Genomic DNA, 72089 nt, shown 5'->3' with positions numbered 1-72089 from the left:
CTCGATTTTAACGACGGAGCTCGTCGGGCTTTTAAGCCTAATTTGGACAACGTTTACCTGGCCGAACGGCACAGGGTCTTCGGAATTGAGCCTTTGGCTCGTACAATATACCTCCCGCCGAGCAGCTCGGGGTCTTCAGATTTGAGCCTTTGGCTCGTACAATATACCTCCGGCTGAGCAGCTCGGGGCCTTCGTCGTCGAGCGCTTTGCTCCGATAATTTACCTCCGGCCGAACGGCACGGGGTCTTCGGAATTGAGCCTTTGGCTCGCACAATATACCTCCGGCTGAGCAGCTCGGGGCCTTCGTCGTTAAGCGCTTGGCTCCGATAATTTACCTCCGGCCGAGCGGCACGGGGCCTTCGGAATTGAGCCTTTGGCTCGTATATAAACCTCCCGGCCGATCGGCTCGGGGGCCTTCGCTCTCGAGCTCCCAGCTCGGATATAAACCTCCCGGCCGATCGGCTCGGGGGGCCTTCGTCCTCGAGCTCCCAGCTCGGATATAAACCTCCCGGCCGATCGGCTCGGGGGCCTTCGCTCTCGAGCTCCCAGCTCGGATATAAACTGTTGGTGCAACCTTAGGTCAAGGTTGACCTGGTTGACCCGACTCGAGGTGACTTGACTCGAGTTGTATTTTGATGTTTGACTTGGGAAGATTGTTGGTGCAACCTTAGGTCAAGGTTGACCTAGTTGAGTTGCATGTTGATGCTTGACACTCGTGAGAGAGTTCTATTCTTGATATGGGACAAGAATAGATGTTTGGGAGATTATTGGTGCAACCGTAAGTCAAGGTTGACTTGGTTGACCTGATTCGGGAAAAGTCCAAGCAGGGAGCTTGGCACGCGAAAAGTCCAAGTATGGAGACTTTGCACGGAGAAGTCCAAGCAGGGAGCTTGGCACGAGGGAAAGTCCTAACTGGGATGTTAGGCAGTTGGAAAGTCCTGGTGAGTGAAGCCAGGCAGTAGGAAAGTCCTAACTGGGATGTTAGGCAGTGTGGAAAGTCCTGGTGAGTGAAGCCAGGCAGTGGGAAAGTCCTAACTGGGATGTTAGGCAGTTGGAAAGTCCTGGTGAGTGAAGCCAGGCAGTGAGAAAGTCCTAACTGGGATGTTAGGCAGTGTGGAAAGTCCTGGTGAGTGAAGCCGGGCAAGGGAAAGTCCAGATGGATGAGGGATGATTGGAAAGTCTGGTGAGTGAAGGCAGTGAGAAAGTCCTAACTGGGATGTTAGGCAGTGTGGAAGTCCTGGTGAGTGAAGCCGGGCAAGGGAAAATCCAGATGGATCAGGGATGATCGGACTTCTGGTGTTGGAAAGTCCAAGTAGGTCAAGGGAGTGATCGGATACTTGGCACGAAGAGGAAAATCCAGATGGATCAGGGATGATCGGACATCTGGTGTGGAAAAGTCTAAGTGGGTCAAAGGGATTGACCGGACACTTAGCGGGGAGTGCTAGCAGGTCAAGGGAGTGACCAGATGCTAGGCATGATGTACCAACAGGTCAAGGTTGACCGGATGTTGGTGTGGAAGCCTTAGGTTTAGGGCTGAGAAGTTTGGATCGGGCTGCAGACCGATCCAATGATACATGGCTCATCTGATCGGTCTGGTGACCGATCAGTATGCTACTGATGGTTATCTGATCGGTCTGGAGACCGATCAGAAGGAGATCAGTGGCAAACTAGCAGAGAAGAGAAGCCTGATCGGTCTACGGACCGATCAGAAGGTTCCCTGATCGGTCTGTGGACCGATCAGGAGGTTTCCTGATCGGTCCATGGACCGATCAGGGACGGAACAGAAGCGAAGGCTTCTTCCCTGATCGGTCTGCAGACCGATCAGGATGTTGCCTGATCGGTCCACAGACCGATCAGGGTTCTAGCCGTTGCAACGCAACGGCTAGTTTCTTCGCTGTTTCTTCTTCGCAGGTATAAAGGAGACGAGGGCATCTTCTGTGATACTTCTTCTTCTTCTTCTTCCTTCTTACTGTGCTTGGTGCTGCTAAGCTTGCTGCTGAGCTTTGTTGAGCTGCTTTGAAGCTTCGCGTGAGCTTCTTCCTTCGGCTGGGACTCCGACTGAGCTGCTGCTGTGGTTGGCGTCTGAGAAGCTGTTGCTTCTTCAACAGTCGACAAGAAGGCAAGGGTTGTTTACATTTGCTGTGTATTTATCTCTTGTTTCTCTTGTATTTGTATTCCTTGTATTCTATCTTGCTGTTGCGAGTTATTGTGGCGAGGTTTCTCCACCCACAAGGAGTATCTATTAGCCGGGTTTCCGGGGACTCATCCACCGACGGATTGATTGGGTTCGTCCACCTTACGGACACGCCGAGGAGTAGGAGCATCATCTCCGAACCTCGTACATCGCTGTGTTAAGGTTTGATATTCTTTCTTTCGTTTCTTTGTTGTATTTTCTGCTGCGCTAACGAATTGTAGGAAGAAACGAGCGTTTTGGGGTGGCTATTCACACCCCCCCTCTCTAGCCGCGTACAAAGGATCCTAACATAAACCTCCCGGCCGATCGGCTCGTGGGCCTTCGCTCTCGAGCTCCCAGCTCGGATATAAACCTCTCGGCCGATCGGCTCGGGGGCCTTCGCTATTCGAGCGCTTGGCTCGGCTAATTTATATGCCCCTGCCGAATCGGCGTGGGGTCTTCACGCGGTAAGCCGTTCGGCGGAGAATGCTCAATGTGTTTTCATCTTTTTGCTTCCTGCATTACAAGTATATTGGCGACCGAAATGTATATAAATTTACATTTAGCGCACCTTTCACCCAACTCGGATAACGTACTCCCGGCCGAACGGCTCGGGGTCTGCTTCGTCGAGCGTTTGGCTCGGATATTATACCTCCGGCTGAACGGCTCGGGGCCTACTTTATTGAGTCGGTGGCTTGGATCTTCATCCGCTCGACGGCCCGTCCACCCATCTTTCTCCTATGTAGTCAATTCATCGCTTGACATCAAACTCCCGCTCTTGAGGTTCCAGAAGAGGGGCTTGCTATAAGTTGAATTCGGGAGACGAAGCATCTGCTTTTGAGGGAAATGACTGGGGCAGTCGATGCTTCCGCTCGGCCGCTACCTCTTGGACCACCGGGGACTTCGCATGATGTGCCCGGGATGCCTCAACTCTTGGTCCTCTTGGTGGCTGATGGGCATCCCTTCCGTCGGGCAGCCTCCGCCTCTTCCACATTTATATACTCATTCGCCCGGTGTAGCATGTGGTCGTAGTCTCTGGGCGGTTTGCGAATGAGCGCGCGGAAGAAGTCCCCTTCCGCGAGGCCTTGCGTGAATGCGTTCACCATTGTCTCCGAGGTGGCTGTGGGGATATCCACCGCTACCTGATTAAATCTCTGTATATACGCCGGGAGAGATTCTCTTGGTTCTTATTTGATGGTGAACAGGCTGACGCTTGTCCTTTGATAACGTCGGCTGCTCGCAAAGTGATGAAGAAATGTCGTTCGGAACTCCTGGAAACTAGTGATAGAGCCGTCCGGCAACCTCCGAAACCACCTATGTGCAGATTCCGATAGAGTGGTGAGAAATACCCGGCACTTTACGCCATCGGAGTACTGATGCAAGGTGGCAATGCTGTCGAAGTTCCCCAAATGATCGTCGGGGTCGGTCGTCCCATTGTAAGATCCGATCGGCGGTGGCGTATAGTATTTTGGTAACGGATCCCGATGTATGGCTTTAGAGAACTGTCGGTGAACCTGCTCGGGCGGTGCGTTCGCTCGGGGAGCTTTGCCCTTCATATGATCCCGAACGGGAGGCTCATCAGATGAAGATCCTTGCTCCCCGTGAGCGGGCCCGATTTCTGGGGGAGGCTGAAGCCGAGGTTTGCTGTTGCGCTCGCTCAGCCTGTGCTTTCTCCTTTCGCCGCGCCACTATCTTGGCTGCCCTCGCCTCGACTTTGGCGTCCCACTCTTCTTGTGAGAGTACCACGGTATGTAGTCTTCCAGCCTCGTCCATTGCCTCTGCTCGGATGCAGGTGCGTTCCCACAGACGGCGCCAAATTGATCCTGTCCGAACCAGGAGTCAACAGACGCTGGGGATGTGGCGCTCCCTGCTGGATCCTCGAGTGCTCCGGCGAACCTGCAACAAAACCGAGCCTTTGAATTCGCTTGTGGAATTACTAATAAGACTTTGAATTATTTTTAGTGTGAATAGAAAAAAGGATAGTAACGTAAATTCATTTTAGGCTTCACCAAAGTTAGTTAGTAAAGGGGGAAGATTTTTAATAAAATAGTAAGATAGTAAGATATATATATATATATATATATATATATATATATATATATATATATATATATATATATATATATATATATATATATATATATATATATATATACCTCTTTTATTTATTTAAAAAAAACTAAAATAAAAATATTATTTTAATTAAAAAAAATCGGGGAGCCACTCTTTGTAAAAAATATAAGGAGTTCTCTCCCAGAAAAGGGAGTTCTTTATCTTCCATCTCTAGAAAAGAACGAAACAAAAATCGAACATGAAAAATAATCCTAATTTTGAAGATGATGAAATTTTAACTAAGGCGTGTGATCTTGTTGTTGTTTGAAAAAAGAATTTCTTGGTTTATTAGTTTAGTTATTATTATTGTTAATTTAGGATATAAGAATATTAATATGGTGATAAAGATTGGCTTCCAAAAAGTAGGTCAAAGTAGTGAAGACCAATTGATGTGGAGGTCAAAGTCACAGAGTCGGATGGACCATGAGACTGCGAATCAAGCAAGATTGGCCAAGCGGACCTTAAGCGGCGGTCGGATGTGAAAGGCTGACCGGATCATTCAAACAACCATCTCCACAACTTGCAGCTGAGATTAAGTGTCCAATACTAAGTTATCCGATCCACCGTCCTTACTATTAAGACTTTAGGTACGATCGGACATAGTGCGCCTCTTCAACAACATGAAAGTCGAGTGAAGAAAGTAGCTTCACTTTGTGCGGCCGAGCTGGCGACATGCTGGCCAAGTGGCGGTCGGTTAGTCTATAGCGGGATCCACCTACATGTCATATTGTACTCTTTTAGAAGTTTGTACAAGAAAGGACAAAGAATATCCCCCCGGCAAATCATCCTTTAGAAGCTTCCATCCTGTCAACTCATAGCGATCCGCGGGCTCATTTGAGGAAAGGTGTTAGAGACACTTTATGGCTTGTCCTTTCTTAAGAAAGCTTTGGGAAACGTGTTAATGCTTTGAAATGTGTGCACAACGCAACATTCACACTATAAAAGGGGTTTCCATCTACAAGCGAAGGTATGCGATGCTTTTTATTTGCACATGTCATTTACTACAATTCATTACTTTCTTCTCTAAGACCAAGTACTGACTTGAGCGTTGAAGGGCCAATACTGGGACCCCTTCCCTAACTCGGCACTAACACTCCTTGTGTTGCAGGACAGCGCGAAGTATTCACCGAGTCAACAGCAGAGCCAAATCCTAGCTCATTATTTTCACCGCTTTCGGATAGGATTATATTTGACACCATCTGTGAGAACTTCACCTTCATCCGAGATGTAAAGATGGAGGACACTGGATGACTCACCACAGTGACGTTAACCCCAGAAGAGTTAGAGATACTGATAAACGCCCAAGCTACAAAGATGGCGTAAAAATAATAGGAAATAGAAGTCGAGTGTCAAACGCTAAATGACCCGGTTGTGTCCGCTACTGGCCAGCATGTTGAACGTGCGACCCAAGTGAAGGGTCACATCGGGTGGCAATCAAACCACTAGTCGACGAGCGCTTTCCACCAAGCACCCATTATGTCGACCAACTTACTATCAGCGCCCAATGTGCCAATCTCATACCACAGAGCGTTATTTAGAACACCTTTAAAACACCTAACCTAGCGCACAAGATCATCCTCAGAATCCGCGTAAGATGTTAGTGCAAAGCACCAAAAGCACCCAGCAGATAACCCCTAGGCGAGTAAATCTACAGTTTCCCCAAGAAATCCTGGACGACCAACTACCCCCACTTCTGACCTTTGTCGATTGTGGAGTGTTGGAGCAATCCCAATGGTCCATGTGACCATGTGTTTTGGTGTTTGGGCAAAGGGTTTAAGTTAGGTTCACCCTTGTATTTGATATGTGTACTTGAGTTATGCAGGACTGCAGGATACACATGTGACTCAGGTTGATAGCTTCGGGTCCGGTGAAGGATGGAGCATCCGAGGGACCGTGGACAAGGCAGTAAGGACAAGGGTCGAGGGAGGCGACTTCGAAGCATACACGAAGGATGACATTGGGGACGAGCCGCGGGCTTGAATGCATCTGAGGGACGAGAGCCAAAGGAAGTATGCTTGAAGGCAAGAGGTCAAGGCTGCAAATAAGTGTCAAGTAAGTCGTGAGGGTCCGAGTGCGAGAGAAATGTACTCGGGATGGGAAACCCTTAGGTTAGGGTTGTACTAGTCGACTGGTACTAGGACCAGTCGACTGGTGGTGAGCATAGAGAGCTTCTGTGCCCGAACGACCAGGCACCAGTCGACTAGTGCAAGGACCAGTCGATTGGTAAAGAGTTGTTGGAGTGTCGTTGGGCTGGCACCAGTCGACTGGTGCAAGGACCAGTCGACTGGTAACGGTAAAACAGCAGGGTTGTTTTCTTCCAAGCTCTATAAGAAGGAGCTTGGGATGACCGACCAAGATGATGAAATTAGACTTGGTTAAAGCCTAATTAGTAGTCACTAAGTGCTCAAGGTTTCCCTTGTGTCCAAGTTTTCTTGGTAAGTGTTGTGGTGAGGTTTCTCCATCCACAAGGAGGTTTGAGCTAGCCGGAGCTTCTGGGGACTAATCCACCAACGGATTGAGGGATCGCCCACCTTACGAGCAGTCATGGAGTAAGAGCAAGTTATCTCCGAACCACGTAAACGAACGTGTTAGCGGTTTACATTTCTTTCTTATTTATATTTGTATTTGTATTAGTATTTGTTATTGTATTTCCACTTGCGCACTAACGAATACGTAGGAAGCAAATGATTTGGGGGCGTCGTCTATCCAACCCCCCTTCTAGCCGGCCACCATCCCCCTACAGGGAGTACGGAGGATCAACTGATTCAGAGGATCACTTACTTAAGTTTGACAACATGACTACACTCTACCAGTACACCGATAGAGTTAAATGCCAAGTGTTTCTCACTACGCTGTCTGGCTCAGCACAAAGATAGTTCAAACGTTTGCTAATAAGATCTATCCATAGTTTCAAGGACTTCTGAGCAGAATTCCTCCAACATTTTGCCAGCAACCATCGATATCAAAAGACGATAACAAATCTATTCTCACTCAAGCAAGGACCCAAGGAGACATTGTAGGTCTTCATCAAAAGATTCAACCAAGTGACTATGGACGTCCCATCAACCACTTAGAAAATTATGGTAAGTGTATTTTCACAAGGACTTGCGGATAATGATTTCTTTCGATCCCTCATAAGGAAGCCTCCGAGGGACTTTGATTAGCTTCTTGGACGGGCTACGAAATATATCAATATGAAAGAAGCCCAGTCAATTCGGAAGAAAAAAAGTCATCCTTGAGTTGGTTGCTATCCACGAGCGTCGATCGCCTAACAGTAATGTGCCCCCAAAAGGGCCCCGAGCGAGCCCTGAATAGCAACATCAAGAGTCTCGACCATATGCAGTCCAACATGTGGAAGTTGAACGGACAAGATCCATCGAGCCCCGATGGTGGACCCTAATGTTTTGCTCCTACCATCCCTCGGAGACTCACAACACCAAGGACTGCTACCACTTTAGGCCTAGGCCTCGCTGACCGGCCCCTCAAGGATATCATCGACGATCTTCTTCTCCGACTCATCAACATCACTGCTAACCGGGAGCCCTAGATCCAAACAACTCCCCAGCTAAGAGGAACCAGCGAAAACCCCAACAGAGGGGCAACCAAAGGCCCACACGGGCATCAGTTGAGATGCCAGCGAGCCGATCAGATTGCAAAGCAAAAAAATCAGGGTAACATAGCTCAGGGTGACTCGACATGATAGCAGGCGACCCAACCGAAGGGGACTCCAACCTCGCTAGGAAATCACATGCATGAAGGTTAGAGATTCATGAGGTTAGGTGCAACACGAAAAAGGTACAAGGACCAAAAATCAATTTTGGTCCTCAAGATTTAGAGGGAGTTGAAATCTCTCATGATGATACTTTAATCATTAAAGTGGTAATTGCAAACTATAATATCCATCGTACTTTTATTCACACAGGTAGTTTAATCAACATTATATTCAAGAAGACATTTGACCAGTTGTAAATAGAGAGAAGTGAGCTCCAACCCATGATGACTCCATTGTATAGTTTCACCAGCAACGAGGTTTTGCCAATCGGCCAAGTTCAGTTAGCTATATCTCTGGGAGAGGAGCCACTCATGAGAACTCGCTATACAAATTTCATCGTAGTCGACACGCCTTCAGCCTACAACGTGATACTCAGTCGACCGATGTTGAATGAGTTCTGAGCTGTCGTCTCAATATTCTGCTAGAAGATCAAGTTTCCGATAGGCGACTCGATCGACGAGGTTAAAGGTGACCAATTTATGGCGTGCAAATGCTACGTGGAGGTGGTCAGAGCCGAGTCTGGAGCCGCTCAGAAGGCTCAATGACTCAAGGTCAATGCAATTTAGGAGGTGCCTCCCACTTTGATTTATGAAGAAAAGGAGGAAGTCCAAGTTTACCCTAGCCAGCCGGAGGCCACCACATTCATCGCGGCTGATCTAAGCCCCAAGAAGTAAGCCGAGAAAGTTGTCTGCCTATGGTAGAATCGTGATATGTTTACATGGGCAACCCACGAACTCTCGAGCGTCTTTCCAGCAATAATGCAACACGAGTTACACGTCCGACCAAACCCGCAACTAGTAAAATAAAAGAAAAGGAACTTCAGCTCGGAGTAGAATCAGATCATCCGAGACAAGGTAGAGAAGCTATTCGAGGCTGGATATACTCGAGAAGTATAGTTCCCGACCTGGCTTGCCAACGTGATGTTAGTATCCAAACTAGAGAACAAGTGGTGGGTCTACATCGATTTTAGAGACCTGAACAAAGCCTGCCCAAAAGACTATTACCCTCTACTGTGCATTGACCAAATAGTGGATTCTAAAGCCGGATACGAGTTGATATTGTTGGAACCAAAAGAAATTTAGATATCCCCACAATGACATGACATTGTTCACTTTGGGCCTATGCCTTAATGATTTTATTTTTTTGACTCTATCCAAAATACCTCATATCAATGGAGATATCTTTCCTTTATAAATCCATGATCATTTCCATGTGTTTTCAATGTGAGACTTTGTTTGCAACCTTGCAACCCAACAAATATGTATATTAGATGCATACCAAGGATATCACCAAGTCAGACTCGCTTGGGAGGACCAAGAAAAAGTTAGCTTCATTATAGTCGATGGGACTTACTGTTACAATGTCATGTCATTCAGACTAAAGAACACTTGAGCACCAAATCAGCGACTTATGAACATGGTGTTCCTATAGTAAATCGGCAATAATATGGAGGTATATGTCAATGATATATTAATAAAATTTCTCCGAGCTATCAACTTATGGGTAGATATCGAGGAAACCTACTAAACCTTAAGAAGATACGGAGTCAAGCTTAACCCCAACACTGCTTGTTTAGGGCTAAGAGTGGATGCTTTCTCGGCTACATCAAGATCGAGAGGGGAATAGAGGCTAATCTTAGCAAGGTGAAGGCATTTTATGACATGCCCCCATCGCGCAACTTGAAGGAAGCTCAACGACTGACCGGGTGAATTACAACTCTGTCAAGATTCATCTCAAGATCGTCTGATGGGAGCCTGCCATTCTTCAAAATTCTACATCGAGCCACCAAGTTCCAGTGGGACGTCGAATGCGACAAGGCACTAGAAGAACTCAAAAGTTACTTATCTTCTTTACCTGTACTTGCAAAGCCCATCGCCAACAAGCCGCTCTAGATCTACTTGTCTTTTACCGAGCAGGCTGTCGGATCAATGTTGGTATGATAGGGTGGCAACGAATAGTAGTCGATGTACTTTCTAAGTCATTTATTAAAAGATGTCGAATGTTGCTACATCTTTCTCGAGAAGCTGGCGTACAGGTTAGTTTTAGCCGTCCAGAGGTTACGTCTTTATTTTCTCTCTCATCCTATCATTGTGTTAACTACATACAACACACTCGGCCGAGTTCTCCTCAACCTTGAGGCATCCAAATGGCTAATTAAATGAACAATGGAGTTGAGCGAGTTTAACATACAGTACCATCCTAGATCGGCCATCAAAGCGTAAGCCTTAGCCAATTTTATGACAGAGATAGAGAATCCCAAGCAGAGGAAACTTGGAGGGTCTACGTGGATGGATTATCCACTCGATAAGGTAGTGGAATGGGGATACTCTTAATATCACTGCATGAAGACAGGATGCAGTTATCCATCCGGCTAAACTATCGGACCACTAATAATGAAGCAGAGTATGAAGCCCTAATCGCGAGTTTGTAGGCAACTAAGCATGTGGGAGTTACTCGGGTTATTATTTATTTTGATCGCAGCTAGTGACCCAACAGCTCTCGGGCAACTTTGAAATAAATAATACGAGGTTGAAATTATATGCTGAGGCATTCGACGGATTAAAGGTAGGATTTCAAGAGGTGACATTGTATAAGATCCCCTAGGTGGGCAATCAATACACGGATGACCTGGCCAACCTAGAAAGCTCTTTAAGCCCAATAGCGTGGGACAAGTCGGTGGAGCATGTGTTGCTAGTCGCTCATATTGAAAGATCGACTGAGGTAGAAGTGCAAAGTGATTGGAGGGCACCCTTGATAGAATTCCTACGATTGGAAAATACTCTAGTTGATCAAGAACAAGTCCGATTGATAAAAAAAAGAGGGTCAGTTGGTTCACGCTTATAAGATATCATTTGTACAAGAGAGCCTTCTCTAGGCCATTACTCAAATGCATCGAGATGGAAGACGTCCAATATATTTTGCAAGAAGTACATCAAGGGTCCTATGACAATCATCTGGGCAGACGTTCACTAGCTCAGAAGATCCTATTGGCCGGATATTTTTGGCCAGCCCTGCAAGCAGATGTAGCTTGGACAATGGCCACTTGCCTATCATATTAAATACACCAAAACATACCTCACTGACCTACGGAAGAACTGAAGACTTCGATCGTCTCCTACTTGTTCAACCAGTGGGGTATGGATATTGTTGAACCTTTTACCATGACAACTGGTCAAAGAAAATTTTTGCTCATAGCCGTGGACTACTTTTCTAAGTGGGTGGAAGTTGAGTCGCTCACCAAAATAATCGAGCAGATGATTATCAAGTTTTTATGGCAGAATATCGTGTGTTGGTTCAGCGTTCCTCACAAACTCGTTTCCGACAATGGAAGACAATGTCAAGGAAAAAGACTTAAAGAATGGTGTGCCGACTATGATTTTTTTGTAGGCCTCCACATCGGTAGTTTATCCTCAGAGAAATGGTCAGACAGAGGTCACCAATAGTGAAATCATCATTGGACTCAGAACCCGGCTCAACCACCTTAGAGGAAATTGGGTCGACGAACTGTCGAGTGTGCTGTGGATGTATCGCACCACACCCTGAGAAGTCATTGGCATCACTCCGTTCCACTTGGTGTATGGAGGAAAAGTAGTAGTGTCGGTGGAAATAGGCATCAAGTCTGACCAGAGACTGATGTATGACGAGGAAAACTCCGAGCGACGCCTTATGGAACTGGACTTAATAGAAGAAATTAAAGATAAAGTAACCACTCGACTGATGGCATACCGGCAGAGGATGAAGCAAAATTACAATAGAAGGGTTATTCCAAGATCTTTCCAGGTCGACGACTTAGTGTGGAAGAGAATCAAATCTATCGACGACGTTATCAAGTTAGAGGCTCTATGGTGTAGACCATATAAAGTGATACAGAAGCTCAACTTGGGATCTTATTATTTGCAAGATGAAAATGAAAGAAACCTGTACCAACCGTGGAGCGCAAACCATTTACATCCCTATCGGGCCGGGTAGTAAGTTTGCGTTGAACTTATGTAAGTTGTAAAAATATTTGTTCCATGAATGCAAGAATGTTTAAGTGAAAAATGATCAAGCGTCTCATACTCTCGTGTTGTTCGGTCGAGTTATAAGTGAGCTAAGCTCTCACGCCAAGTGTCCCAAACTCTCGCACCGTTTGGCCGAGTTATAAGCGAGCAAAGCTCTCACGCCATGTCTCAGACTCTCGCGCTATTTGACCATGTTATAAGTGAGCTAAGTTTTCGCGTCAACTGTCCTAAACTCTCACACCGTTCGGTCTAGTTAGGAGCAAGCTAGGCTCTCACGCTAAGTGTTCCAAACTCTCCCGCTGTTCAGCCGCGATTTATAAGCGAGCAAAGCTCTCGCACCAAGTGTCCCAGACTCTCACGCTGTTCGACCAAGTTATAAGTGAGCTAAGCTCTCATGCCAAGTGTCTCGGACTCTCATGACATTCGACCGAGTTATAAGCGAGTAAAGCTCTAACTCCAAGTGTTTCAAAATCTCACTCTATTCGCGCGAGTTATAAGTGAGTTAAGCTCTTGCGCTTAGTGTCCCAGACTCTCACGCCGTTCGACCGAGTTATAAGCGAGCTAAGCTCTCGCATCAAGTGTCCCAGGCTCTCACACCGTTCGGCCAAGTTATAAGCAAGCAAAACTCTTGTGCCAAGTGTCCAGACTCTCGCGCTGTTCAGCCAAGTTTTTAGTGGGCTAAGCTCTCGCACCAAGTGTCCTAGACTCTCGTGTCGTTCAACAGAGTTATAAACGAGCTAAGCTCTTGCACCAAGTGTCCTAGACTCTCACGCCATTTGACCAAGTTATAAGCAAGCAAAGCTCTCATGTCAAGTGTCCCAGACTCTCGCGTTGTTCAACCAAGTTATAAGCAAGCTAAGCTCTTGAGCCAAGTGTCCCAAACTCTTACACCGTTTGACCTAGTTATAAGCGAGCAAAGCTCTCGCACAAAGTGTTCCAGACTCTCATGTTGTTCGACTGAGTTATAAGCGAGTTAAGCTCTCACGCCAAGTGTCTCAGACTCTCGCGTCGTTCGACTGAGTTATAAGTGAACTAAGCTCTCGCGCTGTGTCCCAAACTCTCATGTCATTCGATCGAGTTATAAGTGAGCAAAGCTCTCGTACCAAATGTCTTAGACTCTTGCACTGTTCGGCCGAGTTATAAGCAAGCTAAGCCCTTGTGCCAAGTGTCCCAGACTCTCATGTTGTTCAGCTGAGTTGTAAGCCAGCTAAGCTTTTGCGCCAAGTGTTCCAGACTCTAGTGACATTCGACCAAGTTATAAGTGAAGTCTCAAAGATGAAAAGAAGTAAGTTATAAGTTAGCACATCCATAGAACGGGAACTTTAAGATGCAGAACGGGCATGTATTAAACCAAACTTAGAAGATTTTTACAAAATTACTTGGCTATTACAAGAATTGTGAATAGATTTAATAGAAAACTATGCAAGATCTGCAATCACATCGTTAGGGAACCCCTCCAAGATCTTCTACCTTTTAATAAAGGATGGAGGAACCTCAGCAGAGAGATAACCACCCTCCTTTAGCTACTTGATAGTACCATCAATGCTATAGCCAAATAGCTTAATGGTCTGATCCGTGAGCAGTTGATTGAAATCCCTAGAGCGGAGATATTCCACCCGGTGAGCCTCTAACCGGTCGGGCTCCTCCTCCTTAAATTTAGCAAGTTCGGCCTTCAGTGTTCGCAACTCGACATCTTTCTTGTCAATTATTCTTTTGTGCTCACCGAGATGGAGTTCATGGCTCACCTACTCTGTCGTGCGACCGACTTGCTTTGTGGCCAGGGTCGCCTCTGCCTCTTCCAGCTTCTTCGTTAAGGCCCGAGCCTCCTTGTTCTTAATGTCGAGGTCTTTCGATGGCCTTGAGCTTCTGAGCATTTGCCGAGCTGATCTTCGTCTTAAAATTATGGGTTTGTTTCCTAAGCTTCTCCAGCTCGACGACTTGATCATGGTTTTTATCCTTCTCCATAGTTAGATCCCGCTCGGATCTCAGGAGTTGCTCAGATTCCTTCTCCAAGTCTTTCTTTGATTGCATCACCTCTGTCGTTAGGAATTATATTAAGACTTGGGAAGCGCCTGCGTCCCCACTCGCAGTTTGTGCCTGCTTGAACTCATGGTCAAACTGGCTAGCCTTTGGCAAAGAGCCAGACCGTCTACCCAAAATTGTTACACAAAGAATGTGGTTAGGACAAGCAGAGCAGAAAATATAAACATTCAAAGTACTACACAAACTTACCATTGCAGAATTTTAGCTGAACCAATTAGCCAACTTAGCTGGAGGGATGGTCGTCGCCCTTCCTTAGGCTTCTGCCCAGGTCCGAGCCAAAGGACTTTGAGTCCTTATCTTGTGCTCAAGCGCGCATGGCTGCTCAAGTTTGGGGTATCGCCACTCATCAGTTTGCAATTTAAGGATGGTCATTACATGCCCGTGCGAACTGTAGCCTATCGGCTTAGAGCTAGCCTAACCCTTAGATTTGAATGTGGGAGCAGAGCGAATGGTGGAGAAAGGGGTTGCCAGGCTAGTTGGCATTGGCAGTAGATAAGATAGATGTTGTACGACTATCGTCTTGTGACCTTGACGTCGCTAGAGGGGAGGGGGGTTGAATAGCGTCTCACCCAAATCATTCGCTTCCTATAATGTTAGTGCACAGAGACATAAAAAAACAAACTAATAAATAGAAAGCTAAACTAAAACAAGAAGAATGAAGACAAGCAAACTACAAAGACACACTCATTTACGTGATTTAGATATAAAGCTCATAATTTACGGCTGTCCGTAAGGTGGACAATCCCGATCCGTCGGTTGATGACTCCTCAGAAAACTCCCCTAACTCAAACCTCCTTCTCGGTGGAAAAATCTCACCACAACCTTGATCCAAATACCCTTAGATCACAAGAGAAGCTTGGAGCACTTAAGAGACTTCTAATAGACTTTAACCAAGTCTATTTTGTCAACCATGGCCAAATACCCCGAGTTCTCTTAAATAGAACTCAGGAGAAAACACAAGTTGTATTTTCCGCCACCAGTTGACTGATGTATAGTGGAATTCGACCGTTATAGTGGAATTGCTATAGTGCACCAGTCGACTGCTATAGTACTCAATTGACTGCTACAGTACTACTAGACTATTTTAGCAGCCGTCGAGCACAGAAACATTCTATGCCCTGCCCTAGTCAACTGGTCAACCCCTAACCCTAGGATTTAACCCTCGAGTACATTCACTCAACACTCGTCCTCGTCTGATTAACCTAGACCTAGCCTTCTAGCCTCCTCCATCAGCCTCGCGTCCCTCGAATGTCTCCCCATCCTTCATGCCTTGCCTTCTAGAGCTTCCTTCGGCCTTGTCATTATTGTCACGTCTTCACCGCCAAGAGGTCGTGCATCCGGGACTTCATCAATTGCAAGTCACACTTGGACTTATGTTGTCAAGACTACATACTTGGACTTACACCGCTAAGATTCACACTTGGACTTTCCTCCTTTGCTAAGATCACACTTGAACTTTCTATGTTGTACCTGTATCCTGAACACTCACAATACATATCAAATATAACAATAAACTTAACTTAAATCTTTGCCCAAACATCACAACCTAGGGCACCTAGATTGCTCCAACAATTTTTCCCTTTTTGATATTTGACAACCCGTTTAAGTTAGGGAAATATAAATACAATAACAATGTAACTAAACATGCAAATCAACTCATGCATAAACATGGAACCTAACCCTAGGCTCCCCCTTCACCTAAGCTCCCCCTAAAGCTAGGATTTCTCATAAAGATTAACTTCTTCTCCTTTGCCAATAAATGAGCAATTGCTCCCCCTTCACCTAAGCTCTCCCTTGAGCTAGGATTTCCTGCAAAGGTGTGTAGGTTTCCCACTTAAACCCAACACTCCCCTTTGCCACATATCAAAAAGAGCTATAGCAATATCCTAATTATTATACTCTTTGACCTCTAATGACTATAATTATCATATATTAACTCCTCATAAGGTTACATATATGTTCACCATTCTTTTGGTCATTTTCTATGATTGGAAAAACACTTTCAGTCAGTATCAGTCGGCTACCATTGACCCTAGTCGGCTGACCTCATCAAAATGAGCTTATAGAAACATTCTGTGCTAAAAAATACTATTACCAATCGACTGGTACTCTATTTTAACAAAAATCAACCTTTTTGACATACTTTCAGAAGTGCACCAAGAATTTCACAGACCTCTAAAAATTCTCAAATTTTGTGGAGATGTCTATTTTACCAATGTCTACTTAGGAAAAATATATTAAAAAATATATTAATCTCAGATCCCAAGATTGACACAAAATTTAAAACTAACTAAATGGTTCAATTGAACTTTAACCTAAAATCTTAGTTTTGGTTTCCTCTTGAAGTATCTTCCTATACTAAACCATAATGCATTCCTAGCATTAATTTATATGACGTACATCTATACATCAAAAATCAATTTTCATGCAATATGAGCCCAAATCATATTTTCATGCATGAAACTCAACTTAATTGTGCCAATTTCTTAGGTTTGAGACTCAAGTCCGTCTCCAAAATCCTTTGGCACATTCCATGACTCTTCTAGACTCCTAAGTAATATCTACTTGAGATCCATTTACCATATGTCTCAAAGGCTCTTTGAGCTCCTTCTAGAGCTCTTAACCTTAGCCACCTCCCTAGGTGACTCATCCACTATGACTAGGCCACTGCGGTGCACCTTGGGTGATGCTTGACCTACAAAACTTACCTTCTTAACCTTAGACACCATGTCTTTGGTTAATTTCTTCTTGCCCTTAACCTTGGACACCTCATCCTTGCTATAAACACATGCAACCCTAGCATATTTTTTCTCATTAGCTTCAGATGACACTCCCTTGTCCTTGGTCACTCATTCCTTACCAATGTTATGTGTCACCCTAGCACTTGACCTCCTTTTGGTCTTGGAGGGACCCAAATTAATATTTTTGTATCTTTGACTACCCAAACACATGTCAAGTCCTTTAGGTCTAATAATGAACCTATCTAGAACTTTCTCTATTTCCTCAAGCCTTGCCTTCAAAGCTTGATTTTCCAACTCTAGGGTTCTAACCCTAGAGTCAACATGTCCACCTTGGACATTCCTAGACCTACACACCTTCCTAGACATATGTCTCCTTTTCTTGGAATTAATGTCTAGATTTTCACCCACTTTCCTTCCCTTAGGCAAAATGGTATCCCTCCAAGACCAAAAGGAGGTCAAGTGCCAGGGTGACATCCTATGCTCATAGTCATTCTCATTCCACAATACTCTGATTCTCATTCCCATTTCGATTCCTAAGAAAGAACCAAATGCCACCTAATTGTGCAGTCAGTCGAACTTGCAGTCTCCTTCGACTAAACTTGAGGGGAAGGTTTGTGATACAGTGATAAAGATAGCCCTCGAAGCAACGAAGATCGGCTGACGTGGATGTCAAAGTTGTAGAGTCGGATGAACCATGAGACTGTGGATCAGGCAAGGTTGGCCGAACAAGCCTTAAACGCCAATCGAACGTGAAAGGCCGACTAGATTGTTCGAACGACTGTCCTCCGCAACTTACAGTTAAGGTTAAGAGTCAAATATTAAGTTACCCAGCTTACCATCCTTGTCGATCGGACCTTAGGTCTGATTGGGCACAGTGTGTCTCTCCAACAACATGAAAGCTGAGTGAAGAACAGTTCAGTAGATTCACTCTGTGCGGCCAATCTAGTGACATGTCGGTCGAGTGGCGGTTGGTCAGTTTATAGCGGGATCCACCTACATGTCATATTGTTCTCTTTTTAAAGTTTGTGCCAGAAAGGATAGAGAATATTTCACCAGCAAATCGTCCTTTAGAAGCTTCCAGCTTGTCAGCTCATAGCGATTTACGGGCTCATTTGAGGAAAGGTGTTAGAGGCACTTTGTGACATGTTCTTTCTTAGGAAAGCTTTGGGAAATGTGTTAATGTTTTGAGATGCATGGACAACGCAACAGTTGTTAGGACCTTTGGCGGTCGGCTAAAGGGCGGGTGAATAGCCCCTGCACAAATAAAAATGAAAGAACATTTCTCGGGCAACTAACTTAATTAAAGAACACTTGCACAAGAAATGATAAGGAAATCAAAAAGACAGAGACACAAGCACAGAAGTGTTTACTTGGTTACAACCGGAGAGATTGTTAATCCAAGGAAGTAGAGCGCACTAATATCTCCTTCAAGCGGAGAAGCCTCTTTACAGTAATGATCGTACAAAAACAGAAAGCTAAACGAAAACTGGAAGCATACAAGTGTTGTTTCTCAAAATGCTTGTTGTTGATAGCTTCTGAGATCAATGTTATATTTATAGCCTTGATCGGGGCGCCTGGAAGGGTTACAAGCGCCTGGAGTGGGATAAAAATTTATCCCCGATGCAACGGTCAAATTAAAGACCACTTCGAAATGGCTAAAACTTGGGTTCCGAACACCTCGAACTGCTCTGGGCGCCCGAAGGGAAAAAGTCAACATTTTGTTGACTTTATCTCCAGGCCTCCAACTTCGGCTCCGCTTGCTTCGGTCTAGGTTTTTCCGCTCGCTTGGATGATTTCGGCCATCCGGAATAGGGCTCACCCGAACCCAACTTCCGACCTTCTCGAACAACCTTCCGCTCCGACTTCTCGTCCCTCAGAAACGTTGCGCGTCTCCTTCTCGTCCGCCTGCGTCCTCTTCTGCAGCACCTCGCCCTCAGATGCACCTTGCCCTCAGGAGCCCGTCAACTCTCTCTTGTGTCGTCCTTCTCGCTAGCTGTGTCTTTTGCTCGACTTTCTGTGCTCCTAAGTTCCTGTACATTTAGACACAAAGTTAAACACAATATGACATAACTTAACTTGTCTGATCACATCAAAACAACCTTGGGGTACCAACAACAGTCACACTATAAAAGGAGTTTCCATCTACAGACGGAGGTATGCGATACTTCTTATTTGCATTCGTTATTCGCTACAGTTCATTACTTTCTTCTCTGAGACGAGCACTGACTTGAACGTCGGAGAATCAATATTGAGGATCTCTTTCCTAGCCTAGCACTACTGCTCTTTTTATTGCAGGACAGTGCAGAGGTTTTATCGAATCAATAGTAGAATCATGTCTCAATTTGCTATTTTCATCGATTTCGAAAATGATCAAATATTAATATTATTAAGATAAATGTTTTTTTTCCTTTCTATTTTTTTATTTTTTAAAATTTGTATTAAAAATAAAAATTTGGAAAAAATTCTGCGAGTTGGAGTCATTTGTTAGCTTCCCGAATTATTTACGAAGTTCGTAGAAGTGCGAATTGCGTATTGAAGAACAGATGCTATTCTTTCTAGTTTTCAATGAATTTTTTCATTATGTTTCCTACAATTTCTAGTTTTCAGTGAGATGACGGCGGAAATGAGATGGCGATAGAAATGCGACGTGCGAGTGGAAATCAGCAAGGGAGCGGAGCGAGAGCGGTGGAAATGCGACGTCGACGATTTGCGAACAAATGGGCCGATGGAGCACCGGATCCACAGCTCCGACGATCTTCAGAACACCCAACCAAACTCCAGATATGATCGGTTAGCTATTTCTCCACAGTTAACAATCTCTCCAAGTTTAAAAGAGCAAGCTATATCAGTATCAAACCCTAGAGATAAAATGCGTCATTTTTTTTTTTTTTTTGTTGTTTTTACTTCAGATCACAAGTATGAAACAAGTTTCCATCATGAAATAGTTAGAAATCTTCAATGTTTTAGACTTCAAATTAAAAGATTTCTTTAGTTAGGGAACAAAGAGTTTCCTTACAGGATTATGAAATGTAGCTGTTCTTTGATCTGTCCAACAGCAGAGCGTAGTATTTTCACTCGATTGTGTAAGAATGAGAAAACTAAAAACGGATCCGAAATTCAGTGTTAATAACTCTCTATTGCTAATTTAAATAACAGCGGCATTGTCTTTTGCAAGCAATAGAGATATTGAGTCCATCAAGTGAACTTTTAGTGACCAATGTACATAACAGAATCACTCCACATCACAATCTTGGAGTTATTTTTTTTTCTCAGGGAATTTCATAGTGAACACAGTTTGCCCAAAAAAACAGATCAGAATAAGAAACTCACAGCCTTATCTTGGATTTTCTTGGTAGAATTACAATTATATAGATAAATACGTATTTCCCATAATGTGCAAGACACTAATGTTTCAACCTTTCAATTAGAAAGAAAAAAGAACATCAACTATGAAGGATCTGTTAAATGGTCAATCTGAAAGCTCTGGGTTCCTGAAATTATCTGCATGATGAACATTTTCTGTGTATTAGAATATACTGTTGATGGCATTATTAATTGTATTGCGTAGAAGGATCACAGATCATGATCACTATATCAAAAAGCTATGAAAGGCTTCAATTTCACATGTAATGAGGCATCTCTTAGGAACTGGCTTCAGCATGAATAGTTATGTTTCTTGGGAGATGACAAACAACCTTGTAAGATTTTGGTAGGATTATGTTACACATGACTGATTTTCTACTAGAAGTACATGTATCTGAAAAAGGAGGCCAGTGCTTCTGTTTGATGAAAATGGATGGTTTACACAGAAACGCAAAGTACCTAAAAACTTCCATAAACTTATTATATATTCTCTCTTCTATATGCAGAGACCAAAAAGCAGAGTCAAAAAGGATAGTTGTTCTCAAAGAAACAAAATAGATAAAAACATGGAGTTATCCCAATACGTCTCAAGAAAATATCAAAATAAGAAAAGGAACAAAAATTGAGATAGCTACAAAAAAAAATATACTTGTTCAATTTTTGGTATTTTATTTTCATAGATTTTGCACTAGAATCATGTTTGATAAACAAATTTAATTAGTTTGAATTATCTAGGTAGGAGCATAAGCCTGAAGCAAGTATTCTGCCTAACCATGGAAATCATCTGAAGAATAAAGCCTTTAGTATACCTCTTACTTATGCAAATTGTTGGCCATTCCCTTTTGAGCGCCTAACTTTCAGTTCATTCTGGTTTTCTACCTTCAAGGCTGCTATCTCCTTCTCAAGTGCAGCCTTTTCTCTACGCAATTTCTTTGTTTCGACCTCCATTGATTTAGTTATTGTGTCTATTTTTCTTGAAAGCATCTGCATAAATTTCCTCTTTCAGTAGGTATACTTTGTGTTGTACATCAGGTAATCTAATTTCACTCGACATTAGTCTACCGCACAGATATAACTAACTTCAATAAAAATTTACCTCCATAGAAATATCCTTGTCCTTCAAACACTGATCCTTCTCATGCAATGACTTCCTTAATGTGATTACTTCCTTCTGTAGCATATCATAAAATACAACTGAAACATAATCATCTGGAGCCGCATCTGGGGGCTTGCTGCTGAGCTGCTCCATTGCTCCTGTGATGGAAAGATGTTCGATGTCCTTCTCTAAAGTATCACTAACATAAGTGTCTTCAGATAACCTTGATTTATAATACTCTTCCTCTGCTACTCTGCAGCCATCAAAGGACTTTGATGCTCCCTTGGCATGCTTTAGCAGCGCACTGGAAGGGCTTGGAAATTTTCCACTTGGAGCACATGGTTTTCGTGTCCCTATTCCACTTGATAGAGTATTTGGAGCACTGTCAGACCCATTAATCGAGCTACTTCTAGCCAAAGAAGGACTGTTTCGTTTATCATAACGGATCCCAGACCGAAGTGATGATTTTAGTCCATCTTCAACAACCTTCAAACGCAGCTGCAACCTTTCCTGAAAATTAACAAAGAAAAGGTAATTAAGAGTTTCTATGAACTCTTAGATAGCTAAACTAACCAAAGTTATATTCAGTAGTGAGTGACATACTTTAAGTTGAGCCTCTGCCTTGGCAGCACGTTCTGATATGGAGAGCTTCTCCCGTAGTTGTTGCATTTCTCCCTGTTGAAAACCACTGAATAAAACTCATAATTTAACATGACATATTTCAAGCAGCAGCACAATGCCAAAGTTTGTTTGTCACCGTCAGAACACGTCGCTCTTCAAGCCATTGTTTGACTGGTATAACTTTGTCATTGGTATCCTTCCATTCATTTGCCATTACTACAGCCGCTCGGTTTTCTGCAACCATGGCTCGAGACAATGTTCTCTCAAGTGTCTTTTTCTCCCCCTGCATATTGTCGCACAAAATCATATTATATTTCTTAATACATATAATGCAAATTCAATTCTAATTCATTTTACGTCATGAGCTAAAGATATATAATAGTTTCCTAACCTTTAACTCATTAACTTGCCGCTGATAATCTCTTACAGCATTTGCAGCAGCAGCCCCTGAAAGAAGTGCCTCTTCTAAGTCATGAACAGTCTGCGCCAACTTCTCAACTTCTGCAACCTTTTGACGGTGCATTCTATCGAGTATCTTGTACTCTTCCTGCACGTTATGGGAATGAGATCAGACAAATCAAAGGTTTCAATTCGAAAGTGTGAATTGTGAACTATTATTTTCCTTTTCATCCGCCAATTTGTTTTGTATTGTATATGCAGGGGGAGAATCAGTAATGCTAGGATGAAAGGACTAACCTGGTTTATTTCATTCTGTTTCATGAGCTCCTGGTTCTTGTTCTGAAGGTCATCAACAAGAGCTGCCTTAACCTTCGCAATCTGCACTTCTCTTTCTGCTTCTAACAAAGCTGCTTCCTTGGTTTTTGTTAATCTCTCCAAGACTCTATTATCATCTTGAAGGTTTGCTATCTGAAAATTTCCATAATAAAACTTACATGCTCGATGATTCAAGAAATATAACCCAATTATGTTGCAGAAAAACACACCTCTTGCTTCAAGAGCTTGATCTCAGCTTCTAGTGGGAAAAGTATATCCTCCAAACTGGGTAGCGCCTCATCCTTCTGTGCAGCATGCACTCTTCTAAGAGTAGCTTCCGCGGCAAACTGTGCAGCTAATGCTTCTTTCTTTTCTTCAGTAACTCTTTTGATCTCCAAGTTCTGAGGGTCAAAATTAGAAATAACTATGAACAACTGAATTGATTTCTTCATCTGGATTCGAAGAAGTTTAAAGCAACATGCCAAAGTGAGTTACTGCATGGAACAAACCTTGCTCTCCAAAGCAGCTTCAGATAGCTGCAACTTCTCCACCATCTTGTTAAGCTCCTCAGAAACCTATTGGCATGAGTAGGTTTTAAGTTTCTATGTATCAGATAACATAGGCTGATGCACTCATGATACTACCTCAGCAAGAGCCTTGTCTTTGGCACGTTCTACCAACCTTAGGCCTTTAATTTCACTATAAGCTTCAGATAGCTCACGGTCCTTATCTGCAGTGGAAAACGCACAAAGTATATAAAACAGAATATCAATATCTTCACTTGGAAACTCTCCTTGTCATGCTTGTAGTTGGTCGTCAAGAACAAGTTTCACCTTGTGAGACAACAATGCAACTCAATTTACCATAGCAATAGTTTTACTTGAAGGATGGAATTTGTGCAGTGGAACATGAAAGAACCAAGTAAGAAGGTAGGATTTTATTTTTATTTTTATTTTTCCTTTTCATTTCTTCTAATATCTCATTCTCTCCTTTCCATTTCAGATATTTCTTTCTTATGAAAAGAAATCCTGTAGATTTCATCCTCCTTTTTTCGGGGAGCATGAGGAAGCGGAAAGAAGAAACCGAAGAAAGAACAAAAACGTACCTTTGACTAGATTCTGGAGGCGATTCAGCTCGATCTTGAAGGGGTCAGAACCATGCAACAGGTTCAAGAAATCTTCGTCGTCAAAACTGGTTCTTTTCGGTTGCTTCTTCTTCGCCGGCGGCAAGCCCAGACCCGCCTGCGACGATGACGACGACGACGAGAAATAGTAGTCCACGGCGTCCTCCTCCAGCAACCCAAACGCCGCCGATTTGGATTCCTCTTTCCCTCCGTTCTCCCCCATGAGTGGAATCGGAACTAGAGTACAGGGAAGGAGAAGAGCTTTCGACGAACAGTCTCCAATCTAATCCGATGCAGTTGGATCGAGTGAGTATAACAAGTACATGCTGCGATCCTAATGGCAGAGATCAAAGAAACTAATCCCGCTCATTGTTACTTGGAACAGCATGCAAATGATCAAAGCAAACAAAAAAACTGAGGAGACGAAAGAGAGAGAGAGATACAGAGTGTTCCACCGACGCAGCTGAAGCAGACCAGGTTCGATTAATTTATATTATAATTTATTAAATATAAACAAAATGATAAACGGTTCGGTCTGGCTCAACAATTGAACCAAACTGATAGTTAATTTCAACCGGTTGAGGTAGTAAATCGGGCGAAAAAAAATAATCAAAAGAGTATTTTTAAATTATATAAATCATTAAAAAGTATCTCTTTTTTATTTTTTTTAAAAAAAAAACTAAAAGGACATCCTATAATATTGTTTATTCTAAAAATACTCTTATTTTAATTTTTATGTAAGTAAATTGGCTCAACTATTTATATATAATCCATCAGCGTCAGTCCTGGTTGTCATGGCTGGTGGATTGTGTTATGCAGGAACAGCTCAGCAGCCGTGTCCTAACTGCAGATTCGTCTACTGCTAAACAACTAATTGCTTTCAGAGTGAGGCAGGCAGTTCCCCACCTGCTCGCTTTTGAGCTGTAAGCTGTTGCATTTCATTGCACTGCTGTGGCCTGTGGGGGAAAAAAAAATTGAACCAGATAATATCGCGTCCTGATAAATTTGGAAATGCTTATAGTGAGCAGTCCAGAAGTCCAGTATTTTATGATTACATATTTGCTGTGGCCTGTGGAATCACTGGCTGCTACTTGCCATTTTCCTTGGGCTTTGATTAATCGCCAGACGTATGAGAAATGGGACGGCAGGGTACTCCACCATTAACCTTATCTTATCATAAATTAAAACAAATTTTGAGATCATTGGAGCTGGAGCTGATTGTTTCAGGGCTTTTTATAATTATCTTTTTCTTTTTAAAAAATATTTATATTTTACAAATTTAATTATAAATTGTGTTAAACTTGAAGCTAACCTAGTGCTAATATGATATTTGCTGACTGATTATTATAGTGTATTTATGTATGTATGGATGCTAACAAAGTGCCAAATAAGGTTATCCATGTCTACATTTGTAAGGGTGCTAATTTTAATATAATTATAAGTTCTGTTTTAGATTTTTTTTTTAAATGAATCCATAATAAGATATTTCTTTTTTTAGTGAGGCATAAATGACTTTTGTTTAAAAAAAATGTCCATTTAGGATGCTTGATAAATGAAATGTGCTATTATGAAAGTGTATTTAGTCTCCAAATTATTTTGATCCTTTGAGGAGAATTGATGGGACTTGTGAGTTGTAATGGAATCATAATCAACCCTCTGCTGTTGGCTATTTAATCCTTTTAAGTTGTGGCTTGTTGTTGTATTCTACCCTGTTGGTGGGTGCATTTATTCTTGCGCTTTAAATTTGGACGACCAACTTCTTAAAGGTGGTGTTGTATATTTGTAAGTTTTATTAGGGGTTAGCTTTGAGTATTTATTTATCCTTGTGATTAGTTAGTAATTTTTAATCAAATGAAGAAACTCATTTGATGCTGAGTCAATATGTTAGGGGCTGATTTTGAGATAATTAGGCACGATCGGGGTTCGATTTGAGCTTGTTAGGTTGTTTGAGAAAGAGTCTTGGATGTGAATCAAGTTGAGCTTGACTTGGGTTTGAATGTCACTTGAGGTGGATGCGAACTTGGTGATTTATGATTGAACCAACGTTGAATCATGTTAAACGTAGAGCTCAATTTTGTTCATCTCTTGTTCCAAGAGGGCTTGCTTAAGAGACATCGGTCACCACTTTCTCCCTTTGCTTCTTGGTCAGCCAGACAATGATAATATGTAACCTTCAATGTTAAGAGAAAAAAAACAATCATGTCTTTCTTCAATGACTATTGCCATGTCAATGTTGAGGTGGAAGTAGAGCATCATCTTCCTCTTTAGGATTCAAAATTTGACTCTAACCTTGAAATTTAAAATTTTTCTATGGTCACTTGCTTCATTGGTAGTTAGTTATCCGAAAGTCGACGAAACTCTGATACCACTCATTGAAACCATGAAGGTCAAAGGGGGAGGAAGGGTGAATTGTGAATATTCCTAAAATTCACAGCTCAAAAGGATTCTTGTTAATTGCTTAGCAAGGTTAACACAAAAATGCATTGAAAAAGGAAGAGAAAGCACAAACACAAGGGCACAAGGATGTAATGTGGTTCAGCAGCCCATAGCTCCTAGTCTATGACCTGCCAATTCTTCAAATGGATCATCCTTGAATCAACCAATATTTTTCTCCTTCTTGATCAATTATAAGAGGCGAAACCTCTTATAATGCTCTAGAATGGAATGCAAAAAAGCTCACAAGAAGACTCGAATATGTGCAAGAAAGCTCAAAGAATTGCTTGAATTAAATCTAGGAACGTTAACTTTAAATCTCTTTGAATTCCTTCTTTCATTAAGCTTTCTTACTGTTGTTAGATGTTGATTAGCCAACTAGTAGCCTTTGTCAATCTACTATTCTACAAGTCAACTGGATACTTGACGATTAATTCTAGGGCCCGTTTGGTTCAGGGTTATATTTGATAATCTTGGTTATTCATCCAAGGTTATCAACCAAAACCTTGTTTGGTTTTGGTAATTGATGATTCCTAAGTTATGATATATGCCTGACACATCAGCAATTTGGGCATATAGCCCGGAATCAAAAAACCCCATAAAACTGGAGTTTTCCTTGATTCCCTGGTTAACCAAAAATTTAAGACAATATTACCCCTCCAATATAATCAAATCCTCCCAATTCCCAAGCCTTTCGCCGCTCCTCCTCTCGCGAACGACAGGAAAACCCTAGCCTTTCGCCGCTCCTCCTCTCGAGAGCACGCACGAGCTTTTCCCTCTCGCTGCGACCTAGCGGCGGTTCTCCGCAATGATCCTCCCTCTCGCGCACACGAAGCTCAGGCCTTCACAGTGGGACAGCCAAGCTTGTCCAACCTTTCCATGTCTGGATTCAATCCTATTGCAGCAGCAGGTACGCCAATTGTTCCACCAATCCATTCATTTCCAAGTCATGGACATCCTACTGAAGCAGGATATATGATGCATAAATTAGACCTCAAGGAAGAACTTTTGCCCGATACATTTCTTCCTCTACCAAATTCTATGTCAGTTTATCATCAGATGATGAGCAAGCCTACCTGTGTTGTAGAATGCAGAAGCAAAGATGGCTATTCCTTCAGTCAAGTTTAACTTCACTTGTGGCAAAATAAATGTTTGAATTTAATTTTTGCAGTTTTTGCTAATGATAATATATATACACTGAGCATAAATAAATTTTATTCATTTGTTTAGTTGATAATTTTCCTTTTCCTTGGTGAATATGTAACCAAAACATGATGCATCGATAGAGAGATAGCTAGTTTGGCGTATTGGATTGCAATAGATTTGTGTTTGGTTGAGGCAAATGGCCATCCCATATGATTTATTCTCCCTAGATCCGTCTGCACAGGGATGATCTCCTCTTTCTATATACATATACATAGCTCATTATTTTCATGTATTTTATATTGTATAATTGACATATATTTCATGTGTTTTGTGTTGTATGATAATATTTGCCATTGCATTGCAGTAAAATCTGGCTCCTTGTCGATCTAAATACTGTATTCATAACAAAATGACAAAAGCTTGGCATGGCTGCTCACTTATTCCAACATCAAATCAGTTTGTTACAGACTTAAACATGTACAATAAGCTTCCGCAAGTAAGATATCAATTGCAAGAACAAAAACAGTCAAGGGCACAACACTTGCAATCTATAATTGAGATTGATGACAGTCTTTCCATCATCAAGTAGCTTAAGGTCAAGTGAGTTTAGCTTCACTCTTATGAAAATAGAAACTGTAGAATGATTCCACAAACAAGGAAGAAAAAAGATACAGGAGTCTGACTGAGATTGCAAGAGCTCGTATTGTCCTCTGACTGAGATACAGGTCGTCATCATAATTACAAATCATCATTATTTTTTGTTCCATTTACAGCTTGTGTTATTAGTATCAATTTACATAAGTTGACCTAAGGTTTACCTGACATTTTTGGAACAGGTGTGTTCTTCTTGGTGTGAGTTGTGGTGCGAACATTACTGATTTTGTTGCTCGAAAAGCAATTGAGGCAGGAAAGCTGATTGAACGGGTTAAGGTTGTCGCCCAGGTGTTGATGTATCCCTTCTTCGCAGGAACTGTTCTCACCCATTCTGAACTAAAGCTAGCTGGTTGAATTCTTTCATGCTCTTTCCTTTTCTATCCCGGAACATGCAGTGTAGGAATCATTTCATCATGATGTTGTTCCTCTTAGTTCTCATTCTTTTATTCCTTCACATACTCTCTTTAATGTACCATCCTGTAAACTATACATCAATAATATAGAATAAATGTCTCTCAATCCCTTTCTTTTGTATCTAGCTACCTGGCCAGATGAGGACTCTCCATGAAATTTATAGGAAAAAAACAAGTATATAAGTAAGGATGAATATTTTAGAGGTCGACTTTTGAGTGGGATTAAAATTTTATCGATCTCATTAAATTTCAGCATTAAAATTGTAAAAAAATAAATAAATAAATAAGGAAAGAATAAAAAAAAAAAGGCTTTGATCCCTCCCTGTAGTGTGAAATTTTTAAAATAAAAATTGGAGCTGACATAAATAATAACCAAAAATAAAACTATTAATTAAAAATAAAAAAACATAAAATAATAAAAAAAAATTAAAACTATCTAAAAATAAAAAAACATAAAATAATAAACAAAAATTTAATTATATATATATATATATATATATATATATATATATATATATATATATATATATATATATATATATATATATATATCACTATTAATAATATAATATTATCATTATTAAATCAAGGGTAATATGGTAAAATATCACATTAGGTTATGTACTAAAACCTCCAAACAAACGAGATTTTATTGGATTATCTAAATTGAACCAAACAACCAATGGTTATGTTTCATTCCCTATAATCTTGGTTATGTGATTACTTGGTAATCACATACCGAAGGTTATGTATCATAACTTGAACCAAACACACCCCTAAAATTAAGCAAGTCTATGTTGAGATTTACCCTTGCTAGGCACACTTGCTCTCAACACTCAACTCACAAGAGTTGTATTTGCGCCTTGGAAGTCATCTTCCACTAGGCCATACACCTCTTAAATTCACCTGAACCCTTGGCTCCTCCTTGTGCCTTCGTCCCTTTTTCTTTCATGATTCACTTCATCAACTTAGCCATACTCTAATGCTTCTTGTGGTCCCTCGAATGCTCTATGCCATCCTTCTATGATCTTTACAGACCTTGAGTAATCGAGTTCAATCGACGTGCCACATTTTCTCCATGTGTATTTCTCTAAATCTTATACAATCTAAATATACATATCAAATACAATGATATATTCTAACTTAAATTTTTATCCAAACATCAAATTCTAATATCGCTCAGGTCACATTGGACCACTTTGTGGCACGACTGCACAATAGAATATGAACATGGGGTTAAAAGGTGGCTTGACTAGTGGCATTTCTAATGGAGGGTTACACCAAGTGCGCTGAAAGTCATCATTACATTGAGTTCTAACAACTTACTAGTAATCTTTCTATAGGCTTAGCTCATTGCTTCATTTAAAGGGATGATTTAGAAGATTCGAACCGTATTGCATCATCTTGCTAGCACATGTATTTAGTTTATTTATTTCTACTACAATTAGTATCACTTTGATCAGCATACAAAACAATTATAATTTAATGTTTATCCTGAGTTTATTATTATGCTAGAATTGATGAAAATTAAATGTCACCTATTTAGTATTTACATCCCCTTTAGGCGGGTCATCAATGTTCATAACAATGCCACTAGAAATCCACTTGAATTTTGAACTCTTAGAACACTTCATCTTAGTGACTCTTGACATTGTTTCTTCATCCTATAACAAAGGCTTCCAACTTTTATTATAGTTTGCACCAAACTAAAATAATTTCCTCTTAAATTTTCTTCACTTCTCTAATTCTTGAAGAGTTCCAAGGCATTAATAGTTCACCATCTCATGAAATTTAAAGTGCCATTCTTTGACAAAGGTCGTTTTACATTAACAGTAACGATGAACCACAACTATTTAGAAGTGCAATATCATCTTAAAGGAGAGTCCAACTCTCATCTCAACCTAACTACTTTTTACTGAAACATTATTGAACCACTAATCAGCATCGGAGACAATACCCAAGGATCATTGATCCCAATCCCCTAGGACTTAGTGTGATGGTAAGAGACAATACCTTCCCAAACAATCATAGTTCAATTTACACACAGACACATCTACGATAATTAAATTACTGATGAACCTAGGGTACCACATCAGCAGTCACCATGCTTCTTGAATTTACTTGATGAGTGAAATATATGAGATGGAACTGTCTACCTCAAGAGTTCATTTTCAATCATTGTGATTTTGATCCAACCACTGGGGCGAAGCAAAAGAAATGACTAATTATATAAATCAACCATTTTATTTCTAAATCAAATGTAAGCACGTAATGAAAAACCGCTAATAAAATGTTTTAAGAATCCTAAGTTGCAATAGAAACTTAAAACCAACCTTGAATTCGGGAATGCTTTCAGAGAGTGGTAGATAGAATCTCCAATGGCAGGCTTTACATAGAAGAGGCATTTGCATTTTTTTTTTTTTTGTACTGATATTCTATTGTTCATTAAGTACTCTAACCGTGAATAATTTATGATACAACACAGGAAAAAAGAAAAGAAAAGAAAACTCTTCCCCTATTGACTAGATCTTGATTTAGATATCCCCGATATCTTTTGAATTGACAATTTATGAAGTAGCCTGTGCAGCTCCGATGGGGTTGGTGTCATCAGCCCCTTTCCTTTTCGAGTCTTTCCTCTTCGAACTATCACCCAGTTGCTCGCTCTTCTTCAAGATTGGCCGAAACTGTAAGTGAAAAACATAGGACATAAATCAACAAAGACCAAGGAATAATATAATTCAAGGTTTGCTTCTTATTGAGTTGGTTGGCTCAAACATAATAAAATGTTTAAGAACCTGGTAGATAGAATAAATGACATTTCTGCGGATTTGTGCCATCATTTCTAGGAAGAGATTATATCCTTCAAGTTTATACTCAATGAGGGGATCTCGTTGGGCATATCCCCTTAAGCCAACAGCCTGTTGGACAAATTTGATAGCTTGGAGATGCTCTTTCCATAGTCTGTCAATGTTGGTTAAGATCAAGAACCTCTCTGCTTCTTTCATCAACCCTGGTGCTTGTTTCTCGACTACATCCTAAAATGTTTAAGCACTATGAGACTATACGGTGGTTTAGCCAGTTGGGTAAAATAGAAAAATGAGTTTTTCTTCATTTTCCCAAAGAAATAATACGAGTAGCTTAAGTACAAAAATATCATGTATGCAATTAAAGAATGGATCCAAGTCACAGACCATCTTTTGGAAGTATGCTTCACGTCCTCGATACCGGAGATACTCCCGCAACTCCTCATAGTTTGAGCATTTACTCACCACCAACTCAGGTGTCATATCATTTAAAAGATAACAGTATCTGCCAATAAAACAATGTAAGAATCCGGCACAGCAAAGAAAAAGGTTGCAAAAATACAATGAAGGCATCACTTGACAAATCTATAGCTACAGTTTGAGAATATCTTACTGTTGAACTTTTGCAATCAGTTGTTCAAGATCCCAACTTTCTTTTGGGGTTTCAGGAGGAATATTTGCCTAAACATTAAAAATGTCTATGATAATAGCAAACATAAAAATCACAATACATACATAAGACAATACATCTTGGAAAAATGATTTCATAATTCTGCATATATCAAGCCTAACTAAGAAGAAAAAACAAATACAATGGTGTGCCTTGATTTGATATAAAATTTACCTCTAAGATGTCATCCATTGTCAATTCAGCATATTCAACAATGAGTGACTGTAGGGTATCAGATACAAGTGCCCTCCTCCTTTCGGCATAAACACGATCTCTTTGGCTGTTCAGCACCTCATCATACTCGAATAATTGTTTCCGGATATCAAAGAAGTAATTCTCAACTTTCCGTTGGGCCTCATCAAGTGCCTTCGTCAGCATTTTGGATTCAATTGGTAGGTCTTCAACCCTAAAGGCTCGCATTAAGCCCTACACTTTCCATGTAAATGATGCTTAAGAAAGTTTCCATATTGTTACTATCTACACAAATATATGAAGATAAATGACAATACATATATCCAATAAGTTTGAGGATACTATTGTAGTTCTAGATTGTCTCAACTAGCAAGCAGACAACCAACCATAAAATTGAATTAGCATCCCATTATTGCAGTGAATATATCACCTTAGCATATTTAAACATGGAAGCAATGCATTTATCATGATTAGCAGGGTAAGTGCAATAGGAATGACAAGGGATGTAATTCATAGACAGATCTAGACAATTTCATTATTGGCTCAATTGGATGTGGTTTCCTTCATCTGATGGTTTATAAAGAGATGCAATATACCATCAAGTATCAAGTTAACAACTCACAGTGGCGGTCGCTCAACTTGCGATGATTCTCCTTTTGCAATCTCAATCTCTTAATTTCACTTTTTCTAATGGATACTTTGATTTGCCAGATAAAGGCTTCATGCATGGGTGATTGTTATAAGTGACTAGCTTTGAGATGGAGATTATAGGCACTATATCAAAAGGGAAACGAAGAAGGGAGTCTTCTGATGGTTGGGAGGACTAGTCAAACCTTGCATGCCTATGTTGGTGAAAGAGAAACATATTTCATTAAAGGCGACCCAAACCTAAGAATGAAATTGTATGAAATTCTTATATTTTTTTTTTATTGTTTTACCCAACTTACTGGAATAAGGCTTAGTTGTTGTGGTATAATATTACATCCATGATACAATTTTATGACTCAATCTAAGAAAATATCGAGTAATTGTTATTGATTGTCTCTACGTAGAGACTAGCTCATTCCCCTTCATTAACTTCCAAATATCCATAGTGATGTAGTTGGTTCTCATGGTTTTATTGCACGATAAAAAGGGAGAGTTGATATTTGGTTGTGTCGCTTGCCCCGGGACAGATTCTACCTTTTCTATGCCTATGTCTGACAGGGAATGTTGCAGAGATCTACACCCCTTTTGTGACTACATCGTATAGGAGAGGTCGCATATCCTTCATCTAAAACTGTTGATATTTTGTCCCTTTTATCACTTCTCTCCTTCATGTTGCCTTTATTAATTTTAATGTCATCATGATCTTTGGCTCTGTCTTGTCATGACTGCTACTTGCGGTCCCTTGTCCTCCTCCCATGAATACAGCAGCAATCTACTTCGCTAACTAAACATTTGGAGATTAGGAAGATAATAAATAAGGAACAAGGTAGCACCTGTATCCTGTCTCCACCAAATACCCTAAACAGATTATCTTCAAGGCTCAGGAAAAATCGAGAACTTCCTGGATCACCTTGTCTTCCACTTCGCCCTCGAAGCTGTGGGATACAATGACAAGGAAATTATATAAAAAAAGATTCATTGCCAATAAATATAAATTACTTCAACTAGATAAAAGGCCAGCCCGATGCACAAAGCTCCCGCCATGCGGGGTCCCGAGGAAGGATCCATTGTACGCAGTCTTATCCTGTTTTTTTTTTTTTACAGGAGGCTATTTCCAAGATTCGAACCCGTGACCTTTAGGTCACAAAGCAACAACTTTACCGTTGTGCCAAGGTTCCCCTTCAACTAGATAATGAATGAAAATCTGTTATGTTATTATGCAGATGATACTGAATTAATATGAGAAACAGCACAAGAATTCAGTCAAACTAATAAAAGAAAGGAATTGCATCTTGTAATATCAATAGTGATTGCTGGACATGGCCATGTCCTCAGTTCAAGTAAACTATAAATTCAAATACTAAAACATGCTCATAAAATCAAGTTTAGATTTGAGGATCATAACTAAGACGATGAGTTTGGTATAAGCATGCAAAAACTCGACAACAAGCGGCACCAACATTGCAAAAAGAAATGTTATGATACATGACAATAAGGTAACCGGATAAATTCACAAAAGCTGGATGACAAACTATATCAGGATTGAGAATGGACTAATGCTATACATGGCAATAAGCTTCTACCAAGTTGATTGATTGAAGTCACATGCGTGTAATACAAATCGATCATTTACAGCCAGTTACAAAGAATGTCAATACAAATTTTGGATAATGTACATCCATGAAGGGTAAAAAAGACATGTCAATGAAGCAGCCTTGTTAAAGTCTCGATGCATATACATACGCATTGCCATTTTGCACTCAATAACTAAACAAGCATGTTTCTGTATACAAACAACTGAAGATGTGTATCGAGGTCGAGTAATAAAGAACCTAACTGTAGGTATCATGATTACCTATACCTGATTGTCAATTCTACGGGATTCATGACGCTCTGTTCCTACCACATGAAGACCACCAGCAGCTACAACCTAATGAATTGATGTATGTATATCAGTCCAGTAAATCTATGTAGAATTGAAATTTCACCATTGGGGTAAGTTAGGCCTAACATACCTTCTTTCTTTCCTCATCAGTATAAACCTTGTATTCTTGAACAATCTTTATAAAAGCATCTCTCAATTTTGCAATGACTTCATCTCTTGTGGGTCCCTGTAATTGTCATGAGCAAGTTACATCTCTATAAGTGATTAGACTTGTTTCCAGGATAATAAGCTGCAGAAAGAGATATATGTGAGATAAAAGACAAGTGGGATCAATCTTTTAAAATAATAACTAAAGGGCAAAGAATCAATTGAATCATAATGAAATATACGAGATATTAGCTTTTATACTACTACATTACTATTGCATTACAATTCAAATTATATGCACCAGCATATTCCTTAAGAACTATATGATTATAAAGATTGTGCGCACTCCCTGTAATGCTAACCCATCCAAACTTTAAAATCAATTTTCATTTGATCGGTAGTCATTTTTGAGGAAGTGATAAAATTGGTAATTATTTTAATTTAGTGTTGGTATGTTGTTAATAGAAGCTACAAAGTTTTGATAGGAGTCTAGTTAGATTTGTGTTTCTAATTTAGTTTTGATTTATTTCTTAGTTGCTTAAGAGTGAAGTCTGTGAACGAAGTGTTATCTGCAATGTATTTATGATGTTTCAGTTAATAAAATTTCATTTTCATTAATCTTTGTGTGAGATCTTTCTTATCCATGTGAGATTGTTCTCCCTTCTTCATTAATCTTTGTGTGTGAGGCTTGATGCAATTTTGGTGCTACATAAATTTGAAATTGAAGCCAAGTTTCCTATTCAATATTCGATTCTGTCATTCTCCTATATCACCATCAACTTTCCACTTCCATCTAGGTTGTATTTCTGTTGTCCATCAGCAGTTGTATGTTCACCTTCCACTTCCCCGTATACTCTACCACTAATTCCATACGTTGCTCCAACTCTCCACTATGGGCACTCTAAATGATCGCACTTGCACCACTCTCTTTCAATTGTCTACAATGATTGCAGTTCTTCTAACCTCTATGACCTACAACAATGTTCCCCACACCCCTCTGATCTGTTGTCAAACGCCTCCCAATTGGTTGCATTAGATCCACTTGCCAACATCAAGTGTTTTCTTTAATTTACTTTTGCCTGACGATCGACAGTGACACCGGCACTGACATAGTTGCGAGGCTGACACAACCTCACAATGATGTGAGATCGTGAGGTGGCTGCAAGCCAAACCAACAACGTTCATTTTATTTATTTGTTCATTATAGTTAATTCCTTCCCCTTTTCTTTTGTTTCCCTGTTAATTTGTTTTCCCTCCAATAAACAAAAGACTAGGTACCTCTTTAAAGATGTAGGAGATGGATTCTTAGGAAAAGTAGAAAAAAGAATTAATAAAGGGCAGCCCCATGCATGAAGCTCCCGCTATGCGGGGTCCGGGGAAGGATCCATTATACGCAACCTTACCTTACTTTTTGCAAGAGGTTGTTTCCAGGATCCAGAAAAAAGAATTAATATATTTTATATTTTAAAAATCATTGAAACTTTATCTGCATGGCACATATAGTTCGAAACTATATTGTTTTAGTCATAAACTGAAACTTTAGCATGACTAAAAATTCTAAGCCTTGAATATTTCTATGCAGTTAAGTTTTGCGTGGTAGCTTTTCATAACATGGTTTAGTATATGTGGATGTAAACTATTAAATGAATTTCTTGTGATTTGTATACTTGTGGTTTGGTTGTTGCTGGGTTAGCAAGTAATCAAGAGATTGTGTAATAATCATCAAGGGAGCCATGTTATACCAATGACCATGAAGACCCATCTGGGTCGTGACAAAGATTGATAGAATAATACTTCTCAAGTAAATTTGAGTTGAGTTGAACTGAAAATTAAACCAGCAGTCAATCATTTCTGTTGATACTTGATAGTCAGTCATCTGTCAGAGTTCATATGCAATATACCTTTTCGCATGAGTAAGAGAGCCTCTCCTCTGCTTCAAGCTCAGTCAATGTTCTCAAACCCCATGATTTAACAGCTAATGCTACTGCATCATTGACCAGTGATATTGTCTCTTTAGTTAGGTCGCAAGGGAATAAATTCTCCTTTACCTATATGCGTAACCAAGATAAGATGTAAGATTTTATCAAATCTATCACTAGCAGATCAAAGCAGATATTTACCTTCCAAGACTTTTTTGGTGGAAGTTTCTTCACAGAGACAAAGGCTCCTTCGATTGGCTTGACAACACTGTCAAGTACAAATCAATCAGAACCAATAGAAATGTAATTCTAGTGCTGGTGGTTCTTGGTAGCCTGAATAAGAATATGTTATTTTGGATTTTGGTCGACAAAGTTTAGAAGAACTGTGGACATGCAAAACATAGAAAACCCAGTAAATGCTGACAAGAGAAAATACTATAACAGCAAGAAAAGAAAAGAGAGCACAAAGAAGAAAAAACAAACGGAAAGCATTAGTTGATGTATGACAACTACATGAAAAGATTGTCGAAATAAGTGTGAATGGAGAAGAGATGGAAGAGAAGAAACTCCATTGTGAATGAGACTTTAGTCCCACATTGGAAGTTTCAAGGCAAGTTTGTTGGTTTATATTGATTCACATGCATTGAGGATGTGAACAAATGCATGGGGAGAGACTCTCTCTCACGCGTGGGTGCGCAGGGGGTGCAAATCCAAGGCCCAGATTGTACTGAACCAAGTTGACTCGTGCGCGAGCGCGACCTGCGCACACGAATGCCGGACCGGTCGGGGCAAAAATTTGCCCAAGCAGAACAACCAACATTTTACCACATTAATCTTTTTGCTGCTTGTGTAACGGATGCATTAAAGAAAGATTAATGCAGAATCAAAAACGGCCAAGTGAAATGATGGCGTTGAGTAATGATCATTAATTGATCATTAATGTTGTTCTTTGGTCTTGAGCTCCTATATAAGGAGGCTGCGACCACAGGCAAAGGGTTACGTAGATAACACAGCGAAAGCAAGCAGAAGCTCTCCTCCTCATTCCACTTCTCTGTCGTGCAACTCCTGCTCGGCAGATTGCCCGCGGTAGCATTCGGGTACCACTCAGTCCGCCGTGACCACCGGTGCTTGGTGGAGTTCACGGTCAGACCATTGTATCCTAGGAAACAGACCACCCAAATAAGCCTCGAAGCACAGCCGGAGGTGGGGGAGAATCTGTTTTAAGGAAACTACTACTTGCAGGCCTCGGTCAGCTTGCCCGGTCGGGATTTTGCCCGACCTTACTGCTCTGTCAAGACCTGTTGCTCTATCGAGACTGCTCTGCAGACCTGGTCTTCTGTTCTGCAAATCTGCTCTAAACAGACCTGGTCATTCTGCTCTAAACAGACCTGGTCTTCTATTCTGCAGATCTGCTCTAAATAGACCTGGTCATTCTGCTGTAAACAGACCTGGTCTTCCTTTCTGTCAAGACCTGCTCTACTGCTCGACCGACCAACCCGACCGACCGACCCGACCGACTGACCCGACCGACCGACCGACCGACCCGGCCGACCGACCGACCTGACCGGTCGGCCAACCGATCGACCGACTGGCCGGCCGACCGACCGATCGACCGACCGATCAACCGACCCGACCGACCGACCCAGCCGACCGACCGACCTGACCGGACCGACCGACCGACCCGACCTGCCGATCCGACCTCATCTCGGCCGATCTGCTTGGCCGATCTGCCCTCTGCTCGGCCGATCCGCCCGCTCGGCAACACAAACTAGTGGCTCAGCCGATCTTCTCGGCTCGGAGCAGAAACAGCTCCTGCTGGCAGCCTGAGATTATCCGCTCAGGTCATCTCTATTGTAAGTTAAATTTAATTCAGTGCAATTTAAATTCAGCTAATACCCCATAAAATCTCCGGCAACAGATTGTATTGTTTGACAAAGATAGCCTAGGTGAAACAGACTCCAGGAAAGAATATGCTTTTATACCATGCAGTTAACCATCTACAGCAAGTTATTTTTCAGACAAACAGAGAATTTTTAATTTTACCTTGGCATTAACATCTCACGTAGCTTCAACCTAGCCATAAATTCTGAATTACCTCCTAGTATGATGTCAGTTCCACGACCTGCCATATTAGTGGCAATTGTCACAGCACCAAGGCGCCCACTCTGTGCTACTATTTCTGCTTCCCTCTCAACATTCTCTGGCTTGGCATTCAGGACCTTTCAATAAAGACTAGTTTAAGAAGACAATTCAAATGCTGAGCGAGATGTAAAGCAAACTCATGCATCGTGGGTAAATAAACTGGAAATGTTTGTGTTCTAAAAATTAACAGCGCCTGTTGAAGAATGCTATTTTCTTTATTCTTTCCACAATTGGACCTTGAAATTAGAGATAAATGTCAAGAGGGTGCCCCGAACCTAACATCATTTAATACTCAATGTTACAGACATACAATCACGACCAGTTATCTTTGGGTTAGATGAGCATGTATAAGGTGCAATTTGCTGATTTTCTTGAAAATTTGTAGAAGTAATTTTGCAAACAAAGGCCTTGTGGGAGTAAATTGTTCAAACGGAAGATAGGAATTTGAGTTTAGGGTTTAGGGATTACCTTTAATTAAAGAAAAAAAATATGGGAAGGAAGACTCTTGAACACTATGTAAAGAAATGCTTGACAAGCTTCTTTTCTAGTCCCTGCCCACTTGAATAAATATATTTTGTGGCAAACACATGCAAGTCCCTGTTCTGTGTCAGTCAGAATGTAATTTGTGGAGGAATTATCTCAGTTCTGAATTCGTGTTACTCAAAATGACTACAAAATTATAAGCATAATTCCATAACATCATTTGACCTCCAGAATAGTCTGATGTCATCCAACTTGGCATGTAACCTTGTGCCGATCTGTTACATGATGATTACTAAACATATTTATGTTTCTCAATCTGAGCTTTAGTTCCATTTCAATACTATTAGTAAAATAAACTGAAGCATTTGGTAATGAGAAACAAGATCCAGATAGCAAACACTAAGGTCATCTGACTGATATATTTTTAGCAAATATGCATTTCTTCTTATATAGTTAGATTATAATTAAATGACAATTCTGTGTGATATGAGCATTGTATCCTTGTGCATTGGAAAAGTATCATAGACTTCTACAAAAAAGACATATAAAGGTAGATGATTCCGTTGTTGCATGGAAACTGTATATTATTGCATAAAGCAATGTTCATAGCTTTGAAAGATAAGCTTAAACCCCAAAGTTTCAAAATGTTAAATGGAAATAAATATCAGACAATAATGAGTGCATCTAATAGCTCACCTCATGAGGAATGCCTGTTTCACGTAACTGCCCTGATAATGCATCACTTTGCTCCACGCTTGTTGTACCTACAAGCACAGGGCAACCAGTCTTGTGCATCCGGGATATCTCAATCACAACAGCACGCCATTTTCCTGTAGTAGCCCTAAAGACAACATCTGATTCATCCTGAATAGATTTCATGTTTCAGGAACATTAGCATATATCTACAGGAATGCAAAAGTTCCATGGATCATAATCTAAAACCAGTTTAGTTGAGAAACAAGGGAAGACTTGTCTTATTCAGTCTAGAACTAATCTTCTCAAGATACACTTAAATAACCAAATCCTAATATGATTTGGTATATCTTAAAATATGCCAAGACAGGCAACGCCATTATGTTTTTCCTTTAAAACATATGGTAAGTCTATGCATAATTTCTCTCTCAAATTCTTATAAAAATTAACTAAACCTCCCAAATTAAGTCACAAACTACATATGCCATCGTTAAAAGAAATTTTACGCGTAATGTTATGTGTATATACTTGCTTAACATTTTTTGCGACCTAATATTCTCGATCAACTATCATCTTCTTCTTATAATGTGTTGTAAAGGATTTGAACTTAAAATTTGTCATATCCTGAAGCAAGGTTTAAAATTTTGCCCATTCTCTGATCGGAGTCATATGGTTTCAATACTATATAGTCGTGTCAATACGATTTCAACACCTTTTTTTAATACAATATATTGATTTTTTAATACAATATTAACTTACTAGTACAAAATATTTAATACAATATTAACTTACTAGTACAAAATATTTAATACAATATTAACTTGAAACATGGTTTAAAGTGTTATGTCGAGACAGTCGAAACAGGGGAAAAATCTCGTTCCACCCGACAACCGGCACCGGCACGACCTAAGCACCAGACCCACGACAGCTGCGATATGTTGCACGACCTGTGGCCGCAGCAGAGGGGTCGCTCAACCCCATAATAGCAGCAGAGATGTTGCATAACCCTTTTGTTGCCACCGCGGAGGCATCGTGTAACCCTGCGACCACTACAGAGGAGTCGCACGACCACCGCGGTCGTGCCGGAGGAGTCATGCAATCCCTGCGACCATGGCTAAGGGGTTGTGCAACCCCGCGGCAGTGCCGAAGTTGCGCGAGCTCGCGAGTAGTGTCGGATTTCGAATTTTTTTTAAGTAAATTTAGGTTAATTATTTTAATCAACTCCTAACTGCGATGGAGATAATCTAAAGAGGCTTTATTAAACCCTATTACCCTAATAAAATTATCTAATTAATTTTATATTTCATTTATTTTAATTTAAAATTTATAATAAAATTTTTATTTATTTATTTATTTATCTATTTTCATATCTTTTCCTTTTTTTTAAAGATTATTTTTTATATTGTTTATTTTGTTTATTTTTTAAATATTTATGTTAAATATTTTATTTTTTAATTAATATATTTTATATTTAAAAAATACCGAAACTATATCGGCACAGCACAATACAGTACCAAAACCGTATCATTCCGATCGACCGAAATCTTGGCACGAGTCAAAATTTTAAACCTTAACTTGAATTAAAATTTACACAAAATAACTAGATAAGTTTAGTGAAGTACATAACATGTCACCTTACTAGTACCGAAAGAAATGTCAAGTATTTTCAATGATATTCTAATAAAATAAATTTAAAAGTGAAAATAATTAAATTATTTTCTAACTTAATTAAATAAATTCATTTAAACAAAGTGTTGTTTCAAACTTCAGTTGTTCCTTAACATACAAACTAAAGCTTAGAGAAAAAACAAAAAAAGGAAGAGGAGAAGTTCGACACAATCTCGCCAAACCTAAATTTTTTATCGTAGCAATCCCATGATTTCTCTTGGTTGTCCTGACATCACAAAAGTATTAAAAAAAAAAACTTCATAATATTAGATATTAAATTTTATTCTATTTAAAGTTTTCTACTTTAAATTATTTTTTAATTTTTTTTAGATAACTAATCAAGCTAAACTAAACCATTACTTCAAATTTTTAGAATTTAGTGGAAGTCAATTTAAGGTTAGGTCATCAAATAGACATGGTGATTAGGATTAAGTGGGTTCACTCCCCCTCTCTATTTCTGCTGCAAACCTATGTGTTAGCGTCAAAGCATTGTCGTGTCGGTTAGCAAGTGAAATGGTAAATTCCACCCACATAGACCAGCTTAGCTCAACACAATCCTCAACCTAAAGGTTTTCTTGCTTCCCAAAATGCTACATTGTTGATATGAAAAGAGATTATCAAATGCTCCATTAATCTCAAATGTGATATTACTGTTTAGCAAGGTCAACCCTCAAGCTAAGAAGAGGTTAGTTAGGACAAGTTCACTCCATATACAAAAACCAACACACCTATGTTTTTATCATGTTGCATAAAAAATACAGACAAGAGATATTCTACCTATAAAGTGAAAGCCATCACAAAATTTATAAAGCAACGTCTCAAATGCAAGGATTAAGGCATAAACATAGTGTGCTGGAAATTTTGAATAACAAATTAATAATATCATGCAATCACCTGCAAATAATGAGAAGCATTAGTGACTTAGTACCTTTCTTATCATAGTCTTGTTTGTTGGAACAATTGAAACCTTCAGCTTATATATGCTCTCAAACTCTGCACTTTCTGTAGCAGCAGTTCCAGTCATACCACAAAGTTTGGGGAACTGACAATTACACAAACTAATTTTACCATATTTGAAAAGTAAGGGTGCGTTTGGTTTGCACCGTTTTCGTTTTCATTTTCATTTTCTGGAAAACGCGCGTTTTCTAGAAAACAGAAAATGACTTTTTCTCATTTTCTGTTTTTCTAGAAAACGATAGCCAATTTTTTAAAAAACGCGCGCGGAAAACGCAAACCAAACACCGTTTTTCAAAAAACGCGCGTTTTCCAGAAAATGAAAATGGAAAATGCGCGTACCAAACGCCCCCTAAAAGTCCAGCTAGTTAGCTACTTGAGGACATGTAGTTGCAAAAGATTACCTGAAGAAAGAAGTTCTGATAGCTAATTGATGCAAGTGTAACAGTTTCATTCTGGATTGGTAAACCTTCTTTTGCCTCAACGGCTTGATGAAGACCATCACTCCAACGTCTACCCTGCCAAAAATATGCAAAAATAAGCATCAAATATGAAGTATATAGGTTCATAATAGCACGTGGGGGACTAAATAGAAATTAGTTCAGATGTCTCTTTAAATAGAAAGACTTATGGCTTAATAATCTTTATGAGAGGTAGGGTAAGATCCCATATTTGAATTCTGCTACTATCAGTAACCAAAAAGTATATATCTAGCTAAACTAAGACAATACACATGATAGGCCAAGGTGAATCCATTATGCCTACACAACCGATATACATACATAAGCAAGCGCATGTTAGGCCCAGCTGCATCCAATCCATGTACTCACATGTGAGGACAGATATTAAGACTTAAGAATATTGATTAAATACCAGGTTTAATTTAGGCTAATTTACACCATGATGGCAATCTATTCCAGTCCATCTGCCCACGTACCCACATGAGAGTACAATGTTAAGTATTCAAGTTCTTTTATATTGACTAAGCCAATTTAAGCATACTAAACAAAGAATAGATATTCTTTTTGAAAACTTCTTTAAGTCACCAAATGGGGCCTCAATTTGATGCCAATACTCTAAAATCTAAATCATTACTTTCTTGCTTTTGAATCCTACTTTTCGCTGTTATGTCATTATCCAAGTCTAGGTCTGGCACACAAGATTCTTTCAGTCAAAAAAAAAGAAGAAGAAAAAGAAAACCAAGCATGCACCCACAGGTTGAGAAAATATCCATATAGCAAACTGTTCACAGTTCATTTGTTTCAGTTCTAACGTATAATTTTAGCACAAAAGATAGACAACAGTCTGCAAAGCATGCAACACACAAGAGTATACTCACTTGCATTACTCGACCAGTGAACTCATCCACAATAAGAACTTCCTTCCCACGAACAATGTAATTGACATCTCCAAGGAAGAGTTCCTTCGCTTTAATTGCATTAAGAACATATGAAGCCCATTGTTCACGAGGATCATAAAGATCCTTTATGTCCAAAATTTCTTCAGCATCCTCGTACCCTTGTTCAGTTAGTAAAATAGTTTTTTGTTTTTCATCAACCTAAAGTGAATAAGTCTTATTAACGAAGTTTTAGTTTATAAATCATCCAACATGCATATAATGAAAAGATAAAAGGAATATTAGAATAATGGATATATCAAAGTTCACATCTTTCCTTACAGTATAATGAATATCTCTCGCAAAAGCAGCTGCAATTTTTGCGGCTTTATAGTATCGATCACTTGGCTTTTCAGCAAGACCAGAGATGATCAGAGGAGTCCTTGCTTCATCAATGAGAATAGAATCAACTTCATCAATCACACAATAATTGAAGTCCCTTAAGACAAGCTCATCAACTGTCTGAGATTAAGATGTCAAATTATTCATTTGAAAGGACAAATTAACCAAATGAAAAATGATAACTACAATAATTAAATCAATAATAAACAACAATTTCAAATCAATTAGTAGTATATAAGAAAAGAAAACTGACCATTGCAAGATTGTCCCTTAGATAATCAAATCCGAGCTCACTATTTGTGACATATGTTATGTCACATAAGTAGTTTTCTCTTCTTTGCTCACTTGTCATATTCTCTGAAGATAGGGCAATAGTCATACAAAGAATGAAAGGAAAGTACAATATTGTAAGAGAAGTGTGAGTCAAATCTCCTACATGCTTGAAGAAATGAGAAATGAAAAGGTTAAAGAAGGAAAAATACAAAAGAACAAGCAGGATGGGTGCAGGAAAGAACATGGAGTAATATTCCAGGATAGGCTTTGGTCCTTAGCTATAATGGTACAATTTTAATATCATGACATGCTGAGACTTTGAAAACATCGAAGCATGCTGAGATGAATTCAACTTTGCTCCTTTAATTTCTACTTAATTTATTTACCTCTAAAAATAACATTATAGCAACTAGATAATCAATAAATTAAAATTTTCCTGTACCATCCTGTGTTAACATTCAATGCATTTCAGCATTTTCCTAAGCGAGCTAAGATGATCATGTGACTTAACTCCTTTAGTCTCTTCTTATTATAGCCTTTTTTTACTTTTAAAAATAATATTATAGAAATTAAATATTCAAAGAAAATTATTATACCATAATGTGCCAATTAAGAGTGACAAAAGTTGGCACAACTTGTTCAGAAATTTTGCGGATTAGAGTTAGAAGGTTAGAGGTAAACAAGTTATGATTTTAAATGGGTTGACCTATTTATGACCCTTAAATAAATGGCTCAGGATCCATTTATAAATATATAGATATTAAGTTAGTTATTTAGTAGTAAACTATATAAGTTATAAAGATACAATATAATAACAACATATATATTATAACATATAATCATAGGTAATGTATATTAAGTTTTTATATAATTATATATTTTAAGTTTTTGTAGAATAAAAAATAATTAATATGTCGTTTATATTTAATGTTAATATATAATATGTCGTTTTTTAATCCCGCACTACTAATCAAAGACCAAGTCTTGGAACAAGTTTACTCGTTTTTTGTGTGTGAGATTTTTCTACTACAATGGCCCATCAAGAAGGTTACAGCACGGTCCGCCCGCCGCTCTTCTCCGACGAAGACTTCGGTTATTAGAAGGGTCGAATGGAGTCCTACCTCCAAACCCAGTTCGAGATGTGGATGATCATCAAAACCAACATCTCACTCCCACTCAACGGTTCGGGAAAACCAGTATCATGCGAGAACTGGGACGCAAGTCTAATAAAGAAAGTTGAGACCAACACCAAAGCTACATGTACTCTTCAATGTGGGCTAACAAAGGAGAAGCTGAACCGAGTTGGTCCGTTCGCAAGTGCCAAAGATTTGTGGGAAAAGCTAATTGAGCTACATGAAGGGACCTCCGATACTAAAGTAAGTAAAAGAGATCTAATTTTGAATAAACTTTATAACATAAAATTGCAGGATGATGAATCGGTAAGTCAATTGCACGCACGCATCCAAGACCTCCTCAACGGCCATCACGCAATCGGACAGAAGGTGGAGAATCGAGATATAATAAGGTACGCACTAAACGCTTTTCCGAGGAATACGTTGTGGGCATCAATGGTAGACGCCTACAAAGTATCCAAGGATTTGTTGTTAATTAAATTACATGAATTGTTTTCCGAATTTGAATTGCACAAACAGACTAATGCACGTCCGACCGAGAAAGGTATTGCGTTGATTGCAAGTACAAGCAAGGCAAAGGAGGCTAGAAAGAAGCATCAGATTGAACTCAAGTCCGAAGATGAATCGGACTCAGAAGATGACGACGACGAGATAGCAGCCAAACTCGTCAACCTAGTAAGCAGACTCTACAAAAAGAAGAAGGACATTAAAAAGGTGATTCAGTCCAAGAAGGTACAATCAAGTCCGAGAGTGAAGTTGGAGGTAACCTACTACGGCTGCAACCAAAAGGGACACGTCAAAGCTAACTGTCCAAACCAAAAGGAAGCAAAGAAACAAAAGAAGAAGAAAGCATTGTAAGCAACGTGGGATGAGTCTTTTTCAGAAGATTCCGACAAAGAGCTCGAACAGACGAGCTTCCTCGCGCTAACGGCCCGGGAACAACTCAAAGAGTCAGAGACCAAGAGCAAATCGGAAGCTGAGTCCGAGAGAAGTCATGGATCCGTTTCCGAAGGCCCTAACCCCATTGTAAGAAGTTCACTAGATAATTTAGTTAATTATCTAATGCGCAAGTTAGCTAAATCCAATGTCCGGGTCAAATCACTTCAAAAGGAGGTAACAGCCCTTAAAGAAGTAACTAACCCTAGCTCCTTGACTGACCTCATTCAGACTAGAACCTCAACTCAAGTCCAAAAGCTTGAGGAAGAGAATTCTAGCCCGAAAAATCAAGTCAAAGAACTAAAGGACATGTTGGAACGGTTCACTTTGGGTTTCAAGAATCTTGATCTGATTCTTGAAAAATAGAGAGCCGTCTACAACCGATCCGGACTTGGATTTAAGTCTAAACGAAAATATAAGTCTTATTTATCACTTGTAAATATAGCTAATAGAAAAATAGTCCAAGCATGGGCTCCCAAGTCAAACTTGATTAATCAAGTTGGACTTGGCCAATATTGAATCCCCAAGGATCAAATCCACTACCTTGATAGACCCTATTGAAGCTATGATCAAGGGGGAGCCAATAGAAAAATCATTTTATAAATAGAATTGTTTAATGCTTGTCTTACTGCTTTTATTATACATGCTTAGATTAGGTTAGATAAGGATCTCAGCTTAATTTACACTTGACTAGTTGGACCTAGGAGTTACTGTAAGAAAATTAAATATTCAATTTCTTTGAAAGACTTTGGCTAGAAGTGGTGGATGATCCCATACCCAAGAAGACCTAGTGCCTCGGCACAGCCTAAAAGTCAATCATCGAAATAAATATTTAATTAACTAACTGTAAAACCTAAGTCTAACTGAAATGTAAACCAATTCTTAGATTGCAATCTAAATTTAAGATAAAATTAACCATCTCACAATAACCCATAAGGTTCCCTGATTGACAATTTAAAAAAGGGTGAGGTGAACTTAGGATAAATTTAGTCAACTTACTAAATTTAACTTACTTAAAACTAATTCAACTTAATAAATTTAACTCAACTTAATAAACTTAACATAATTAATTTCAACATTCTTAATTAATTTCTAAATTCTTAATTAATTTCAACATTCTTAATTAATTTCAAAAGCTTAATTAATTTCAAAATCATAATTAATTTTCAAAATATTCTCAAATGATTTTCAAAATCTAATTATTTTCAAATATTAATTATAATTAATTTCTAAGCTTAATTAATTTTAAAACCTTAATTAATTTCTAAACTATAATTAATTTCAAAACTTTAATTAATTATAAAACTTTAATTAATTACAAAACTTTAATTTCAAAAGTTTAAGTAATTAACTTTCATATCTAATTAAGTTTCAAATATCAATTAACTTTCAAGTTTAATTAATTTTCAAAGCGTTAATGTTAATTGATTTTCAAAGTATAATTAACCTTCAAAATCTTAATTATTTCCAAATGCTAATTAATCCTTAAATTTTAAATTTATACATATTTTAAAATTTGAAATTCAAACTCATTCAAAATTCAAACTTAAGTTTTTAAATCTCAATTTAATATTTTTGAAATCCAAATTTAAAGTCAAATTTAAATTCAAAATTCTCTAAATTTAAGTTCAAACATAAACATTTTCAATATCTTTAAATATTTATAAATTTAAAATTAAATTGAAAATTAACTTAAGTTCATCTCACACAAACACATAAACTGAACATGTTTGATAACTTAGAAAGAATGAGATGGAAAATTAGGATAATAAATAATTACTTTTATTTTGAACTTGTATTTTTAATTTGAATTTTCATGCTTGGACTCTAGGACACCCTAAAATATTTTTTGCATTAATTAAAGGGGTGTGAAAGAAAGTTAAAGCATTAATTCTTTTTCAAAATTTTCAAAATTAAATTTTTTAAAAGTTAAAGTTTTTTTAAAAAAAGGAATTCAATTTTTTTTAAATAAACATTAAATATTTCATCAAGTTCAAATATTTTTGTATCTAGAAAAATAAATTTTTGAAAAAGTATTTTTCACTAAGTTTCAATGTACTTAACTAAGTTTTTCTTAAAAATCTTTTCAAAAACAAAGTACTTGAAAAAGTATTTTTTTTAAATATTTTTCAAAGAAATCATTTTCTTAGCTAAGTATTTTTAGAAGAAAATCTTTTTAAAGCTAAGTGTTTTATCAAAATCTTTTGAAAAGCTAAGTACAGCTAAGTTTTTAAACTAAGCTTTTGTAAAATTTTTTTTTTAAACTGAGTACTTTTAACTAAGCTTTTTATTAAAACCTTTATAAAGGTAAGTCCTTTACAACTAAGCTTTTATCAACATCCTTTTAAAGGTAAGGACTTAACAAAGTTTTATCAAAAGTTTTTAAAAGCTGAGTACTTAACGATGTTTTTTTCTTTTTAAAAGCTAAAGTACTTAACTGCCCTTTTTAAAAGGGGTGCTACCTTTCAGGGGGAGCTTCAAGTTAAACAGATTAAAAGCTAGTTTTTTTTTTTTCATAGTTCTCTCTACTTATATTCCTTTTGATTTATGTCAAAGGGGGAGATAGTTAAAGTTAAGTTAAGAAAGCATAAGGGGGAGTTTTTGTTATATAAAATGTTATAAAATGTGTTTTACTTATGCTCTTGCTTAAACTACTTTTATTTCAGTTATGTTTTACTTAACTTTGAACCAGGTTATCATAATCAAAAAGGGGGAGATTGTTGGTGCAGGGAGCACCTGAGTTTTGATTATGTCAAAAGGTCCAAAGTTAAGTTGTCTTATGATCTAACAAGTTTGATTGAGCTCGCAGAAAAGTCCTAAGTTGTCTTAGGCAAAAGTCCTAGCTGCGGTTAGGTAGGTGGAAAACTCTAGGGGGTGGTAACCCTAGGTGAAGAAAAGTCCTAGCTGCGGTTAGGCAGGTAGAAAACCTTAGGGGGTGGTAACCCTAGGTCCTAGGGGGTGGTAACCCTAGGTCCTAGGGGGGCGGTAACCCTAGGCGGAAAGTATTGGCAAGTCGAGTGCTTCGGGCAAAAATCCTAGAGTCGGGGACTCTAGGTTGAAATCCTAGTGGTCGCGGACTGGGTGGAAGTTTGAGCGGGTCGTGGAGCGGACATCCAGCATGAAGACCGGAAGCCTCAGATGCTGAGCAAAAGTCCAATCGGTCTGGAGGACTGGACTGGCAATAGGTAAACTCTCCTAAGTGGAATAGGTGAGGATGCGTTCCCTGATGAGGGAACATTAGGCGTCGGTTCGAGCTAGGATTTCCGGATGGAAATTCGAATTCAGAACCGGACAGTCCGGAGACGGTCAAAATTACTTATATTTGTCCTATTTTATTGTGTTAACTTTGTTTTGCAGGGTATACTTTGTTTTGTAGACTAACATGCCTTGCAGGACAGAAATTGTACAAGAAAGCCTCGAATGAACAGTCCCGAGGCACCCTCCATAGAGCTTGGAGGCGACTCGGGTGTCTTGATCGACAACCTTGTAGCAAAGCGCGAGGGCGCCCTCCTTGGAGCTTGGAGGCGCCCTGGACGCTGGCGCGAGAGTGCCCTCCATGGAGGTTAGAGCCTTAGAGGCGCCCTCAAATGGATAAGCAACGGGCGGCGCGGGCTTATCGATGCTGCGGATTCGGCGGGGTTGGAGGCGCCCTCAACCGGCTACTTAAGCCTGTTTCGAGCAGCATCTTGCACAACACTCGAAATCGCAATCTTCCTTCCGTGCTCTGCTCAAAGAACGATCCGACAAAACTGTAACAAGACTCCGACGACCAGAAGCTTTAAGTTTACTATTTTCCGTTGTCGATATAATTTTTATTACTGCTTTAATATTGTGCTTCAAATTATAAAGAATTTCCGAACTTATAGTGATTGGCCACCGAAAGCAAATAACAATCGCGGGTTTTGGAGTAGGAGTCGCAACAGGCTCCAAACCAAGTAATTCCTTGGTGTGCTCGTGTGTTGTTTCTTTTATTCCGCTGCGTAACGTTTACTCCGATCGATTGTTTTAAAACGACATAAAAGTCACGAGCGCTATTCACCCCCCCCCCCCACCCAATCTAGTGCTTTCGATCCTACAAGGTGGGCTCTCCCTTATCGCCGCATCATATACTAAGAATTTTATCGAGCTCCAACCGAGCTCAAGCATTTTAACGAGCTCAACTAATAGTGTTGTTGTTTGGTTAAACATTTATCTAAGACATGGAACTTATATTATTTTCTTATTCTTAACATATTAATTTAAGATTATAAAATTTATAAATTACTACATCTTTTATGTATTTGAATAAAAAAAAATAAGAAATAAATTTATAATTAAATTTTACACAAGTTAATAAATTTATTCAAAAATGGTTCATAACACTTTGTTCATGATCGTTAATGGACCAAGCTTACTAGTGTTGAAGCTTGTTTGTTTTGTATACTTTTTAATAAACGAGCTTTATCGAACCGAACACCAAGTTTGTTCAGAATATCCGGTTCATTTACAACCCTAATCAATCCTCCAATGCAAGTATACATGTTTTAAAATAAAGTTTTTTCAACATAATACTAGTTATGAAATTCCATATGATGATTCAGACATTAATCCTCCAATGCAAGAATTATACATGTTTCAAAGTACGGTTTCTCAATATAATACTAGTTTTAATTAAGAATTGATGTTGGTTCTACAATATTATAAAAAGTGCAGGTTATGTGACATTATTAATCGCCCTAATCAACAAGAAAGAGATGACCAATCAAAGTTGACTTGTGCTGGTTTCAAAAGATAATTCAAGTTAAATCTAGATATCACACATCTGGACTGTAAATAAAAAATCAAAGTAACAAGCAAATGTCATAAAATGCATTTTAATAATTTAGCCTTTGCTTTAAAAGAGAAATTAGGAACAAGTACCTACGCATTTCAAGGAATTAAGATGGAGACAGAAAATTAGATCAAACCATGATAATTCATTCACAATGAGAATGTAACGTACGTTGGATCAGGCCAACCTGCAAGCCTAGGAAGCGTGGAACTTGACCAACCCATTCACAATCACGTCTTGCAAGGTAGTCATTCACAGTAACAATGTGCACTCCCTTCCCACTTAATGCATTCAGATATGCTGGTAGAACAGCCACTAGTGTTTTTCCTTCTCCTGTCCTCATTTCTGCAATTTCACCATTATGAAGAACCATGCCACCTATAAATGAAAAATGACAGAATTAGTATAAAATAGTTGTACGACTTATACTTTTATTCTTGGGGAAAGAGAATTAAGATCATGAAGTATTGGGTTATAAGTTATGGAGATGATTTTAGATAAGATCATAATTTGAAATCTCGTATTATGTGGTATGGTCAAATCTTACCATTCCAATAAATTATTAAACTTCAATACTAATTGGCACAAGTTATCTCTACTATATAAGCTGTGTTGATTATGCCGATAAGTATTGTGTCATGATGAAACTCGATACCCCATAACATGTCAAAACCAGTTTAGTTGGAATTATGTAATGATTTATGATTGTTAAATTTTTTTTGTAATTTATGTCCGCACAACAAAGTGTTGAATTTGTACCATTCAAGATAGGGCAACACAATAAATGTCATTTTAAGTTTGCTCTTGGATATATAGTTATCTTCTCTTCTTATTCTTATTTTTTATCTCCTTCCTCCTTCTACCTTCAATTCGCCACCATCATACGTCAAAACACCAATACCAACACCAACACCAACACCAACACCAACACGAACACGATATCAAATATAACATTTTGGTAAAAAACTAGAACTCCTACACAACTCGAGCTTCTGAACCTACGATAAGATGATAACAATGTTTCAAATTTCATTTTGTATCTGCTGACAAAAGCAAAAAAAATTATTTTCTCCTTCAATTGGTACATGGGAAGCTATGAATCCTTGCATGCAAGCAGATCTTTCATCACAAGCTCATCTTTCATCTACAAGCAAGTCATGTGCACATTCTTCACTGCAGATAAGCTGCGAGCTCAACCTTCATCGCAAGACGTGAGCCACCCTAGCAGACTATGTTTCATAGTCACTTGAGCCCAAGTCATGAGAAAATTCCTAGTTAGGAGATTTACCTCGTTTACCTCACGTCCCATAGGAAAGTTCCACAGCAAATTTCTGCCTCATCTTGGTAAGTAAATTTCCTCCTACTCTTCTTGTTTTCCTTCCTATTCATTGGAGTGACCAACACCCCGGAACTAAATTTAACTCTTGAATGGTAGAAAATGTTGAAAAAAAATTATCAACTTATTAAATTAAAAAAGGCATCTCGGTGCATAAAACTCCCGTCAATACAAAATCCCAGGGAAGGCCTATTGTATCTATAATCAAGAAATGCACATTGTATCTATAATCACCATTAATGAGGAGATTAGAAGGCATCATGTAGGGGGATAAAAAACATGGAAGGGTAATTGTGTGTTAGGGTGGAAATAGATAATGTTTTAAGTAATTTTTTTTTAAAAAAAAAGTGAATGCATAGGAAAGATTTGCCTGATATACAATTCAAGAGAGGAAAGGCACATTTAACTTTCTGCTGAATCTTGAGATTCAGTCAAATATCCATTATAAAGATCCTGAGGTCAATCTGGTAGCTTTTCATTTATTGGTATTGTTCCCATCAGTCTCAAAACCAATCTCGCATTGACTTGAAGAAAGATAACTATCTCTATATAAAAAAAGCACAGCCCGGTGCACGAAGCTCCCGCCATGTGGGGTCCCGGGAAAGGATCCATTGTATGCAATCTTACCATATTTTTTGCAAGAGGCTATTTCCAGGATTCGAAGCCGTGACCTTTAGGTCATAAAACAACAACTTTACCGTTGCGCCAAGGCTCCCCTTCAGATAACTATCTCTATATGAAAAAAAAAAAATGAGAGAGCACTCTCTCCAGGCCAAAATCAGATGGGTAGTTGAAATAAAATTGTAGTTTAGTAATGAAGATTTCTTTTTTCAGCTAAAGAGCAAGCAGGATGAGGATGAAAACTCTCCCAATGAAGGAACAAACACTCAAAGAATAATCTAAAAACACTATCTAAAAACTGCTCTTAGGCATACAATATGAAGGTTCATAATTAAGTTAAAGAAGATCCAAATATTTGGCTAAATTGATGTTCAAGAAAACAGATTTGTAGCACTTTTTATTCAAATAAAGAGAGTTTTCTTGATTCAAGAGTCTTCCACCAGTACTTTATTGTTAGGTTAGCATTTTTCACATAACTAAGGTTGTGAACTATTCAACAAACTTAAGTTGCAACCAATATTAAAAAAATTCTTTGATTTTCAACATTTTGCATTCCCTTGAAGACATAAGCCTTTGTGTATCAATCCATGAGGAAAATAATTTCAAGAGAAGTGACCCAATCTTCAATGGTGCATTCAAGAATTTGCTCAGGCATGCACCAATTATCCACAAGCATACATTGACAGCATCAAAAAGATGTCTGGCAAACTTCACATTAAAATATACTTCTAACTAAAGCTCAAAAAAAAAATACAGAAAAAGGTGGCATACCTATTAACTGTACATCGAAAGGTCGCAGGCCCAAGACTCTCATTGATGCCTCTCTCACTATGGCAAATGCTTCCTGTCAACAATTTAAAACATAAGTGTTAAAACTATTAAAAATGAATTTTTTTAGACATTTAATTCCCATAATTAATTTTTATAGACATTAATTATGTCGAAGGGTTATGTCCCATAGTGAAGATTCATTTATACATGTCTAATCTACGAGTCATCTATAAATAGGAGTACGCTTGAGCTAGTGGTGTATTTGATACTGATTGAGAAAAAGATTGCATGCCAAAGTGGTGCTCCCTTTTCTTCACATTAATAAGCTAAAATTGGCAGTTACCAAACTAAAATCTGAGAAGAAAATAACAGCAAGGAAATTTTAAATTGACATGACTCCACATAAACTTGTATATGAATTATATATATATATATATATATATATATATATATATATATATATATATATATATAATGTAATAGATGACAAAAGTTAGGAAAAAGGGAATGATAAATGTTGGGCATCCCAGCTTAATGCTTTTGACAATAGCCTAGCTGACCCAATAGTTACCCAGATTGCCTAGAATTAGAAAGCCTAGTTTACATTTATTTGGTGCAGGACTAAAGAAGGAAAAGGTTGATTTCAACTGAATTTTGGGAGGGTTGCAGGATTATTCACCTTGGACATGTTTCAGAGCCTAGAAAATGGCATGAAGTGCTTGTGGATATTGTGGAATGTCATAGTTCTAGTAGATAAGAGGATTTTTTTTTTCTTCTCGATTGTTTTGGGTGTCTGGGGAGTGCCGAACGTTAGATTTTCATTGTTTTCTCTATCAGTGTGGAGAGAGAGATAGATGAATCTAAGAGTGACAGAATTTTTTGTATAAGGTGTCAACAATGGCTTGTCTATACACACACACACACACACACACATTAAAACTTGAATTTTCTGTGCCCCATTCATCAAATAAATAGTAAAAGAATTCTATATAATTCCACCTTTTACTAATAAAACTCTAATTTTATGCAATTCAGTCATCAAAGGCATAGAAAAAAAAAATCAAACTTCTGACAAAGTAAAGCCAAAATGAAGAAATATGCAAGATTGAAGAATTACAATAGAAACACTCTAAAATTGATTGTAAATGCGCCTTACAGGTAGAAGAGAATCGAGCAGCTCGCCATTCCGAGCACGCTCTTTCAAGACCGACGTCCTCTCCCTCAGCTCCGAGTCAGAGAGGCGCGAGACCTCCGGCTCCAACCGGTTGATCGCAGCAACGGAATCGGCGAACCGCTGCCTGGTGCCCTCGCCAGTGTCGGTCCCCTTGAAGATGCCGCCTAACAGACCTCCCAAGGCTGCCGCCCGCGGACGAAACCGGCGCTGGACAGGGAAGATCCATGGAGCTTGTCGGCCGGAGCTGCAGCCGAAGAGAGCGGTTCCTGGGTCAGGCCTGGGGATGAGACTCTTCCGTAAGACGAGGATATCGTCGAGCTTGGCCACTGGGAGATGGAGAAGCGGGGAAATGGTGGCCATAGTTCTCAAATTGGATCAAGATACCACCACACACTCTCTCTCTCTCTCTCTCTCTGTGCCTGCTCTTGCGGCCACAGCGAGGCCGAGCTTGAGGTCGTAGCAAAGGTGAAACGCACGGATAAGATGAAGAAACGAGAGGGAGTATTTTGTGGCGTGGAAGAGATTCGAGAAAGAATTTTAAAACGAAAGTTAATTCACAAAAGGGCTCTTTATTATTATTATTATTATTATTATTATTATTATTATTATTATTTATTATTATTATTATTATTATTATTATAGGATTCCATAATTATATACTGTTCGGTATGCTGACACCTCATGTTTACATAAAAAAAATTAATTTGAATTTTTTTTTATTTAATACTATAATTTAACTCTAAACATTAGAAATAAAATCTTATTAAAATAACGGAGAGCTTAAACAAATAAAAATAAAATAGAAATAAAATCAATTACACTAGGTGGACATGGATAATTTTGATATACTATCCATACACTCTATGAAAAATAATACTTAGAGGATGTCAAGCAAGCGATCGAGCGAATGCCGAATGATGTTGAACAAACGAATGCCAAATGAGTGATCAAGCAATGTCGAGCGGGAAACTAAAAGAGCGGCAAGCAGGTTGTTGAGCAATGCCAAGCAGGAGAGTAGCCCGTCAGATCGAAGGACGCGGAGCTCGAGTGTCGAGTGAGTACGGAGCCTGTGTAATCGAAGGGGAACGGGAGCAAAGCTCGTGAGCTAAGCAGGCGTGGAGCTCGAAAACTGAGCAAGTGTGTAGCGTGTGAAATCAAAGGCGAACGGGGAGGAACGAGCATAGAACTCGAGAACTGAGCAGGAGCGTAGCTTTTGAAATCGAAGGCGGACGGTAGAGAAACCCGTGAACCGAGTGAGCATGGAACTCGTGAGATACTCTGGTCCGAGACTAGTAGAGATATTTTGACCCCAAACGAGGGAGATGGGAGCTTCGATAAGCTGGTCCGAGATCAGTGGAGATTGCTCGACCCCAAACGGGGAAGATGGAGGCATCAATAAGCTGATCCGAGACCAGTGGAGACTGCTCGCCCTTGAACGGGTGAGATAGAGGCATCAATAAGCTGGTCCGAAACTAGTAGAGACTGTTGGTGCAACCTTAGGTCAAGGTTGACCTGGTTGACCCGACTCGAGGTGACTTGACTCGAGTTGTATTTTGATGTTTGACTTGGGAAGATTGTCGGTGCAACCTTAGGTCAAGGTTGACCTAGTTGAGTTGCATGTCGATGTTTGACGAGAAGAGAGTTGTATTCTTGATGTTTGACAAGAATAGGTGTTTGGGAGATTGTAGGTGCAACCTTAGGTCAAAATTGACCTGGTTGACCTGATTCGCGAAAAGTCCAAGTATGGAGACTTGGCACTGGAAATGTCCAAGTACGGAGACTTGGCACGGGGAAAAGTCCAAGCAGGTAGCTTGGCACGCGGAAAGTCCAAGTATGGAGACTTGGCACGGGGAAAGTCCTAACTGGGATGTTAAGTAGTGTGGAAAGTCCTGGTGAGTGAAGCCAGGCAGTGGGAAAGTCCTAACTGGGATGTTAGGCAGTTGGAAAGTCCTGGTGAGTGAAGCCAGGCAGTGAGAAAGTCCTAACTGGGATGTTAGGCAGTGTGGAAAGTCCTGGTGAGTGAAGTCAGGCAGTGGGAAAGTCCTAACTGGGATGTTAGGCAGTTGGAAAGTCCTGGTGAGTGAAGCCAGGCAGTGAGAAAGTCCTAACTGGGATGTTAGGCAGTGTGAAAATCCTAGTGAGTGAAGCTAGGTGAAAGTCCTGGTGAGTGAAGCCGGACAAGGGAAAATCCAGATGGATCAAGGATGATCGGACATCTGGTGTTGAGAAGGTCAAGTAGGTCAAGGGAGTGACCGGATACTTGACACGAAGAGAAAAGTCCAAGTGGGTCAAAGGGATTGACCGGACACTTGGTGAGGAGTCTTAGCAGGTCAAGGGAGTGACCGGATGCTAAGCATGATGTACCAACAGGTCAAGGTTGACCGGATGTTGGTTTGGGAGACTTGGGACTTGGTTTGGGCAAATTGCTCGATCGATCTGCCGATCCGATACGCTTGTGTATCCGATCGGTCGGTTTCAATCGATAACAAATGTAAGGTCGATCGGTCGGGACCGATCGGCAGTCGATCGGTCCCGGGACCGATCGGATAGTGGATCGGTCCGGGACCGATCAGATTCCTACGTAGAGTTGGGCAACTCTGCGGAGCCTTCGATCGATGCCGGGACCGATCGGGCCCGATCGGCCGGGGACCGATCAGGCCTGATCGGTCCCCACGACCGATCGGATCAGCCCCAGACCGATCGGGTGATCCTAGCCGTTGCGTAGCAACGGCTAGTTTCTTCGCTGTCTTCTTCGCAGGTATAAAGGGGTCGAGGGCTGCTGCTGCACTATTACTTCTTCTTTTCTACTAGAACTTCTGTTCTTCTGCTGCTGAAGCTTCTGCTTCAACTGAGCTTTGATTGAGCTCGCCTCCGAAGCCTCGCGTGAGCTTCCAGTCGTCGACCAGCTGCTGCGTTTGGGTTGTGAAGTTGCTGCTTCACCTCCAGTCGACAAGAAACCAAGCAATTGGTAGAGTGCTATTGTATTCATATTGTATTGCTTTTCTTACTGTTCTTGTACTCTTTGTTTGCTGTTGTAAACGTTTGTGGCGAGGTTTCTCCACCCACAAGGAGTATATTATATTAGCCGGTTCTCCGGGGGCTCATCCACCTACGGATTGACTGGACTCGTCCACCTTACGGACACGCCGAGGAGTAGGAGCCCAAATCTCCGAACCTCGTTACATCCTTGTGTTAAGGTTTGGTTTTCTTCTCTTTCGTTTCTTTGTATTTTCCGCTGCGCTAACACGTTTTGTAGAAAGAAATGACGATTTGGGGTCGGCTATTCACACCCCCCTCTCTAGCCTCCGTACGAAGGATCCTAACAGAGACCGCTCGATCCCGAACGGGGGAGATAGAATCTTCAATAAGTTGGTCCAAGACCAGTAGAGACTGCTCGACCTCGAACGGGGGAAATGAAGTCTTCAATAAGTTGGTCCAAGACTAGTGGAGGTTGCTTGATTCCGAACGGGGGAGATGGATGCATCAATAAATTGGTCCAAGACTAGTGGAGACTGCTCGACCTTGAACGGGTAAGATGGAGGTATTAATAAGCTGGTCCGAGACCAGTGAAGATTACTCGACCCCGAACGAGTGAGATGGAGGCATCAATAAGCTAGTTCGAGACCAGTGGAGACTGCCCCACCCCTAACGGGAGAGATGGAGGTATCAATAAGCTGGTCCAAGACTAGTGGAGATGGCCCCACCCCGAACGGGTGAGATGGAGTCATCAATAAGTTGGTCCGAGACCAGTGGAGATTGTTCGACCCCGAATGGGAGAGATGGATGCATCAATAAGCTGGTTCGAGACCAGTGGAGACTGCTCAACTCCGAATGAAGGAGATACAGGCATCAGTAAGTTGGTCTGAGACCAGCGGAGACTGTTCCACCCCGAACGGGTGAGATGGAGGTATCAACAAGCTAGCTCGAGACCAGTGGAGACTGCTCGACCCCAAATGGGTGAGATGGAGGCATCAATAAGCTGGTCTGAGACCAGTGGAGATTGCTCAACCCCGAACAGGTGAGATAGAGGTATTGTTAGTTAGAGCCCTAGAGCCAATCATTTAATGATTGTTGTATGGACTCATTGTATCATATTCTTGTATATAAATAAATGCATTTGTTTTGGTTATTATACTTACTTATATTGGTGCCAAATAACTAAGTATAATAGCGTCCTTGAGTAGAGGGTTCTTACCTATATCAATCGGTTAGTTGAACCGATAGCGAGATGATATAGGGAACACTACTCTTAATCATTCCTAGTCGAGTATTAACATTTAGGGACAATGTTAATGCGACGAGACTAGCATGTAGGTCAACTCGATGACTTGATCTCACAAGTTATAGATATAGAGATATCAAGTTGACACATGGGTATGCATTGGAGAATGTATACTGAATAACCCGCCATGAGAAAGTATCATGGATCGTTATATGAGTGTCATATACTTTCTCATGTGACTATTAGTATGACTACTAGTCCTTGGACCTGAAGTCACCATGGTTCCCTACATAAGGAGTTACGTACTTTGGCTTCGTCAAACGTCACTCATAACTAGGTGGACTATAAAGGCGATTACTGGGCATGTAACAAATTATGCGGAGTGATGTGAGTGATGTAGATGGGATCTATCCCTCCTGTATGACAGGAGAGACATCGATATTCTTGATAGAGTGAGACCACTAAGTGCATGGCCATGTCCAAATGAGTCAATATAAGATATTGAGATCATTTGATTGAGTGAGTCTACTTGGAGTTCAGGATTTAAATTGATTAGAGGATGACACGGTCTATGCCTCACATTGATCAATCTAGATGTCTAGGATAGAAGGACACTTGTCATATATTGTGAGGAGTCACAATTAGTAGTCACAAGTTGATGTTGGATCTCAACATTCTTGTAACTTGGGTAGTAATGATGTGTTGCTAGATACCGCTCATTACTTATGCTTCTAAATGGGTTTAGGAGCATTGCCAACGTTACAAGAACCTATAGGGTCACACACAAAGGGTAATTAGATGGAGATTAGGTTCATTTGATGAACCTAAATGATTAGATTCATATGATGAACCAAATTGGATTAAGAGTAATCCAAAGTAGGCTAATTTAGTTGGACTCAATTTGGTTCATGTGTTAAGTGAGTCTAATTTGGACTTAGACTCATTTAATCAATTTAATTCAATGAATAGAGATTCATTAAATTAAAATTGACTTGAACCAATGATTAGATTAGATCAACCAAGGGAGAGAAGTGGTCAAGTTTGACTTGACTTGAGAGAAAGATGAAGGGTCAATTTTGACTTGACTATTTGCCACCTCATTGGTGAGTTGGCATTAAGTGGTCCAATGATGATGCTCCACATTATCATTGTTGCTTAAGTGGAATGCCACCTCATGGGAGTTACCAAGAGTTGTGACTCTTAGCATCCCATGGAGGTTACAATTCCCCTTAAAGTGGCCGGCCACTTTTGATGAGGAGTTAGTGCATTTTGTGTGCTTGTGTGAGTAACTTCATCATCTTCTTCCTCTCTAGTTTTCTTCTTGCTCTCCCTCTCCTCCATTACTGATCTCTAAGGTTGCTAGCACATCCTTAGAGGTTCTTCTCCATCTCTTTCTTGTGTGGATACACATAGAGAAGTGTCTACTTTGATACTTTCGAGATCCGGCGAACCGAGGACGAGCGGGATTGCGAAGGGCATCGCATCAAGGGTAAATTCTTTCTCCTCGTAGATCTAGTTTAGAACTAGTGTAAGAAACTCGTACTCATAATGTTTTTGAAATTTTAATCTTCGCACGGATCCGGTGGCTGGGGTTTCGGGGGTTCCGCAACGCAAAAAGTGATTTTTGCGGCTCAAAAAATCCAACAGTGATATCAGAGCCACGTGCGAAGCGCGTACGAGTTTGGTTTGTATTTTTTATGAAAAATTACAGTACTGTACTTTTCTATGAATTTCCGATTTTTATAGATTTTATGGGTATTTTTCTCGTAGAAGCGAAGCACAAGTGTTTAGACACTTGTAGGCTTCGACTACCGAGAAGATTTTTCCAAAACGGCAAGGTTTCGCCCCAAATCGTTTTGGGACAGCAGACTAAGGCGCTGTAGATCGCTTAGGGACACTCGCGATGGTTATATCGTGGGTAGGGGTACAACCCCTGACCCCGCAAGGGGCTTTGTTCCGCGATTGCGCTCGAAAATCGCTAAATGGGACCGCCGGGAATTTTTACTCATAAAATTGTAAAAATAGTAGTAAAAATTACAGGAAATTATAGAAATTATATAATTTAGAATTATGTGTTATTTTATGATAGTCATGGCCCAAAAGACCCAATTTGATTGGAAAGATTGTGTTGTAATTCATAATATGGCCTACGTGCCATTTTGTGTGTTTACGTGTGTTGTACTTGATTCACGGCCTGTGCGTCGTGCCTTTCTCTATTTATTCTTGTTGTAAATTAGTTTAGACTTGAATGTAACTCGAGTTTCACCATTGTAATGTACAAAATTGGAGCGGTGGAAGGTCCATTCGATACGGAGTTACGAGGAGAGCGCGAACAACACAAGGTGGTCAAAGGAAGGAGCTTGAGAAGCTGTTGACCTTAGGTTGACCATCCGATCTTCTCATTGGCTTGAGATGTAACGACCCAATTTTCCCTATTTCAAGTTCCAAAAGTCCTTAAAAATATTTAAAATGCCTTAGAAATATTCTAGAGATTTTTAGAAATTTTTAGAGTATTTTTATATAATTTTTGGAGGTCGTTTGGTATTTTTACTAAATGAAAGAAGTTTTGACAAAAAAACATCCAAGCCGAGATTCAAACCGTGGACCTCAGGTTAAGTAGAGGTTCGTTTAACCAATAGACCAGCCATGGGTTTCTTAATGAAACCCGAACCAAATAGTATTTAAGTTATAATTAAAACCGAAATAACCCTAGGTTATAAAAAGAGGTTAAGTTAAGAGAGGAATTAATTTCTCTCGATCCCTCTCCTCCTCCCTCGCGGCGACGGCGATTTTTCTCTCCCGGGCGGAAACACAGCAAGGTTAGGGTTTTTTTTCCGGCGAACCTTGCGGATCCGAGCTCCTCTCGTCGAGGAGAACCCATAGGCACGAGGAAGAGGTCGAAATCTTGCAAGTCTCCGAACCCTAGAACCATTCCATCGGTTGTAAGTGCAAGAACAAGCGTAAGTTACTACTCGCCTGCAGTAGGAGTAGCTGTCGGATTCGGTTTTACTTCTTTGCATTCTTTGCTACTGTAAATACTTGGTGTTGCCTGAAACCCTAAAACCAGCGTAGGTTTTTCCTGAGCATGTGGTTTAGTTTCGGGTTGTTATGCATTTTTTTTTCTATGAAATGATTGCTCTGTGCAAACCTTAAAATCCGGATGGTTGTGGGATGCTTGAGTGCGGCTGAATCCGGTTGGAGGTTAAGAGTTGTTTTGGGATTCTATTTGCTTTTTTTTTTCACAGCCTGCTCAAGTAGACATAACCCCTTTAGTTTCACGGTATGCTCAAGTAGTAGTAAGCCTTTGATCTTCCCAGTATGCTTAGCTCGATTCCCACTGCATGCCCTAGTAGTTGTATTTGATTTACTTTCACAGCTTGATCTCCACAGCATGCTTAGCTTTGCTTTCACAACATATTTAAGTTGCAGCATAGCCTAAGGAGCATGGTGGTGCTAGGAAACCTTAGAATTTGTAGGTAGAAAGGATGGTAAAGTGCTCCATTTAATCTGTTTAAGGGTTTATGAGAAGTTCTAAGCAAAGCAAGTCCAAGGTCAAGATAGGATCCCAAATTTCAGTATTTGAAGAGTAAGAATAGTCCTTTATTTAGTTAGAATGAGTTTAGTATTTTTCTTGCTACTCAAAAAGGCAAGAACAACCTTTATTTACAGTATGTAGTGTTAGTTTCTTGGTTTTCTTGATCATGAGGTTTTAAGTGTTGTACCATGTTATTTTTAGGCACTTCAGTTTAGTATGGCATGAAGATTTCTTATAGCTTAAATGCAGATTTTTTTTTATAAGTGTAGTATGCTGATTTGTTTTCCTTTTGCTTTAAGATGTTCATGAACAGATTATAGCATATAGTAGTATGCTGATTTTGTTTTCCCTTTTGCTTAAAGATGTGCATGAACAGATTATAGCATATACCTATATACATAGCATTTAGTTTAGACTTTCCTTGCTATAATGAGTAGCTATAAGTGAGAAAAGACCAAGGTCTAGTTAGAAAAGATAACAAGTAATTTAAAGCAAGAGGCTAGTACCCGACTTCCAAGGTTGTCGTTAAACAAATCCAGGTGACTAATTCCAAGGTCTTGGCCCTGGTAAGACCAAGGTCTTTATCCTCATAGGACTGGAGACTCGCTACCTCAGTCTCTATTAGAGAGCGCGCATAAGATGGTACTAAGCCTGGGCCCAAGAAAGAGAAGAAGAAGTTAAATATTAATTTTAAGTATAAGGCTATAAGTAAATGAAACAAGTATCACCTATGTTTAGAACCAGTAAAGTTTAGCTCTTATAATGCTAAGCATACAGTATTGGTTTTCATTTGCTTTCCTTATGAGTTTATTGAGCATGATTAGCTTTATTTCCAGCATACAGATTTATTCTTGTATATCATGAGTATGCATATTATTTTAGTGCTTTGCTATTAGATGAACATGTGTAGCTTTTCTTTTTAGCATTTCAGTTTCAGCATCCTTTGTATCTTATGCACTTTTGAGTTTTTGTGAGATAGTTTAGTACTTACTAAGCGTTTTGCTTATAGATTTATTTTTCCTCCTACTGCAGATAAAGGAAAAGTTAAAGTGTAAAGAGGAAGGCGACAAGAAGGATGCGTGATGGATGTGTGTGATGCCAGGACTATGGAGAGATCTGGGAAGTTTTGAGTTTTCATGTTTAGGGGATAAGAAATAGTTGAGTTGTACCTTATGGTTTATGTCATTTGAGATTGTATTTTTATTCCTTGTTTTATTGAGTTTATTCGTGTCTTAGATTGCATGCTGTGATGAGTCTCTGTGTAATAAGTAGTTATTTTAATGTTTGACACTTATTAAACTGCATGAGTGTTTGATACATGTTCCAGCCGCCTGTGGCTGAAGTATATATTTTTGTATCTCAGATTATTATCACCGGTACAGGGGAGATGTTGCCAAAAGTTTTCGGTAGAGACTCCTCGTAGTTTCGATCATACCGGTTAAGTAGAGTTAGTAGATAAGTAACGATCATCCTTAGAGAGTAGTATAGTATAGTAAGAAGGGTGGTTGTTACATGAGAAGATCGTAGTAGGGCCATGACTAATCATAAAATATTTAATTTTGCTTGTGTGTGTATATGTGATGCATGCTAGATTAAGTAATTAATTAGTGCCTTAACGGTTAGATTAGATCTAAATCGTGTACAAGATACACCCTTAACGATTAGATTAGATCTAAATCACGTATATGATACACATCGTCGATTAGATTAGATCTAAATCGCGTCGACTCTAAAATGCCTACCATGCCGTGATACCTATCACTACCTCGATGACATGTTGTTGTTGAATCTGCCAAAGCAGAGCAACACATATTATCTTGGTAGGGTACGGAGGGACAATCTTGGTCCCGCCTATCAACGCATGAGTGAGTAAAACTCAATTAGATTGAGTATAACTAGTTAAATCAAGTTTAATTGTAGGCATTTATTCAATAGTTGGAAGATAGGACAAAATCACGTTTATATTAACTCTTGGGCGTATTAGTCAAAGCTAACTCAAGTTTTAATATTAATGTGGATCTTGATCCTATAAACAAGAGTTGCATAGAGATGTAATTGGTAATTAGTTACCTACCAATCATACTAAGTCTTGGACGATTTAGCCAAAGCTAACTCAGGGCATAGTATGATGTGGATCTTGTCCCACATGAATTATAGAATTCAGTGGGAGCATCATTTAGTTAAAGGTCTAATTAAATAATTACTAGAATATGATGTTTATTTATTTTCTGTATTTTTCTATTGTAGATAACCATGACGTCAAACACGAACACTTTCTCTCTGCGTTCTGTCATTGACAAGGACAAGCTCAACGGAGCAAATTTCTTGGACTGGTACAGGAATATAAGAATAGTTCTCACCCAAGAACGTAAACTGTACGTTCTGGAGTAGCCCATTCCGGAGGCTCCTTCTGCCAATGCCACGCGAGCTGACAAAGATGCTTATAAAAAGCATCAAGATGACGCATTAGATGTGTCATGTCTTATGCTCGCAACCATGAGCTCTGAGCTTCAGAAGCAACATGAGTTAATGGGTGCTTATGATATGGTTGAACATCTTCGTCAACTATATCAAGGACAAGCGCGACATGAGAGATTTGAGATCTCAAGGGCACTATGTCAGTGCAAGATGTCAGATGGGGCTCCCGTAGGTCCATATGTACTCAAGATGATTGGGTACATAGAGAATCTACAGAGGTTGGAATTCCCACTTGGCCAAGAGCTGGCCACTGACCTGATCTTGCAGTCTTTGCCAAAGAGCTACAGTCAATTTGTCATGAACTACAACATGAACGAAATTGACAAGCCACTGCCCGAACTGCTTAGTATGTTACGAACTGCTGAGCTCAACCTTAAGAAGGTTAAGACCAACTCTATTCTGATGGTTCAGAAACACAAGGGCAAGGGCAAGCCTAAAGGCAAGGGAAAGTCCCAAGCCAAGGGCAAAGGCAAAGCACTGAAGCCTAAAGGACGGGTCGCCAAAGATGCTACCTGCTTCCACTGCGATCAGACCGGGCACTGGAAGAGGAATTGCAAGGTGTACCTGGAAGATCTTAAAAAGAAGAGAAGTGAGACTTCCACTTCAGGTATATATGTTATAGAAGTCAATCTATCTATTTCTTCATCATGGGTATTAGATACCGGATGTGCTTCTCACATTTGTACTAATGTGCAGGCGCTGAGAAATAGCAGGGCATTGACGAAAGGCGAGGTGGACCTACGCGTAGGCAATGGAGCACAGGTTGCTATTGTTGTTGTAGGGACTTATTTTCTATCTCTGCCCTCTGGGTTTGTACTATAGTTGGATGATTGTTGTTATGTGTCTGCTTTGACTGAGAACATTATTCCAGTTTCTTGTTTGGACAAGAAAAGTTTTTCATTTATTATAAAGAACAAATGTTGTTAAGTTTATTTAAATGAAATGTTCTATTGTAGTGCACCTCTGATGAACGGACTATATATTCTAGACCTTGAGAGCTCTATCTATAACATAAATACCAAGAGGTTCAAGTCAAATAACATAATCCAAACTTATCTTTGGCACTGTCGCTTAGGTCATATAAATGACAAACGCTTATCCTGTTAGGATGTATACTAAAAGCCTAGATTTTGGTATAAACATTTATTTAGAAATAAGAATCACATTAGTCAAGTGTCTACATTTATATATACCAAATGTAGATGTTCAATTAATTTATATTGTAGATAACATAGTGTGTGGTGTCACACACAGAAGATTGTATTATCGGTTCTTTATAAATTATAAACAGTAGCTCACGACCAAGATGGAAAGGAACAAACCATTGGAAGGTCGTAGTGTAATTAGGTATTAGTTTATCTTAACTATATAATTACACTAGTACACTTAGAGTGTATTGAGTAGGACCATTAGAGGTCGTTTCTTTTTATACTGACTTTATAAAGGAACAAAGACCTCAGTTATTATGGAAGTGTGTGCTCTTAATCCTAATATAATAACAAGCACATATATCTGATATTTATTTCTTTAATTTATCAATGGGTGAGATTTAGTTCGATAAGTCAATAAGCCCGATAAGTTGGGAAATGATATCACTTATAGTGTGTGTTGTTGATTATAGAAGGAAACTGTGTCCTAGTGATCTAGGTTGATAATGTCCCCAAGGATTGTCATGTTAAACCCTGCAGGTGGACTTAGTCCGACATGACGATAAGGTTGAGTGGTACTGCTCTTGGACTAAGATATTAATTAAGTGAGTTGTCAGTAACTCATTTAATTAGTGGGCATTCGACATCTTAAACACAGGGAGACTAACACACTCATAATAAGAAGGAGCCCAAAATGTAATTTGGGATTGGTGCGGTAGTTTAATAATAGTTCTTTAGTGGAATGAATTATTATTGATGAAATTAAGTTATGTGTTCGGGGCGAACACAGGATGCTTAATTTCATCGGGAGACCAAAACCAATTTCCCCTCTTGGTCCCTATCGTAGCCTCTTGTATATAGAGATTTATACCCACCTTCTTACCCATCCTAATGGGGTCGGCCAAGCTAGCTTGGAACCCAAGCTAGGGCCGGCCAAGACCAAGTGGATGAGCCAAGTTGGTGGCCGACCAAAGCTTGGGTCCCAAGCTTAGGTGGCCGACCACTAGAATATTAAAAAGGATTTTTTTATTAAAATTATTTCTTATGTGGATATCATGGTTTTAAAAGAGAGTTTAAAAATTAAATCTTTCCTTTAAAAGCTTTCTATAAAAGATTAAGAAAAGATTTGAAATCTTTCCTTATTTGTAGATTGAAAGAAGATTTTATTTTTAAGAAAAACTTTCCTTTTTAACCATGATCATAATTTAAAAGAGAAGTTTAAAAATTAAATATTCTCTTTTATTAGTTTCTACAAATGATTAAGAAAAGATTTAATATCTTTCCTTATTTGTAGATTGAAAAGAGATTTTAATTTTTAGAGATTACTTTCCTTTTTGGAAATTATCCACATGTTTAAAAGAAAGATTTTAATTTATAAAATTTCCTTTTTATTAACCAATCATGAAGGGATTAAAATTATTAGAGAATTTTTTTATAAATTTCTGGAAACAAATTAGGAAGTTTTAATTCTTGTGTGAATTAAATTTTCCTTGTTTTGAAGAGAAAGTGGTCGGCCATAAAAATTGAGAAAAGAAAATTAATTTTTAATTAATTAAAATTTCCTTTTCATGACAAAAGAATTAAGGAAGTTTTTATTTAAATTTCCTTATTTGCCAAGACCAAGGATTATAAAAGAGGGGGTAGAGGTGCCTTCATGGCTAACGACTCTATTCTATTCTTCCTCTCTTTTCCTCCTTGGTGGCCGGCCCTAGCTTCTCCCTCTTCTCTTCTTCTTGTGGCCGGCGGCAACTCCTCTTGGAGCTCTTGATGGTGGCCGGTTCTAGCTAGGAGAAGAAGGAGAGAAAGGAGTTTTTGTTTCTAGCATCCCTTGGAGCTTGATGGTGGTGACCGAACCTCACATCTCTTGGAGTTTATGTGGTGGCCGAATCTAGCTTGGAGAAGAAGGAGCTTGGTGGTTCTCGTCTCGGAAGATCGTTGCCCACACAACGTCCGAGGTTAGAAGAGGAATACGGTAGAAGATCAAGAGGTTATTTGCTTTAAAGAAAGGTATAACTAGTAATTGTTTTCTGCATCATACTAGTTTTTTTTTTGTATAGTTATTTTTGGAAATACCAAACACAAGAGGCATAAGATTTTATAGTTTTCGAATTTGTTTTCGAGTTTATGTTTTTTCTTCTTTTTCGAATTTGTGATTCGATTGTTCTTTTTGGTTAACCTAGAGTTATTTAAGGAAATAAATATTAGCTTTCCTTAAAAGGCTTTGCCTAGGCGGTGGTGGTTGCTCCCATATCCAAGAAGGTCATGTGCCTCGCCATGCAGTCTTGGAAGCCAATTTTAGAAATTAATATTTATGGAATTAATAACCTAGGTAGATTTGAATCAATAGTGTTAAGTTCCGCTTGCGATTCAAATCTAAACCATTAAGAACAGATAAGTTGAATTTGGAATCAATGATGTTAAGTTCCATCTGCGATTCCTAATTTAATTTATAAAGAACACAATAAGTTATTTAAGGAAAGGTTCGATACTTGTACAAAATTTTTTTATACAGTGGAACCGGTACGTTTTCCTAGGACTAACCAACAATTAGTATCAGAGCTAGGGTTTGCCTCTGTGTGTTTGGTTTTCAAATTAGGTTATGCACATGTCATACATAATTTAGGCAGGATAATAGTAGGATGTGCTAACTTTGTGGTTGCAGGCTCCAACTATTATGACTTATAGATGTTGTGTGTGATTGGACCCTTGGACATGTCAAGAGCATTATTTTGTGTGTGCATGATTGTATGTAACTAATACAGCGGGAGCTGTATTAGCCCTAGGATTTTAGAATTTTATTTTCGATCTAGATTACATGTACATTCCCTTGTGGAATATAGGATCGATATATGTAAAATTCTATTTTTGTCGCGGATCGGATTCTTGCGAGGCATGGTACTTTTGGAGCACCAGAGGCGTAACGGAATAAGAAGCAAGATGGATGCGACGACTCGACCCGATGGCAGTGGCTAAAGATGACAACAGCTAGGGTTGGAACACACGGAAGACAGTGATGGAAAAATGTCATAATAGTTGGAAAATAAATTTCTATATTTATTGCTTTTATTTACTGTGATGTGTGTATATGCATGTGATGTATGCTAGGATAGTTTAAAATTCTTCACTTTAAATAACTAAGTGGGAGAGAGATTTATTTTAATAAATTCCACGGTCTCCATTACTGGTTTGTAAGTGATGCAACAAGCTTGCGCGTTGGCTCTGAGTGCCTTCCTTCATATCGGATGAGCTTGTTTGCGGATCACTAGATCAAACTTCCATTTTGGATGACTATAGGAAGCTAATTAAGCGCGTGTGATCTTCCCCATCGGAAGGGGCACAATTTTATTAATGGACTTAGTGTCAAGTAATGGTATACATTTAGGCACGTCTAATAGTATCCTCCCCATCGGAGTCATTGCTATTATTTGTGTGACTGAAGAAAACCAACTATTAATTTGTCAAATAAATAGGTTGACAAGATAATAAAATTAAAATCTCCTCTTACAAATGTTTGATTTTGTATACGTCTACACTATCGTGGCATACAAAATTCACGGTATTTGAGGTAATTTTATTTGTCATAAAGATTTATTGACAAGATAATTAATGGGTAAAACCCTCCTCTTACAAATGTTTAATTTTGTATACGTTCACACTATCATGGCATACAAAATTCACGGTGTTTGAGGTGTTGGTGAATTTAAATAATATTGTTTGAGAAATCAATGTTATTTTAAATTCAAAAGTTTTGACCAAATATTTGATCAAAGACATATCAACTATTAATTTTATTCGTCATAAAGTAAAGTTGGCGAGATAATAAAATTAATGGATAAAATCTCCTCTTTGATTTTGTATACGTCCACACTATCGTGGCATAAAAAATTCATGGGGATTTTAAGGAGTTGATCTTGACCAAATATTTTTGTGATTCTTAGGATTTAAAATATTTGTCAATCCCCTAGTTATTATACTATAGAAAAGATTTAGTAGTCCTAATTGTAATGATTGGAAATAGGACTTGGACATTAAGGTAGACTGTCTTCTTAGAACTAAGAACAATATAGGTGTATTTAATTCATTAGTTGAAACATGTTTAGTGGTGTTATTTACCAGAACCTGGAGTGTAGATACAGATGCCATTAATCATATCCGCAATTCATTGCAGGGTTCCAGGAAACCCGACAACTAAATGAAAATAAAAACACCGTTCACATGGGCACTGCTGTAAAAGTGGCAGCTGTTGCAGTAGGAGATGTTTATCCTTTGATAAGAATAAAACATGGATTTTTGAGTAATTGTCTTTACGTACCAAGTTTAGAAAGAACTAGTTTTTAATTTCTAAACTATTCAAAGAACTTGGTATTCTGCCTCTTTTAATAACAAAGTTGTTATCAAGAAAAAGAGGGAAGTTATCTATTCTGGTACGTTGGTTGGCAATTTATAAATCCAATAACTCCCACGATGCAACAAATGGAAATTAGTAACATATTTTCTAACTTTAAGAGAAAGTAACCTTCGGAAATGAACCAATTATATCTTTGACATCTAAGGCTAGGTTATATTAACTTGAGCAGGATGCATTGGTAGCTGATGAACTTTTGGGTTCATTGGTAGTGGAAATCTTTCCAACCTGTGAGTCTTACTTAGAAGGAAAAATAACCGAGAAGCTTTTAAGTATAAGGGGTATGGAGCCAAAGATACATTGGAATTGGTTCATTCTGATTTGTGTGGTTCTATGACTATCCAGACAAGAGGTAGTTTCGAATATTTCGTCTATTTTATAGACAACTATTCGAGACACAGATACATTTACTTGATGTGCCGCAAGACTAAGTGCTTTGATTAGTTCAAAGAGTACAAGGTTGATGCGGAGAAACGTTAAAGTAAAAGTATCAAGTCACTATGGTAAGATCGTAGTGGCAAGTAACCTCTTGGGACAATTTAGGAGTCACTTATCAAAAGTAGGGATTCAATCCCAACTAACTGCACCTGGTACACCCCAACAGAATGATGTAGTAGAAAGAAGGTATAGGACTCTTATGGAAATAATTAGATTGATGATGAGTTATTCAGAAAATTACCAAATTCGTTTTAAGGAGATACTCTGAAAATGGAAGTGAACATAGTACCTTCCAAAGCCAGAACTCTCTACTCATATAGAATTGCTGAATAGGCGTAAGCCTATTTTGAAGCATATTCGGATTCGGGTAGTCCAACACATATGCTGAAGAGAGACAATGATACGTTGGATAGGAATTCACTTGTTTGTGGGTTATCCTAGAGAAACGAAAGTAGGTTTAT

At 39.2% G+C, this 72089-nt stretch overlaps 2 protein-coding genes and 3 long non-coding RNA genes across 5 annotated transcripts; 3 read left to right on the top strand and 2 right to left on the bottom strand.

Annotated features, from left to right (window-relative positions):
- Positions 1 to 20157: 20157 nt before the first annotated feature.
- On the bottom strand, positions 20158 to 24238 carry LOC122009113 (microtubule-associated protein 70-1-like). The gene is made up of 11 exons (XM_042565135.1): positions 23742 to 24238; positions 23281 to 23366; positions 23146 to 23211; positions 22867 to 23037; positions 22619 to 22789; positions 22314 to 22469; positions 22059 to 22205; positions 21905 to 21976; positions 21302 to 21811; positions 21015 to 21189; positions 20158 to 20343 (listed from the first exon to the last, which is right to left on the bottom strand). The coding sequence occupies exons 1-10, from the start codon at positions 23980 to 23982 to the stop codon at positions 21022 to 21024; spliced, it is 1788 nt and encodes a 595-aa protein (XP_042421069.1). The 5' UTR covers positions 23983 to 24238; the 3' UTR covers positions 20158 to 20343; positions 21015 to 21021.
- On the top strand, positions 22364 to 22780 carry LOC122009115. The gene is made up of 2 exons (XR_006119467.1): positions 22364 to 22505; positions 22583 to 22780. It is a non-coding gene; the product is annotated as an uncharacterized LOC122009115 (long non-coding RNA).
- Positions 24188 to 24723, top strand: LOC122009116. The gene is made up of 2 exons (XR_006119468.1): positions 24188 to 24236; positions 24579 to 24723. It is a non-coding gene; the product is annotated as an uncharacterized LOC122009116 (long non-coding RNA).
- Positions 24724 to 26914: 2191 nt separating this feature from the next.
- On the top strand, positions 26915 to 28511 carry LOC122009114. The gene is made up of 3 exons (XR_006119466.1): positions 26915 to 27102; positions 27703 to 28063; positions 28175 to 28511. It is a non-coding gene; the product is annotated as an uncharacterized LOC122009114 (long non-coding RNA).
- A 2216-nt stretch (positions 28512 to 30727) lies between these two features.
- On the bottom strand, positions 30728 to 55911 carry LOC122009112 (protein translocase subunit SECA1, chloroplastic-like). Its single transcript, XM_042565134.1, has 20 exons — positions 55385 to 55911; positions 54229 to 54301; positions 51672 to 51878; positions 44602 to 44705; positions 44289 to 44468; positions 43950 to 44168; positions 43015 to 43128; positions 42585 to 42698; positions 39992 to 40159; positions 38714 to 38889; positions 36872 to 36938; positions 36653 to 36799; positions 34735 to 34830; positions 34581 to 34649; positions 33553 to 33654; positions 32054 to 32305; positions 31823 to 31890; positions 31597 to 31714; positions 31201 to 31440; positions 30728 to 31089 (listed from the first exon to the last, which is right to left on the bottom strand). Exons 1-20 carry the CDS (start codon positions 55760 to 55762, stop codon positions 30973 to 30975), a joined length of 3009 nt encoding a protein of 1002 aa, XP_042421068.1. The 5' UTR covers positions 55763 to 55911; the 3' UTR covers positions 30728 to 30972.
- Positions 55912 to 72089: the final 16178 nt, after the last annotated feature.

This window comes from Zingiber officinale, chromosome 8A (assembly GCF_018446385.1).
Source record: "Zingiber officinale cultivar Zhangliang chromosome 8A, Zo_v1.1, whole genome shotgun sequence".
In the NCBI taxonomy this organism is placed as follows: Eukaryota; Viridiplantae; Streptophyta; class Magnoliopsida; order Zingiberales; family Zingiberaceae; genus Zingiber; species Zingiber officinale.
Note: the sequence above shows the minus strand (reverse complement) of the source record. Positions and strands in the feature narration are given on the sequence as shown.

What these genes read in the sequence shown, in the direction of transcription:
- LOC122009113 (XM_042565135.1), bottom strand. Translation starts at nt 23,982, where the DNA reads ATGGGGGAGAACGGAGGGAAAGAGGAATCCAAATCGGCGGCGTTTGGG. An exon ending in CCTCCAGAATCTAGTCAAAG is followed by an intron (nt 23,367 to 23,741) that starts GTACGTTTTTGT and finishes TTTCCACTGCAG; the next exon opens with ATAAGGACCGTGAGCTATCT. An exon ending in AAGAGCGACGTGTTCTGACG is followed by an intron (nt 21,977 to 22,058) that starts GTGACAAACAAA and finishes GGTTTTCAACAG; the next exon opens with GGAGAAATGCAACAACTACG.
- LOC122009112 (XM_042565134.1), bottom strand. Translation starts at nt 55,762, where the DNA reads ATGGCCACCATTTCCCCGCTTCTCCATCTCCCAGTGGCCAAGCTCGAC. An exon ending in TTGGTGGAGACAGGATACAG is followed by an intron (nt 32,306 to 33,552) that starts GTGCTACCTTGT and finishes TGGAAAGTGTAG; the next exon opens with GGCTTAATGCGAGCCTTTAG. An exon ending in CTGATTGCAAAAGTTCAACA is followed by an intron (nt 31,715 to 31,822) that starts GTAAGATATTCT and finishes TTTTATTGGCAG; the next exon opens with ATACTGTTATCTTTTAAATG.